Source organism: Urocitellus parryii, unplaced genomic scaffold (genome assembly GCF_045843805.1).
Source record: "Urocitellus parryii isolate mUroPar1 unplaced genomic scaffold, mUroPar1.hap1 Scaffold_37, whole genome shotgun sequence".
Taxonomy (NCBI): domain Eukaryota; kingdom Metazoa; phylum Chordata; class Mammalia; order Rodentia; family Sciuridae; genus Urocitellus; species Urocitellus parryii.
Window position 1 is genome coordinate 2,918,022 of NW_027553327.1, and position 72,089 is coordinate 2,990,110.

At 40.2% G+C, this 72,089-nt stretch overlaps 1 pseudogene; it reads right to left on the reverse strand.

Annotated features, from left to right (window-relative positions):
- Nucleotides 1-11,155: 11,155 nt before the first annotated feature.
- On the reverse strand, nt 11,156-36,742 carry LOC144252157 (E3 ubiquitin-protein ligase TTC3-like; annotated as a pseudogene).
- Between the last annotated feature and the right edge of the window lie 35,347 nt (nt 36,743-72,089).

The following is a 72,089-nucleotide window of genomic DNA, read 5'->3' on the forward strand; positions in this document are numbered from 1 at the left end:
TTTGTTTGTAGTACTGGGGATTGAATTCAGGGGTGCTCTACCACCTAGCTACATCCCAAGCTCTTTGACTTATTTTTTTTTTGAAACAGGGTTTTGCTAAGTTGCCCAGGCTGGCCTCTCCTGCCTTAACATGCCAAGTTCCTGGGATTACAGGCATGCACCACTATGTCTGGCTCAGTTTTTTTTTAAATCCATGAATCTTGTCACTTGAAGTCAAAAGGTTTTCTCCAGAGCTTTGCAGATATTGGTTCATAGGAAATGTCTATTGAGTAGGCTCTTCATCAAGGCTCTAAGCAACATCTGGCCTGCTTTTTCTTGAAAGTCCTCTGGCCACTCCAATTTTTAAGCCAACACCTGTAGTAACTCTTCCTTGCATGCTAAATGGCATCTGTGTATGAAGCATATACCCACTGATTCATCTTAGTTTTTGTGAGAGTATTTATTATTTTTTTCCAGATATGATGGTGACACTTAAGAATTCAGCCATTATCCAAATCACATATTTCTGAACACAGAAAAATACATATTTCTAGTACCAGTCAATAAAGAAAATAAAAACAAGAATATATTCATATAACTTATATACAAACAACTTTAATCAGGTATAATTTTTCGCAGACCTAGAAATATTATTATTTGAATGCTAATGACCCCTAAGATTTTTATCAAACTTTTAATATAATTTCAAAGTGAACAAACTTCTTATGATTTTACTCTTTATCTTGAAAGGTTGGACCAGTTTCTCAACTACTAATCAGTTACCAACCAAAAGAAATTGTGCATGTGTTTTCATATTTTCACACAATTTGTATGTGTGTACAAATTACAGATGTGCAGTGCAAATTGCAAAATTTTTCTCTTGCTAGATTTTTAAGACCCATTTCATGTTTTGTGCCATCTACAAAATGTTATGGCCAAATAATGATTTGTCAATACCATTATTTTAAATTATGTTAAAATTATCCCAAAATAATAGAAAACATTATTTTATATATATCCTTTTTATTGCATTTTAAAATCACAAAGAAATGTGCACTTAAAAAAAGTGTGTGACAGACTTTGAATTGGTAGTATCAGACATCTGAATTTAATTACAAGTATGATAAATCTAAAACAAAAAAGACATATATATAATCACATACATATGATAATGCTTAGTTTACATTTTAGATATCAGGTTCATCTCTGTCCTAAAAGTATGGACAAAAAATTTTGTACTCCTTATTCATGACATTTAATTCACCAAGCATCAAGGCAAAATGAAGACTGACTCACCTCTTATTGAAGTAAAAGCCTGTGACAAACATTTGTACAATATTGTGTAAAAATCCAAGCAAATGAAATTATTCAATAAGCAAACTCAAATCAATGTTTTAAAAAATATATAATCTTTGGTAATTTCCCTCTTTTATCTTCTGACCAAGACAATAATGTACTATTTTGGAACAAAGACTGTCATGCCATTTCCAATTTTGGACTAGAAATTGTCCTTATGGTATGATATGAGATATAAACAATAGCAATTTTTAAAAAGCAAAAATAAAAAGTTGAAAGAAAAGAATGACTTCCTCTTCTGCATGTGAGGACAGGATCTTAAGGATCCCACTGACCTTCATATCCATGTCACTCCAGACTCATCCTCAGACTGGTGGTCCTTTCATTGTCTGATTCTCCATGATCTCCTTGGCTACACAGAGACTATTGAATGTGAGGCCATCCTACTTGATACTCAGACCTTCATTTTTCTCAGCATCCTCTTGGAACAAAGAAGTTGTGGGCGATGGGCGGGGGGTGGGGGGCTTCAGATGCTCTCCCATTGTTTTTCTGTACCTGTTGCAGGTAGAGTGGTGCTTCATTTCTTGGTCTGTGTCAGTGCTGTGGGGTGCCCAGCAGAGGCAGAGGCCTTACTTGCACAATTCCCTTTCCTCTCCACAGTGGCAGTGGCTGTAACATTCTTGGCTAGGTCAGACGCTTTTACACAGTTTTTAAAACATTCTTGAGTGAACTTGTCTGTGTTTAACAAACAGCCATTTTATGGGATCCATAGCTACCTTCATAAATTGTTTTCCACAGATGAAGCACAATGAAATAGAGCAACTTGAGTTTTTACCCAAGTACCACCTGTTAATAAACAGTTTCTATCAACAAGATGGACTTTTTGGTGTCCCCTATTACAGTAGTGTGGTGAAATGGTTCCAAACCTTCTAATTCATTGTCATTACTTTATCAGAGTTGTCTTTAGGTTTAGGCTTAGAATCTTACTCTCGCAGAAAAATCACACTGAATTGAGTAATTCCTTCCAACTCTTTTTGACACCAGTGAGAGCATGCCTGCTCTGGTTGGTGCATAAGAGGTGGTTGGGGCAGATAAGTCAGAAAAAGACGTGCTTTCTGTGTTCAGTACAACTTGGGGCTCACCAGCTACCAATGGCTTCCTTTGTCTTGCAGTAAAAACTGAAAGTGGAATTAACCAAATGAACACAGTCCTGCTGCTCACTGCTATATGAGTGTTAAAGACCTATCATATTGCTATCTGGGCTACTCAGTCTCTGTCCATTCCTGTGAATGTGCATTGCCCAGTGTACAAAGTTCAAATGTTACTCTTTTTTAATCACTCCCTTACTTGGAGTTCTTAGTGACAGCTCAATAACATCCCTGGGATATTATTGAAAACTTGGTTTGGACAGCAGTAGCCATTTAGAGTTTTCCATATTTAAAAGTATGAGGCATAAATAGTGGCCTCACAAAAATGTCTATATTCTAATCCTGGGAACCTGTGACTGTTATGTTACATGGCAAAAAGAACTTTGCAGAAGCTTGAGATGGGGAGGTTCTCCTGCAGTTCCTTTTAAGGCTTTAGGGACAATTAAAATAAAGATGTTAAAATGGGACATGATGGTTAAAAGCATGGACTCTGTAGCCAAACTGCTGTGTGATTATGGATAATTTGTTTTTCTATGCCTCAATTTTCACCTCTGAAAAATAGAGCTAAACTATTGTTGTGAGGATTAGATGAGAGGATTAGGATAGTATGTGGCACATCACAAATACTCACAAGTGTTAGCTATTTCTTATTTACATAGCAATTCCATGTGGAAGAACATTTCTTCTGATCTTTGCTCTAGATCTGAGAGCAGATGATCTAGCTGGAATAGCACAGGTTACACTGGATTGTGTGTAGGGATTTCTTTCTTATCCTTGTTAGTCTTTGAATTTTATGAATGTAGTTGACTTGTTCTCATATTACACTATGTAATTGGATATGTTAATTCTTCACTTAGAAATCTTCCTTTTAATGCATTGGTTCAATTTACAACTATCATGGTTTTATCTTTGATGCAGAAACATGCACCCTTTTTCATCTAACCTGGGAGCTATTGATGGTATGGTATTATTTTAGTATTTGATCTTCTTTTATGTTTATTATTTCTTCACTCATTGATATAGATTTTCTAGCCATTTTTTTTACTAGAGAATGATAACCTCTAGAAATGGAAATTCAGTCATTCATTCAATAAAATATTTCTTCAACAAAGATCTGTTTAATCCTTGTGCATACTACAAAAGGAACAGTTCCCACACCTTTCAGGATGCTTATTGTGTAGTCAGCAAGACAGAGCCAAAAGCACATGATTATGATTAGAGATGTGAACCAATGTCATAGGTTGGCAAAAAGAAGGGCTGAGGGAGTTCAGTAAATCTAGACAGATTTAGGACTCACTGAGTATATAGGAGTTGACCATGCAGAGAGAGAGCACATCATAGACCATTCTGAAACACCTAGGCACCTTTCTATGTAATCTATGATCTTAATTACAGTCAACTTCCTTCATCATGAAGCACAAGGTTTGACATTCTACCTTGAATTAAAAAAGAAATTCAGACTTGAAATCACTGCCTCCATATTAAATTATTTGAAACATAATGATTACATTAAACCTTACTGTGTAGTCTCAGGCAAAAAGATTGTTGGTAAGGAATGTAGCATCAATCCTACCATTTCAACTGAAAGATCTAGATGATGATAGGTTATAAAATTGACTTACCCCAAAGTAACAACAAGTTTAATATTAACTTAGAAAAAATAATCTTAACATCAAAAAGACTTTGAAAGTTGTAAAGCAATCATCTTTTGACTGTCAAAAAAAGTAGTAAAGAGGTAAGACATAAAAGAGGTAACATTCTTGGGGTTTTTTTGGGGTGGGTTGGGGTGGGTTCTTTTTTTGTCTTTTTGGGAACTGGAGGTCGAATCCAGGATTTTGCAAATGCAAGGCAGACACTTTACCACTGAGCTACATCCCAACCCAACATTCTTAATATATAAAGAAAAATTTTAATTGTAATAACCAAAGCAGAATACATGAGAGGAACAGACAACATGAGCGAGTGCGCACGCGTGCACACACACACACACACACACACACACACACACACACACATTTAAAAATACCCGTTAAACATATAAAAAGATACTCAACTTTATTTTTAATAAAAAACATAAATTAAAGCTACTGTTGGTGATTCTTAGGAGAAACAGGTACTTATTAATCACTGGTGGGAATAGAAAAATGGTGCAGTTCCTTTGGAGGGGAATTGAGCATTCTCTAACATATAAGTACATATTTTTTTCCTTAGCAATCCCATTCCTGAGAATTTACTCTGAAGATGCACCCGTAAAATACAGGAAAAAGAGGGGGAAACACTTGCATATATACCAGATTCTCTGTTGAGGTGTTTTTTATAATGATAAAAAGTTAGAAATAATGTAATTGCCATATGAAGATTGACTGAATAAACTATGATACATACGATACTGTAGAAAATAATTCAGAAAATCTCCATGAACTAATGAGTGATTTTTCAAAATATATTATTAGCAGAATTTATCAAGATAGTTCACATTAGCAGATTAAGGGGAAAGATTTCATAATGTTATCAACACTGCAGAAAAAGTTTTCAGTTAAGTTTGAAATACAGCCTTGATTTTAAACAATTCTTGGCAAAGGACAGAAAAACATTCTTAACTTGATAAAACATGGCTACATGACACTTACAGCCCAAAATCATTTAATGGTGAATTTGAACAAAACAAGAGTGTCTATTACTTCTTTTTATCAGCATTGTTTTGGAAGCCCTAGCTACTGCACTAGGACAAGAAAAATGAAATATAAAAGGGGGGATGTTCTTTATTTGCATATTTATGAATATATAGAGAATATGCAAAAAAACCTATTCATAACTCATTAATAAGATAATGCAGTTCCTGGATATAAAATTTGTACAGACAAATCAATTCTATCTCAAACAAGTAATAGTTGCTTAGAAAATGAACTATTATAATATTTATAGTAGTATTAAATAATATCAAGGACCTTATTATAAATTCAACAAAAGAAATATAAGAATTTTATGTAGAAAATAAACATTTGTTGAAAGAAATAAAAGAATATCAAAAGGAAAAGGAAACTGGAACAATCTTGAAATTAGGGAAAAAGATGGAAGAGTGACTTAATAATTGTTATGGTTGGTGAGATGTTGAATTGTACATTCTCTTTTACTTTTTTCATTTCTCTCAATTGAATTGTTTATGAGAATGCATTTTATAAAAACAGTGAAGTCATTATTCTTTTTTTTCATTTGTTCATAATAGTTATTATTGACATTAGATTTATTTGGACTAATTATAAATGCATGGAATATAATTTGCTCCAATTCAGTCCCTTCACCCTCCCCATCCTCCCTCCCACTGTTCCCTTTCATCCACTTTACTGATCTATTTACATTTTTTAAAATTAGTATCTTATAGATATTCAAAATGATGAGTTTCATTATAGTATATTCACATATGTGCATTGGAAAATTAGTTTGGGTTTATTCCACAGTTTTTCCCTACCCACTCCCCATTCCCTTCTTTTTCTTTTACTGATTTTATTTTTTTAAATACACAACAATGGAGTCTATTACAATTTTTATTACACATATAGAGCACAATTTTTTATATCTTTGTATAAAGTATGTTCATGCCAATTCACGTTATACATGTACTTGTTTTTTTTTGCATTACAATTCTTATTACACATATATACCACAATTTTTCATATCTCTGTTTGTATATAAAGTAGGTTGACACCCAATTTGTGTCTTCAGACATGTACTTTGGATAATGATGTCCATCAATCACATTCATTTCACATTCATTAGGAGGCTAATCCCCTGCCTCCTCCCTTTCCCTCACTCCCCTCTTCCCTATCTAGAATCCAACTATTCATCCCATGTTCCTCCTCCCTACCCTATTATGAGTCAGCCTCCTTATATCAGAGAAAACATTTGGCATTTGTTTTTTGGGGATTGGCTAACTTCACTTAGCATTATCTTCTCCAACTTCATCCATTTACCTGTAAATGCCATGATTTATTCTCTTTTTAAAAAGTTCATTGAGTATAATATATATATATATATATATATATATATATATATATATATATATATATAACATTTTTTTAAAATCCATTCATCCACTGAAGGGCATGTAGGTTGGCTCCAGTTTAGCTATTGTGAATTGTGCTGCTATAAACATTGATGTGGCTGTGTCCCTGTAGTATGTTGTTTTTAAGTCCTTTGGGTATAGTCCAAGGAGAGGAATAGCTCAGTCAAATGGTGGTTCCATTCCCAGATTACCAAAGAATCTCCATACTGATTTGCAGATTGGCTGCACCAATTTGCAGTCCCAACAGCAATGTATGAGTGTGCCTTTTTCCCCACATCCTTGCCAACACTTATTGTTGTTTGTCTTCATAATAGCTGCCATTCTGACTATAGTTGTATCTTAGTATTGATTTACATTTCTCTGATTGCTAGAGATGTTGAAAATTTTTTCATATATTTGTTGATTGATTGTATATCCTCTTCTGAGAAGTGTTTGTTCAAGTCCTTGACCCATTTTTTGATTGGGTTACTTGTTTTTGTCAGGGCTTAGCTTTTTGAGTTCTTTATAAACCCTAGAGAGTAGTGCTCTATCTGATGTGTGAGGGGTAAAGATTTTCTCCCAGGATGTAGGCTCCCTGTTCACCTCACGGATTGTTTCTTTTGCTGAGAAAAAACTTTTTAGTTTGAATCCATCCCATTAATTGCTTCCTGGTTTTAATTCTTGTGCCATAGGAGTCTTATTAAGTAAGTTGGGGCCTAACACACATGATGAAGATTAGGGCCTACTTTTTTCTTCTGTTAGATGCAGAGTCTCTGGCTTAATTCCTAGGTCCTTGATCCATTTTGAGTTAAGTTTTGTGCATGGTGAGAGTTATGAGTTTAATTTCATTTTGTTGCATATAGATTTCCAGTTTTCCCAGCACCATTTGGTGAAAATGCTATCTTTTCTCCAGTGCATGTTTTTGGCACCTTTGTCTAAAATAAGATAATTGTAATTTTGTGGGTTAGTCTCTGTGTCCTCTATTCTGTACCATTGGTCTACCAGTCTGTTTTAGTGCCAATACCATGCTGTTTTTGTTACTGTTGCTCTGTAGTATATTTTAAGGTCTGGGATAGTGATGCCACCTACTTCACTCTTCCTGCTAAGGCTTGATTTAGCTATTCTGGTCTCTTATTTTTCCAGATGAATTTCATGATTGATTTTTCTATTTCTATGAGAAATTCCATTGAAATTTTGATTGGAATTGCATTAAATCTATATAGTGCTTTTGGTAGTATGGTCATTTTGATAATATTTTGATTTGAATTAACTTCAAACTTTTGAATTGAAGTGGGTAGGATAGTACCAGATTGCTTTGAAAGGAAATTGGATCAGTTATGGTCTGTCTTATAGGCTGTTTCTTAGAGCTGGCCTATATTCACCCTCATCTGATAGTTCTACTTAGAAATAGTGTGCCTTAATCAGATCAATATCTTATATGGGAGTGTTCCCCAGATTGTAGCTGTGATTTTTTTCCAGATGACCAGATTGTTTTTCTGAAAGTGAGCACATTTTTAGTCATGTTGATTAGTTGTTCTACATCACATTGCTATTGTTTCTAGGGTTAGCATTAATGATTCTAGGGTTAACACTAAAACCATCTATCTCAGAATAATTACAAATTTTGGGGTGGGTTTACGTCTTCTAAATCATGTCATCTAAAAATAATTGAGTCAGATGCTAATGAGATACTGCAGGAACAACTGCTGTTTTTCTGACAACTGATTGTGAAACCTTAAAACCTGCATACCTTGTCTTTATAAAGTGATGAGTATGCAAAATCTGGAAAGATATTCTATTTTTTTTAATATAGGTAGATATGACTGCCATTTATTTCCTATTTAGATATATTGACATTCATATGAAAATATGCAGGTCATTAGCCTATTATAATTTCACTATTTACTTTTAACTTGATGAGACATAAATAAAACTTTCATAGCACACAAGGTGGATATTTGATACACAGAACATAAAGATTTGTGAGGAGCTTTTTTGTGGGTTACATGTAGAACCCACATATTTTAATATTCACTATTTTAAATGAACAATGCATGAAGGGAATGCAATACTTGGCCTATTTTTAAACTAGTGTAAAACCTAATGATACCATCCGTTTGCTTTTTAAAACGAATAACAGTTATTTTAGCCCTTGCATTTCAAGAGATCTAGTCTTTAATTTTTCAGTTGTCTGTTAGGTCAGTTTTGTTTACTATATGAGTGTTAACAAAACTATATGAGCCTGAAAGAATTATCAACCAAATTTAGTCTTTTCTTTCATCTGGATTGGGTTAATTTCACAAGTGCAAAAATAGTTCAGTCTACAGTAGTTCTAGGAAATGAAGAATTTGCCTTAATAAAATGTTCACTCAACTGAAACTCTGAGTGGTCAAAATTTCCAGACTGTAAACTTCTCAAGAGAAGGGCCTCATCTTCTCCATGTCATGTAAACTTTCCAAGGTGCTTGGCAGCACTCTGTACCCTGTGGAATACTCAGTACCTTTTTGTTTGATGTTACTGATGTTTGATGTTGCTCCCTTAAAATCTACTATTAAAATGTAGCAAAACTGATACATTGTTCTTTCTGTTTTCTCATACTATAAAACATGTATATCAAAGTGATAATTTAAAAAAAAAACTTTTTTTTTTGGTTGTAGATGGACACAGTACCTTTATATTTATATGTGGTGCTGAGGATCAAACCCAGTGCCTCACATGCAACCCCAGCCCCTCAAAGTGATAATTTATATGAAGAAACATTTAGCATCCTTCACATAAGAATGCTTTTTTAACCTCTATTTATTTATGTGGTGCTGAGGATTAAACCCAGGGCCTTGCCTGTGCTAGGCAAGTACTCTACCACTGAGCCACAACCCCAGCTGCCACCAAAGAATGGGGTTATATGAAAAAAAGGATGCTTTGTATGAATGTCTGTTTCATCAGCATTAAACAAACTTAAATTGAACATTGTCATCAGCTTAGCTTTAATTCAGATCTGAATGACCAAACCTCCCCCCCCAAAAAAAAAGGTGATTTTATCTTGAAGCAATTAACACAAAGCAATCTGTATCTCACAAATTAGTTGTTTAAATTTCCTTTCTAGTGTGGGAGGGGATGAGTCACTGGACAATAATTACAACTATAGCAGTAATACTTTCAGGTTGAAACACTACTGCTTCACAAATGAAATGATTTTAGTAACTAAACTCAAACACAATTTGCTGGAGATGACTTCTAAAACTTTTGAGATACAAAAGTATAATTGAATCAAGGGACAGTATTCTCTACACAACCTGTATATGGGCAGCTACCTTGGGCTTTGCTACAGAAGTGGTACAATCAGATGGATGTAAGGCCAGGCAACTATGGGTGGGTTCAGAACTGCTCAGATAAACTACATAGAACGCATTATAACTTACTAATAGAATAAATACAAAAAAGGCTTTAGAGGGAAAACTACTGTTGCTTTGAATAAAATAATCTGCCTTTCCTTGAAAATCTATCTTCCTAGCTGACATCACCTTTATTTAAATGCTATTTTAAAATTAGGAGTTATAGTAACTTCAGCATTGCCTTGTGTCCTGTAGAGGTTGAAAGATACATTCAAAATGTGTTTGTGACTTAAATTTTATTTTAAATGGCATAAGCTATTATATGGTTTTCCTCTTACACACAGCTGCTGCTTCTAATATTAAATGGAGGTTATGTAGATTGAATTCTTCCTAAAGGACTCAAATTCTTTTTGATTCTGAGTTATCTTCAGTAGTTTAGAGATTTTGTTTCACAGAGATTTTGTTTCACACTGAAGCTTTTGCCCCTATTTTGAGAATACTTAGGGGACATAAAAAGAACAATGATATGTTATGTTCTAGGTTTCAACAATCCTATTACTTTCTAGAATTTAAAAGAATGGAAGAATCTGGTCTAGCAGTAAACAAAAGTACCAGGCTTTTATAATTTTATTTAAATCTTAAACCTCTTTAAAATGTACTGTTAAAATTGCAGTAATTAAAATTACAGTTCTGAAGAGCTAGTTCTTAGAAACATTGTTTTAAAGACAGTAGTTACAGATTCAGGACTTGCTTTAATTGATTTTTAAATAAAATATATTTGAGTATCTATCAAAAAAAAAGAATTTAATTCAGCCCATAGTTGCTGATTAAAGACATTATAAGCCTTAGAGTTTCATTCATTCTTAGAGGATTATACTTTTTTAATTTTTTTATCATATTCCTTGAAAATCAGTGGCAAGGTATGGAAAAGAGAAGAGTGTGTTGTGTACATTTTTAAAAAGAAATTTCCTAATTTTTTATAGACACAACATACCACCTTATATTTTACTGTTATAATGCAATAATGGCAAAAGCAGTAGAACTTCAGGTCAAACAATTCTTGCTACCAATGTAAACTCATTCTCAGAAAACCATTCTCACATGGTCAGTGGTTATAAAAAAGTACATGAATGTGCTACAAAAATAGAGCCACAAGACTTCTCACAAGTAAAAGAAATCCTTTGTAGAAGTCCACAGTTGACCAAGGTCCAGCCTCCTTAACAGTGAGCAACAGGGAATATGCTGACAAGTCACCATCTTCAGTTCTGAGAGTGAGTTGACATGCTTCCCCAATGGCACAAAGTCTCATGACGATCCAATGAATCAACAGACACTTGGGAAATATTAATACACATTTTTTATGAACTATTACAACAAAGAACTTCAGCAACCTCAAAATAGGCAGCAGTGTTTTTATCAGCTTTGTCACTGGCTACAAGAGATGGCACCACTGGTATCGATCTCTGCAGCTGATATTCAGAAGAAATGTTGGCCAAAGGTGTGTAGATGCTGGTGTACTGGGGCAAACTTGGTAACACGTTTATGTATGTTGGTGGTGTCTGGGTGATGTCAAATCCCTGAAAAGGAAGATATGTACAGTATCCTGTGACCAAGTGAGATTGAGTCCAATAGGTTGGTTTCCCATCCTAGGGAACTGGTTTGAGAGAATGAGAGGGGACTTGTTTGTGATTTACATCCTCAGAGACTGATATGGGAGAATCAGAAGATACCCCTTGGGGTTTCTCATTCTCAGAAACTGGACTGGAATAACTATCAGGTACTGATTTGGGTGTAATGTCTTCACAAGTTGGTTTGGGAGAATCAGCAGACACAGGTTTGGGCTTCACATCCTCAGAAACTGGTGCTGAAGACAAATCAGACACTGGTTTGGACTTTACATCTGGTTTAAATTCCCTAGCAGTTGGAATCAGTGGTAGTTTGACTTGTAAATACTCTCCTGTTTTTGAAATTTCTTCCACTTTTGTTTTAATGTTTTTCTTCTTTCTTTTTTTCTTAAGTCGCAATGCAACTTTTTTAAATGCAATACAGTTGTCAATCACAACAAAACGAGGACATCCCAGGAGAAAAGATTTTAAACCTCCTGCTTTTTCTAGTATCTAGTATGAGTTTATTCTGGGAAAAACTCATATTCTTCAGAGAACATCTTGTTACTCATATCCAAGGGACCATGTTCCTCCAACAACTGAGAGAAATAACTTGGAAAAAATTTACATTTACATAAGTTACTAAGCGGAAGTACTTGCACATATTTATTTTTATAAAAGTTTATTCTCCCAAAGCAAAATACAATTTTACATCTCACTGACCTCAAATGGTCTCCAAAGACAAATAAAAGGTTAAGTATAATCAATATTACAATAAATAAAACTGTCTACCCCTTAGAAAATAATCCTCTAAAGCTTTTTTTTTTTGGGGGGGGGGAGCCAAAGGAAATCAAAGTTATTTTTAAATTTTAATTATATAATTATGCAATCTCTTTAAAAAGCAATGAACAAGCAAAATTTATTCAGAAATACCATGGTCAATAACAAGAATGTCACAAGAGAAGAGAAAAATCAAATCTTTAAAAATCCTATCTCAATTTTCATACAGCGCAATGATTCACAAGGAAAAGTAAACTGCTCTTATAATTCAGCAATGAGGTACCAATCACAAAGGGGATGGACTCCGATCCAAGTAATAATTACCAAGTAGCTAGGAAGTCACAATTCTGAAGAATATGTAATTCTTCTCATTTAAGTTTGACTCAGTGATACTCTTTAATATTTGTTATGGTGAACAAAACTACATAGTCCAATGAATGTTTTAGTTTTTTTTAAAAAGAGTCTATATACCATTCTACTGTTGAAAAATACCCACCATATGTAATTAGGTAAAAAAAAGCAAATGACAAGCTAAGTAACTTAGGGCCTTACTAAGTTGCTGAGGCTGACCTCAAAACTTGCAATCCTCCTGCCTCAGCCTATGAGTTGCTGGGGTTATAGATGTGTGCCACTCTGTCTGGCTAGAAAAAAAATCTTCAAAGAAAAAAAAAACAGTCCATGTTTTTTCTAATGCTAAGCAGCAATGAATTTTTCATATATGCAAGCAGAACAAAATTTAATTCGACAAGGATTTTTAAGCTCAAATAGAAATGGTACTATAACCAAACTATGAAGAACATTTTTATAGTTACTATTATTTGAAAAATACAAAATGAATTTTTACTCTATATTTAGACTTTTCTAGTCTTAGTATATACAGGGTCCAAAATAGCACAAATATGATTTTTTTCATAATCTAGTGTTTTACAAGGGTTAGAATCAAATCTCTCAAGAGTGCACATTAGTACTGGTGTGGCTGTTTAGTAAAGATGAAAGAAGTTATAATGAAAGATGCTAAATACACTGAGATGATGAGGCTCAACATCATTTCAGTTTCTGCAGTTTAAGAGATTTCTCTTCTCTTTCAATATCTGGCCCCCCTCAAATACCTCAGACTCTAAAAGGGATAGTATTCCTATACCTAACCAGAGATGAAGTAGTAGACACACATATAAGAGTAAAAAATAATAATAAAGTCAATTACATCAGGGATATTAATAGTTGTTGTGCATATATATATATATATATATATATATATATAAATGTTACTCTGTGTATATACAACATTTACATAATTTGATGATCATCACTATTATCTCAAGTGGTCAAAGAAGGACATGCAGAATGCCAGGGCATGTCACCATCAGCACAGAGGAAACAACAAGGATGGGAAAGACATTTCCAAGGACATTCCCATTCTGCTATTCTGAGAGTACCCTTTGAAAATCATGTTCATGATTCTTATTTCAAAACATCACCTTCATGTGTAATACACTGTAAAACTACCAACGATCACCTTGACTCTCCTCTATGCTGCAGGGCTACATGAGACCTCTGCCCTATACTTTCCTCAAATCTGCAACAGTACTTAACCTTATGTGGCTAATAAATCTCAGCTAACACTACTGAGGTGCTATTAGGAAACAATAAAGGCAAAGTACCTGTTTCAACTACATAAATCCTAAAATGTTACAAAGGGCCTTTAAAAAGAAATTAGGCTAAATTCCTATTTTAAGATGTTACACAATGGGGCTGGGGTTGTGGCTCAGCGGTAGAGCTATCGCCTCGCACATGAGAGACCCTGGGTTCAATCCTCTGCACCACATAAGAATAAATAAGTGAAATAAAGGTATTGTTTCCAACTACAAATAAAAAAAATAAATATTAAAAAAAATGTTACACTAAAGTCAAGAAAAGCTTAATTTGTAGTAGTTAACCCCGTATTCTTGACTCCTTGTCCAATATTTTTCTACTCAACATTCTTTTCAAATATAAAAGTTTAATTTTAATTTCCTTTTATAATTAGACAATAAAATAAGCCATCATATGTTTACTTTTTTAAATTTGGTACCAGGGATTGAACTCAGGACGATTAACCATTGAGCCACATCCCAACCCTTTTTACTTTTTATTTTGAGACAGGATCTCCCTAAGTTTCTCAGGGCTACACTAAGTTGCTGAGTCTGGCCTTGAACTTGCCATCCTCCTGCCTCAGCCTCCTGAACCTCCAGAATGTTAGCTGTGCACCACCACACCCAGTTTACTTTAGAAATTTCAAGAATTAGGTTTTAAGATATACCTTCCTATAACTTCTATGTTTTCTACTATGATAAGATATAAATTTTATCTCAAAAATAAAAAAAAACAAATCAGTCTACTTTTTTCTCATAAATCTGTTTAATTTCTTCCCACTTCAGTGGCAATAAATTCTTTAAGAAAGAAGCTACTAAAAACTACATATTTTAGCTTCAGTTTTGGATGCTTGAAGCAAATTCCAAGATATTTTAAGAATACCAGTGTAATTTTATAAGTAAATATTTTGTCATCTAGGAGTCCTATGGAAATATGATTTGCTCAGTATTTCAATTCTAAGGAAAAATCACAAAAACGAAACCCAATTTTAACTAGACTGAATGGCAATAATGGGTTGAAGAAAAAAAGAAGAAATGACCATAGTATGAATGAGTGACAGAATTTTCAGGAAAATAGTTAGTTTTAAAATTAATTTCTTAATAGAGATCCTAACCCTCAATTTCTTAAACAAAGCCTTGTGTACTGCTTATTAATGCCAATCTCAGAATGGTAAGCGGTTCCCTAGATTTTATCCACCCTACTCAAACTTCAATTGTTAAATTTTGCATTCATATTTTCAATCCTAAAGTAACTCACACCCAGTCACTTAAAAAGGAAAGTATGTTGGGGCTGAGGTTGTGGCTCAGCAATACCACACTTGCCTGAGGTATGTGAGGTGCTGGATTCGATTCTCAGCACCGCATATAAATAAATAAAATAAAAGTCTATCAACAAATAAAAAAATATTTTTTTTTAAAAAAAGGAAAGTATGTTTCTCTTTTGCATCATTTTCAGGAAGTCCAGTCTCTAATAGAAGACAGGATTCTGTATTTGTACTATTAACACAGCTGAACAATTATAATCCAAGCTGAAGTACTAATAGTATCCTAGGATTCTTTTCCCCAATAAAAAGGGTAATACTTCACCAAGCTACATAATTGAGATGCCAATTGAGATGCTGCATTTTGAGATGCCAAGCCACTGCATCCTTCAACATAAGAACAATGAGACCAAATAATCATATTATTCTGTCAAATGAATACCTAGGAATTCATGATAAAAATATTATAGCTGAAAGCTTTGTTTATCGTTTCTATCGAGACATACCAGAACAATTTTAGAAGTATCTATATTAGCAATTCTAACTGTCAAAACCAAAGATTAGTATGACCCTAAATTTAATAATTAAAAATCCTCAATTAACTACATGTAATATGTGGCAAATGTTCTCAGAATATTCTTCCCCAGAGATTGTGAACCAATAAATGAGTACTGTAAAAAAAAATGACTTTTGATTTTTAATTGGCAGTCTTAGTATAAGGAATATTAGTTGTAGCAATATTAATCTACTTACTCATACAGAGTTGAGCATTTTTGTTTTGGGTTAATATCCCATATTTTCTTATTGCAGACAACATATTCATTACTGTGCTGGTCATAGAGAGCTTCAAATTCTTCTACATTTTGCCGAAGATGGTTAGGCACAGCAAATGGGCCTGCAGAATCTGAATTGCGTCTTCTAATTAAAATAATTTTGTTAATAATAAACTTTTGGATAGGCTAGGTGAACTTTTAATGGAAAAAAACAACATGATGGTAACGAACATATGACTTGATTTTATGTGGAAGGAAAGTACTACCAGAGAGCTTAGTGTGGAAAAGATACCCTTCATAATTATAGTCAAGAAACATTATATCTGACATTCTAAGTAAGCACTTTTAATTTAGCCCTAAACCAAGCACATTTTCCTGCAGCTCCAGTTTAAAAAAAAATCAATGTTGTATTAATTGTAACTTGTTAAAGGGTTGAGAGACAAATGAAGATCTTATAATTGCTATTAATTTAAGTGATATTGAGACTGGTAAAAAGTACTAATTAAAAGATTTTTTTTAAAAGGAATATGAGGGCTGGGGTTGTGGCTCAGAGGTAAAGTGCTTGCCTAGCATGCGTGAGGCACTGGGTTCGATCCTTAGCACCACATAAAGTAAAAAATAAAGACACTGTGTCCACCTATAATTAAAAATAAATAAAAAATATTTTTAAAAAAGAATATGAGATTTTAGTACTTTCAAAAGATACAGTAGATTGAGTGTGGGACCTAAACCAGACAGTATGGTTTAAATCCTGGCTCTGCTATTTATATAAGCCTTGTGCCTGGAGCAAGTCATTCAACTACAACTGCCTGAGTTTCTTTATTTATACTATGGACACAATATCAGTACTTATATCTTAGAGTGGAGGAATGGATTAAATTAATTTATATATGTAAATGCCTTAGAGTATTGCCTCATACATATTTGTTCATTTCAATGGAGACTGTTATATTATGATCTATATGTCTGTGTTCCCCAAAAACTCATAGGTCATGAGGGCAAAGACATGATGAATGGGATTTGTACCTTTACAAAAGTATCTTTAGAAAGCTGCCTTATTTTTATGGTTTAGACATGATGTGTCCCACAAAATCTCACATGTGAGACAATGCAAGAAAGTTTTGAGGTAAAATGATTGGGGTCTGAGAGCCTTACTGGTTTCCTCTACCACCTCCTTCCACCATGATGTGCTGCCTCTGGTACAGAACAATGAAGCTGATGTCAATGGACTGAGACCTCTGAAACCATGACCCCCAAATAAACTTTTCCTCCTTTAAAATTGTTCTTGTTAGATCTTTTGGTCACAGCAGCAAAAATGCTGACTAAAACACTTGTCCATGTATCATGTGAGAAAAAAGTGAGAAGGTACCATCTATGAACCACACCCTCATGAGACAACAGATAGGTCAGCTCTTTGATCCTGAATTTCTTAGCCTAAAGAACTGAGAAAAGCCAAATTGTGAAAAGTAAATTTCTGTTGTTTGTAAGCCCCTCAGTTTATGGTATATTGTTCTGGCAGCCCAAATGGACAAAGACTGGATCTTAATTCCTCTACTTAGAGAATTCATGAAAATGAGTGCAATTTTTTTAAGAGAGAGGGGGGGGAAGAGGGGAGAGAGAATTTTTTAATATTTATTTTTTAGTTTTTGGTGGACACAAAATCTTTATTTTATTTTTTATATGGTGTTGAGGATCGAACCAAGCACCCCGTGCATGCCAGGCAAGCGCGTTACTGCTTGAGCCACATCCCCAGCCCCAATGAGCGCAAATTTTAACTGTTCTTTTTCTTTTTTTGGTGCTAGGGATCGAACCCAGGGCCTTGTGCATGCAAGGCAAGCACTCTACCAACTGAGCTGTATCCCCAGCCCCTGTTCTTCTTCTTCATTTTTTAAAATATTTTTTTTAGTTGTAGATAGACACAATACCTTTATTTATTTTTATGTGGTGCTGAGGATTGAACCCTGTGCCTCACAAATTTGAGGCAAGTACTCTACCACTGAGCCACAACCCCAGCCCAAGTTTTAACTGTTCTTAAACTCCCTAAGAAATGTGAGCTTCTTTGTTTGGTATTATCAGTTTCTTTAAAAACTGATAAAGTTAAACCATAACATCATATATAGATTCCAAAATAGCTTCTTTCTCCTATTATAGTAGCATTAGTTAATTATCAATAGGACAATCTCTTTACTGAATACTTTAAAGGACATTTTCTAGACATTTTTCTAGGGATTTCCCATAGTGCCCTGAACACAGTGCGTCCTCAATATATGCTTACTGAATAAATCACCATTCCTGAGACTTTAACTCTTAAGAATTCTTAATGACAAGCCATGCTATTAATTCAATTGAGATATATTATATCAGGTTGTCAATAAGTAAATCTTTAAAAATGAAAGGGAAATAAAACACAAGTTTAGAGCACATTAAATTAACATGCCTTATCAAGTGAAAAGCATGTGAGTTATAATGAGGCAAAATTCTAACAATCATACTTACTTATAATCTTCACCTGAACTGATAGTCTCATTATTTGGTGTTACTGTAGTTGTTCCAGACCCAAATAACATTGGCTGGTTTAAAAGAAAAAAAAATGACAATGACATCTAATTTAAAAGTCTATGAAAGAAAAACATTATCATTAAAATTTATAAACATTTGTATAATATTTAAAGCCTATTTTTAATATTTAAAACAATATTTAAATAATATTTAAAACAATATGAAAAACCTATCCAAATTTTCTTATAAATAGGAACACATAGTAATATAAGTTTCAATGGCCAGAAATAAATTCAAATTAACATTTGGGATAGTTTCCAGTCCTCCAAAAAACTTTAAATGTCACTTAAATTTCCATATTAGTTAAAGACACATGGTCAAAGGCACAAGGAATCTTATACTGGAATTCCAAGCTGCCTGCATCCTCCTCGAACACTTGCTCATTCTCTCTACCCCTGTTCCTCTTTTGCCCCCAAGACATGCTGAAACCAAGAGGAATGCACTATGATGCTGAAATAATGAGAATAGAGCCACAGGTGAAAAGGAAAAGTTCCCATCAATTCTAAGACTGATATGATGACAAGAATTCATCATTCTTATTTGAATATTTTAGATAATAAATATTTAAATAAATAAGTCCAACAAGAGCTTTTGAATACTAGAAACCAATATCTTATCTGCTCTTATATGAGATATAGAAAACAATATCTTATATATTCTTATCTCTCCCTAAAATTCAGCACAGAAATAATAATAAATAATTATTAAAGATTTACTACCTAATAAGCAAAGGTTATTATAACAGGCACAGGAAAGTCAAATAACTTGCTCAAGGTCACAGAAAATAATTGGTAGAACCAAGACAGGAACTCTACCCTATGGCTATCCATAATAGAGTACTACATTATATTTTTACTCAGAAATATCTATAAAATATAAATAACTATAAAGATTAAGAGTTTCTTTCAAGAGTTATTTATGTGCAACATGAACCTTAAATTTCCTCAAAATGTAGAAGACTGCCAAAATAGACTGAACCCTAGAAAGTCTTTCTCTACAAAATGTTTCATAATACTGCAAGAATTGCTTATTTCTGGGCTGGGGATGTGGCTCAAGCGGTAGTGCGCTCACCTGGCATGCGTGTGGCCCGGGTTCGATCCTCAGCACCACATACAAACAAAGATGTTGTGTCCACCGAGAACTAAAAAAAAAATAAATATTAAAAATTCTCTCTCTTTCTCTCTTTCACTCTCTCTTAAAAAAAAAATTGCTTATTTCTAACTTATATATCCATTTTTGAGAGTCTGGGCAGGAATTAATTCAGAAAATATTCCACACCTTTGTGTCTTTTGGCTTCTTTTTCTTGCCTTTGTTTTTAACCTTGGTAGAACTGAACTGAAAAATGTGTGGGGGGGGACAAAACAAAACAATGAACACTCAAATAACAGCATTATGTATGTCAACATAAACAAACCACATTAAGTTTCACAGACTAATCATCAGTTTTATGTATATAAAATGTTGTATATCAGCCCAAGTGCTATGGCTTATAATAAAAAAGAAGAAAAGGCTTAATAATGCCAAATGTTATGATTAAAATTAAATTGTCCTAACATTTTAATCTCATTTTCAACAGGGCTTATGTTATTCTAAATAATTAACTAAACTTTTAAGTAATTCTGATTATGTGCTATAATAGCATTTAATGATATCCCTTTTACTAAGCAAACAGATGTTCCACACCCAGCCAGATAATGGGGCACAAAGAGTGAAAGGAGCAGTATTAATTTCTCTATATGGGTATGTTAGCTGTACTTCCATACTTAGCAGGGCAAAATCTGATAGAGCTGAGTAAGACAGAATTCCATATATTTGATCCTGAAAACTGATAAGCAAGTATCTTTCTCTTTGAAAACTGCCACAGTGCTATCCTTTTCATTATTTAATCATGTTTCTCAAATGAAGAATTTCTGGCCTGCCAGAAAGAATAAAATACAACCACAAGTTGTCAAGGAAAACAACTCTTGAATTACTCTTAAGTTAAACTCATGTTGGAGCTAAGTGAAACAAAGTCCCTTTATTTTCCTTCAGCACAAAAATACCACAATTTTTTTCTCAACTAAAGAACTTTTCCTTTTCTCCTTCTAATATTAACATTTATTAGTTGTAAAACTTTATGGAAAGTATTTAACTTAAGCCTCAGAGTTTGCTGAGGAATGCCCCATTCCTAAGAGGATGAGTGGAAATAACTTTCTAATGAAATGGCAGACATATTCAGAAATCCTCTCAATTTGGTTCTGAAATGCTACCTGTGATGTAAGCAAATACTGGCCTCGTTGTTCCTCTTCTCCTTTGGCTAATGCAAATTAGAACATATGATTTAAAGTGGTCAAGTAGCTTACTGGAGCTTCACCACTATCTTGTTTCCTTAATACAGTACAGCGGCTATCTGTAGAACAGAAGGTTCTATGAGGAAACTAAATATTTACATTACCATATAATATACTGAAGTCTTAAAACTACCTCAAGACCATTATCACAGACTATATTCTATTCCTTATTTGGCTCTGATAAACGTTTAGTTTAAAAACCAAGGGTAGTAATGTAGTGGGGCAGGTGGCTCACTCTTATAATCCTAGTTATTAGGGAGGCTGAGGCAGAAGAATCACAAGTTAAAGGCTAGGGCAACTTAGTGAGACCCTATCTCAAAATTTTTAAAAAAGGGGTTGTAGGTGTAGCTCAGTGATTGAGGAACTGCCTAACATATGCAGGGTTTGGGGTTCAATCCCTGGCACTGCAAACAAAACAAATCCAAGGGCAAAATGACTAACTAAACATAATGTTACAGGTATGACAAATAAGATGTCAAAAAACCTGATGAAATAATAGTCTTCAGTCAAGAGGCCCAAGGGGAGTTAGAGAGGGCTTTGGGGAAGAGAAGAAATTTAAGTTAGACTTGGAATAAACAGGCAAAGGGAAAGCTGTGGCTAGAGCTGCATAAGCAATGGCAAGAGGCATGAAAGCACAAGACAGGTCTGGATATAGCAGCAGTAGGTGTAAGCTCAGAGGGCAGCTAGAGAAAGTGCAGAGAGATGGTGAATGTAATCTGCAGGCAGAACTAATATTTCCTTTGCAGAAAGCTTTCAGTAACAGATATTCTACAGGAGTCAGAGGAAAATTACAGGCATGAAAGCCAGTTTGGAGACTTCTGTAATGGTCTAATCATGGAAAGAGAATTAAGGTCTTGTCTTGGCTTAGGAAAATGAGATGCATAGGAAAGGACAAATTAAAGATAAAGCTTACTTGGACCTGGTGACAAACTAGTTAATACTAGTAATAGGGAACAGAACTAGTAATAGGGAAAAGAATAAAGGCTAATTTTAAGTTTTTTTGCTTAAAAATTAGATTTACGACAATGATCACTGTAAGGTCCTTGCTTATAGTGGACAATCAATGGTCACTTCCCCAGACATCTGGATGGCCATCCTAAGGGACAGTCACCATTTTCCGGCTTCCTCATACCAACCCAACCCTTCACCACCCCACATTCTTTCCCACCCAAGGGCGTACCAACCCCACCCATAACAGTCCACATTAGGACCCACCTGGCTCTAATCCCTGAGCCTCTCCCAGGAAAGTCTTGAAATCTAAGCCTGTGTTGCCCCTTTCCTTCTATGGAGAGATGGCCTTTATTTATCAGCTCTGACAAACAAAATCACATATGTATCTCTGTCTGGTCTCCATATTTCATTTATTGCTCTCCCGTCTGCCGGTTCCTCACTTTCCTTTCATTGGTGCCGAAACCCGGGATCAGGTTCCCCAGAGTGCCTGCTCCCCTCTTTGAGGGTCACTGAGCATCCTTGAGCCCCGAACTGGATTCCATCATGGGACCAGGCCCTCTATTCTGCCAAACGCCCTCTCTGCACACCATCAGACATTTCAGGAAAGACCCATGTCTCCAGTCAACCTAAATGACCTACAGGTCCTGGAAAGTGACTGTTGATCATCTAGCACTCCCAGGGTTACTGGGTGGTTGGGGGCACCCTCAGCCACAGCTTTCACAGCTATGATCCCTACTGTTGACCTCAGAAAAGTCTTGAACCCCAAACCTGTGTTGCCTATCTCTGTCTATGGAGAGATGGCCTTTATTTTTCGGCTCCACCAAACACTTTTCTGTGTGTATCTCTGCCTTGTCACCGCCTTTCATTTCTCACTCTCCCATCTCCCTGTTCTTAGCTTTCCTTCCAGTCACTAACAAAAGTTTAGGAAAAACAAGTCTTTGAGATGTGGTAAGTGGGTTTAGTCATGTTGCTTTGCAAGGGCCTTTAGCTGACTACACAGAAATTGTCTAGGAAAACATGCATCCAGATTTCAGAAGTGAAACTTGAGTCCCAATAATCATGTCATTGGTGGAATTATTGAATACCCTGATATAAAAGATCAGTGGATTTTAAAAAGTTAATACTATCCTTCTTTTAAATAATAAGACATAATACTCAAAATGTCTGGGGTGAGGGTGGGAGACACAGCTACTAGAGTTGAAAATCTGTTGAGATCACCATAAATTTGATTGGTAGCTTCTGACTCCATGGATGACAGCAGTCAAACTGGCAGCCAGATGTTCTGAGTATTTTAGGTATAGAACATAAGAATTGGGAAGAGTGGTCACTAAGAGAAAACTGTCTTTTGTAGTGGTCCTGTTGTGTGACTCAACATACACTGGGTTTTGTAGGCTTAGTTTCAAGATAAAATTTATTACCAATAGCAATAACTGATGGCACTAAATTCAGAATATCAAGTAGCACGTCACCTCCCATTAGAAATCAGTATCCTGGAAAGACAACACCATCTATATGCAAATGTTCATTTTGCTAAGAACCAAAACAAAAGCAAGCTTTTCAGTTTTTTATACTGTGTTTGAACTTTATAATGTGTGACACTGTTATACAAGGTCAGATTTTTAAATCAAATGGCATTAAATTTGAATCTAACTTCTAACAACATACAGAGGAGACTGATAAAGAAAAAAGGAGAGAAGACTATTAGGGTGCACACACAGAATGAAAGATAAAAACATTAAAAATTAAGAATATTAGAATTTTGAAGTAAAACAGGATCAGAGATCACTGGCTCCAAATCATTTCATTTTTTTAAGGATAAGGAAACTAAAATCCAAGAGAAGCCTAAGAAATTAACTGCTAATTAGTCTACTGTGTCAAACTGGACTCCATGCAGTTATCCAAACAGGCCTCTCAGCTCCCCTCTAAGCCACCTCTCTAAGGCCCAACTTCCACCTGTCCAATTCTACTTCCACTTTTACAGGCTTTCATAGGCCATCTCAAGATTCTATCCCTGCTCCACAGCTTTCTTCTAACAGGGAGAACCCAGTGCTGAGTTTTTCCTCCGAAGCCCTCAGCACTTTCATGCTCTCTCATCAATCATCTTTTCCAAGTGAACTGATTGTACTATAATAATTCTCACATTAAGTATTTATAGGAGCAGCTCCTTTGCAGATATTTTCTTTAAGATTAAATACAATATAAATCCAAGCTTGGTCCACATACCCATTATATCAAAGAATTCATCTAAAGCACTATGCAATGCTGGGAACTTGTCTCTGTGTTCTTCCAACAGCCATATTAAACAACGTGCTTCTTTTAATGACACTGGTTCACAGAAGTAATCAAGTTGCTTTCCTTCTATAGAGGCTAGTTTATGGCCATATTTCTCACTCCAGAGGAACGTCATGATGCTAAAATCAAGCTCCTTAAGAGATGCTCCATATCGAGAAAAAAAAGGTCCCACTGCATCTAAGCCTACAATGAAAACAAAATACAAATCACAAATGGGAAAAAATTTTTACTGTAAAATTATGTGGAGTTTCACATCTTTGAAAGTGGTTCCATTATAGTTTGCTTATATTTTCAGTGAAAATATTCCAATACTTGAAAACAGACTTGTTTGAGTTATTATGCATTTGTAGAAACACACAGAACACTAATATACTAAAATGCAATAATTTTCAGTATGGTAAGCCAAAGACTTCTATCATTACAAATATCTTTTTTGCACTTAGGAGATGACAAAATGACATTAAATTGCTTAAGAAAAATACTATGTTTTTGACTAATGTATAATAACTTTTCATTCTAACTGATAAACTAGTAAGATTTTATAATGTCTTTTTATGTATATTCCATAGCAACCAAACATCAATAACATGCAAAATTTTGCCTAACTGCTTTTAATTCTTCCTCCAATACCTCCAAGAACTGCTCCTTATCTTCCAAAATATCATGGTTCCTCATCATGATACAAAAATCAAGGTGGTCACTATTCCTGTTTTCTTTTTTAATATTTTTAGTTGTAGATGTACACATAACTTTATTTTTTTACATGGTGGTGAGGATTGAATCCAGGGCCTCAAACATGCAAGCCAAATGCTCTACCCCTTGAGCCACAACCCCAGCCCATTATTCCTGTTTTTACTCCCTGTTCTCCACATCAGAAAATAGGGTGGCTGCAACCTCATAAATTCTCACTGAAAGGATGGTGAATCTTCGTTCCTTCCTAACACAGCCACCAAAAAGCAAAGAGGAAATTCATACAAATTCCTCATCATACCTCTAAATACAGCACTGTCAACCATGCATGGGCCTGAAGTTCTCAAATCAGTAAATGGAGCAGCGATTACTAAAGTCAAAATTACCCTGGATTGCTCACTGCTATTTCTTTCAGATGAAATAGCTTACAAAGGACATGCTGCATGAGAAATTAGCATAAAACACCAGAATGGGTGGCCACATAAAATATTCATAGAACAAAATATCCAAAGAAACCTCCAGTTAAGAAATACATTCACATTCCCTATCCAGTCTCATGTGCAGGCATGTGCTCCAGGAAGGGGGTGTAGGCCAACCATAGTACTACTAAAACTAATATTCTCCTACTTGTGCTCTGCTATTTCTTTCTCCCTCCATCTTTTGCTGAACATATAAACTGGCCTCTCTTGTGTCAAATATTCACGATGTGACTTCTGGAATTGGAAATTGCTTGCTTTAATTAAATGTATGTGAGTTTACATCAGGGCTATAATAACATCTTTACTAATTAACAACCTTGAGCTAATTTTATACTTTAGTATATATACAAACTTATTAAAGTGATACCTTTACTCCTCAGAATATACATGGGTTATATCACAAGACATAGTCATATTTTCCTGCCAGTCAGCTGCAAGACTGCATTTACCTGAAAAAACACTGACTGGCATTCTTCCAATGTAGTCTAAACTATAAGGCCCACTTCTCCAGTTGTGACTCTATCCTCTATGGAAGATTAAAGTGTTAAGTGAGAACTTATGAATTTACTTTTCTATTGGACATTATCGGCAATCTTATCACTTAAGAGTGATTTTCTGAGACCAGAAACTTATTAAGACCTATGCTCAGAGCAGGAATATGCCAAGCTTGCTGCCATCTGACTTTCTACCAACAGAAATTGACCTGAATCTTCTTTGAAACCCTTAAATTCTACTAACTGCATTTCTGTAAAAACTCAAAAAGATGGGGGTAGCTGGTAGAAGCTGGGAAGGTGCTATTCTTGGGTCTGAGAGCACTACTCTCTTTCCTGTGGCCTCCCGTAGAATTTTGTCAATAGCTGCCAGATGAATCAACAATCATGCTAGCCCAGTTGCCGTAATATATAGCATCTTGGGAGGTACCCAAAGCATCCTTACTTGTGTTAGACAGCTACCATACCTGAGGGCTCATTCTGCAGTCCTGTATGGCCTTGGGCAAGAAGCCTGAATGGGAGGTAGGGGATGTCTTCCACATCCTTCCCTTGTGATTCAAAACCACCTACTTGAACCCCAGGGTACATTTCTTCTCATCCTTCAATATAGATTTGCCTGAGGTGCTCCTAAACAATGAGTCCCATCTGCTTGTCCTAATTTTTCTTCCCAGAATCTTAATCTTTCTCAACAAGGCTATTGAGGCGCACAATCCCAGAAGGCACTCAATAGCTCCTAGGTTCCAGGGTGTGTTGGTTACACAGAGTAGTGTCTAGTACTCACAAATGTTTAGTATAATACAAGTCTAGATTTCCCTACTGACTGATTTTTATTTTGTTTAGATCTTTTTAAAAAAACATACTGTTCCCTTCTATAGAATAACCTAAAAATTATGTGTGGATGGTAGTATTTTTCACCATACACGTGTATTCCACATTTAAAATATCATAAAAGATAAGATAGGAAGATAAAAAGACCTACATTTATCCTTCCTACCAGACTAGAATATAAAGGGACATACCAAAGCTATTAAGTTTCTGGATCCAGGTAGCTAATTTGGGTTCCACTTCTTTAAGCTCACTCAAAACATGAAGAAATACCCTTGTGTTTACTCTATTCTTTTCTTGAATCAAGTGACGAATGACATAGTCCACTGCTTCATTGAGGAAATTTCTGCTAGAAAAACACATTGTATAGTCTTCTGTGCTCAAAACTTTCCAAGAAAGCAATTCTTTGAGAAGCTTGGAAGGGTTCAGTATACCTGATTTAATCTTGTCAGCATACTGCTTTATGCACTGCAGAATTCTGTCATCAATGAACTGACAATTCTGACTACTGTCTACAGTTTCTAGGAATAAATAACAAAGGTTAAAGTGATAAATTACACTAATTTGCAAGGGCATAACTTAGAAAGAAATAACGTAACATTATATTATATCATAAGATACAATTAAGATTGATTGCTTTATTTTACACAGACAACTCAAGAAACTTTAAATTAGGAATATAAATATTTAACAATACTTCTATATTCTCTTCATTTCACACCATTCATGTAATAGCATCTAAAATTTTATTTCCTCTAAAATACTTTTTTCCCTCAACAATCCCAACCCAATCTCATCACCTCCAAAATATTTTTAGTTCTTAAACATGCAAAATTAAAATACATTCACAAAGTTAAAAATACATTTTTCAGTAGCAAAGATAATTATGATCAATCTGTAAAACAGTACTGGTATATTAGATAAAAAAAAAGACAGCAAGTGGTAACTATTTCATTTTGGAAATCCAGGCACAATGTAGAAAACTGAGAAAACTTACTTCAACTTAAAACTAAAAATAAATATACTGGTTAAGATGTCTACAGAAATAGTAAAATCACCTATGAGACATCCCCATGTTATTAGAGAATGAAAATACAAGCTGGGCAAGGCAATCTCTATGATACCTTTTATGAACTGCCTCTTTATTTCAACTATTCCAGACAATTAGTAGTTAATTTACAGTTCAATATTTTGGAACTTAAATTCACATAGCAGATTGTACAATGCACTGTCAAACATACAATATGCAGGTCAGATATTATGTTCCAATTCAGTTTGAAGAAGAGGAAACAGACACAGTTTGCCTAGAGTTAGCAGCAGGACAGCATGTGAATCGCTGTGTACTGCTTCTAAAATGATATTCTTCACACCAATCCCTTCACTATCTAAGAATAATAGAAGACAAAGATGCTAACTGAATTCTATATTTTAGTGATAGTATGAAAATACTAACTGAAATCTATACTTCAATTAAATAATAATATGAGCCTTATAATTCTGTATTTGTACGTTTAAGCAAATGCATATTATTCTTATCATGTTTGGACTTCTGCATACCTTTCTGTTCTTCGTTTTTGGGTGGATTACTTTCTCTTAAGTCCTCTTCCATTCTTTCTTGTGCTAATTTTTTTGCTTCTTGTTTTTGGATCTTTCTTTTCAATTTTCTGTCTTCTTTCAGTCTTAGCTTCTCTAGGCTGATAAACATTTACAATTAGTGATAATTTACCTTTGTTAATTGCTCAATGAACTACTTTCTGTTGCCTACTATAGAAATACATTCTCCAATAGGCTGTGACTTTTAATTAAGAAAGCTATGTATAATTTGTATAGATGTTATTTCCATGTACATAATGTATATAAATTACTGTGTAGGGTAAATAAGAATAGTACATGTACTCTGCAAGCAAGATCCCATAATAAAATACTATTTTCACCCCAATAACAACATGGGAATTTGGTTGATTTGGTTACACTGATTCCTTTTCAACAAATAATTCTATACATCTTTTCTTTTGGTTTTTCTTGGTCACAAATTATAAGAAAAAAAATCAATTTTTAGGATGAAAAACAAGAAGCAGGACCGAAAAGAAAAGAAAAAAGGATTGGAATTATTTGATCTGAACAGAAAGATACAGAGGTGAATAATTTTGACAATACACTAAGTATTTCAAGGTAAGAAATAGTCATTGGTTCAAAATGTTTAAAATGGAGAAACATAAAAAAGCAAAAATGCTTTTGAAATTAAAAGCCAAAAGCTAACTATATAATTTTTGTTAAATGCCAAATCTGTTTATAAGTAATTTCATAACATGAAATGTTATAATTTTACTTACAAGTTCAACCACTAAATAGTGACTTTTTTCAAATTTTCAGTATTTAATCATTCTAAAGCTAGTTCTGTTTTAAATATCCATAAAAATAATTTTTAAAATACTTATTTATATATGTGTACACAGCCAATTTTAAAAAATAGCACAATTTAGAAATCTGCATTTAACAGAGTTATATACTAAGAGAAAATATAAAAACTACTGATTGATTGTTAAAAATCTTACCTAGAACATTTCTGTTTCAGAATAGGTCTTGGAGGAACTATTTCTTTTATGACCTTGTGTTCAAACTTTAAACAAAACAAAGACATCCAAAATTTGTCTCACACTCCCATGACATAAAGCACAAAACCACAAGTAATAAATATTCCAGAAGCACACACAATGTTCAATTTGATAGAGAACAGTGATGATGTTTTGACCCAGACAAAAGCCCAGAAAGCTTTAGCAAAATAATTTACTGAAAAGAGGAACAAGAGAGTAGACACACTTTATGAAGAAACTTTAAATAATTAAGGGTAAGCAGAAGATCCAATAAATTATATATATTATAATTACCCACTCCTGCCACATTCAGATGGTGAAGTTAAAGGTAATCCCTCAAGGCACTCTTCCCCTTCTCTAAAACCCACACCTCCACCACTACCCCTTTTGGGGTATTAATAAAATGGAAGTTATCAAAAAGAGTAAAACCAAAATATAAAAAGTATGCTTTTCCTAGGAGGAAATAAAAGAATGTGAAAATGCTTCACTGCAATGCATGTCCTAATATTTATTTTCTTAAATGATATAACTTTTTTTTTCTTACAAAAGACAAGATTCAAATCACACAACTTCCTCAAACTTAAAACATTTTAACAGGTGTAAACATTTTGGTTACAAATTTAATAAAGTTTCTCCTTTATTAGATACTTACTTCACATTTAACTTGACCACCACTGCTGAAGATGATAATCTTAGAAATGATACCTTCAGTCAGGGATAAGACAAATTCCTTGTAGAAAATCCTATTTGATTTAAAAGAAGAAGAATGTTATGTGTAGGAGGGATAAATCTATGCATGTATACCAATTTTTTAAACTTAGTTTTTAGCTGTAGATGGACACAACACCTTTATTTTATTTATTTATTTATTTTTGTGTGGTGCTGAGGATCGAACCCAGTGTCTTACACATGATAGGTGAGTGCTCTACCACTGAGGCACAATCCCAGCCCCAACACATATACTATTTTAACCACAAAGTACATTCAAAATATACTATGAAATTTCCTTTAGGGAGGCAACGAAAGTGCCTGATTGCTGCCATTTCAGAGCCTTCTTATAGGAAGACTGTATCCACTCGTATGGGGCAGACCTGTCCCTGTGACTTGCTTTGTGGTAAAGGAAGTCAAACTGCCATAGCATACACCAGGTCTAAATGAGCACTCTAGGAAACACAGTGTGAACTGGCTATTGTTCTTTTCCCTCTTTTAAAGAAACATGTTCCAAAAAAGTACAACTTGGATTTGGAAATAAAGAACATGGCCACAGAGAATAGACCCGGCTGCAGCTCAACCCTGGCCAACAAAGACAAAACTTCAGGACAAGTAATATAACCAAGAAAAGACCCTCTCATTGTTAGTCATAATATTTTGGTTGTATATTACTTCAGCATATCATAGTGAAAGCTGAAAAATTAATAGAAGGTATTTAGAATTCTGGGCTTTTCCCCTCTTATGTGCACTTTTAATTACACTTTATCAAATAATTCAAGTATACATAAAAGTACAAAGAATAACATTAACATAATGAACACCCATGTACCAACTGTGTACCAACTTAGCAAGAAATTAACATTTTGCCATATTTACTTCAGCTTCTTTTGCAGAAGTTTGTTACAGTTGACATCCACTGTGTTAATTATTTTCCCTCCTTTACCCCCAGAGATAGCCACTCCCCTGGTGTTCAACATGCCCATGCATTTTTAAAACATTTTTAATACATTCTCTGTATTAAGAATATGCATATTGTTTTGCATGTTTTTAAACATTATATAAATGGCATCATACTGTACAAATCATTCTGCAACTTGCTTTCTTATCTAAGTTCTACTACTTACTAGACTGTAGAAATCTCTCTTAACCTCATAAGTCTTAGATTGTTCACTTCTACAATTAAGAATAATAGGCTGGGCATGGTGGTGCACGCCTATAATCCCAGCGGCTCGGGAGGCTGAGACAGGAGGATCACAAGTTCAAAGCAAGCCTCAGCAAAAAAGACACTAAGCAACACAGACCTTATCTCTAAAAAATAAAAATACAAAAAAATAGGGCTAGGGATGTGGCTCACTGGTCGGGCCTGTGAGTTCAATCATCAGTATCCCCGCAAAAAAAAGAGAGAATAACAGCCACCCCACAGGGCTATTATGAGAGAATCAGAAATGGGCCCACAATAGTGGCAATACATGATCTTGCTTCTCCACCTCTACCCTAAAACCTGGTCCAGAATCAGAGGCTTTCAAAACAATGAAGAGAATAACCTCTATCAGTATAATACACCCCACTATCTAGTGAGCCTAACAGAAAGAGCTATCTATATTTAATTCCTCTCTATTATTTAAGTCAATAGACAAATCTTCCCTCTTCACAATGGAGATTGCAGATTATGGATTATCATCAACTAAAGAGTCAAAACATTTTCTGTGTCAAGATTCCTATAAAGTATACTCTAAAAAAATTACTGCTAATATTCAAATGCTTTAAAGAAAATCATTTCAGGGCTGGGGACATAGCTTAGTGGCGGAGGACTTGGCCAGCATGCATAAGGCCCTGGATTCAATCCCCAGCACCACAAAAAAAAAAAAAAAAAAAGAAAGAAAGGAAGGAAGAAAAACATTTCAAAAAACTGGAGAAATATGTAAGGCTATTTCTCCATACATAAAAGAATAGCAGATTTATCAAGAAAATGAAAATCAGAATTTTACCTTCTGTTATTTTCTCATATGAATAAAAAGACATGGGCCCAGTTGTGAGCTTTTTATTTGAGTATTACATATTATAACTTATGACAACTATTAGATAGGATTTTTAAAGTATGATGCCACAATAATCTGAATGGTAAAAAACAGGATAAAACTAACTATAAGGTTTAAGTTCTCTTATTCAAGTTATACTCCAGGTATGGATAATATGTCAAAATATACTCTGTCACTATTAAAAAGAATAAAAATAAATAAAGGAAATAAAAAAATAAAGTTCTTTTATTTCATATACAGAAGAAAAACACTATAAAGAAAAACATTTTTTAAATGCTGCTAGAATAAATGAAAAATCATATAATTATATATTCCATTTCCCAAATAATACCTTTAAAAACTGAGTTAACAATTTAAAGAACTTATACTTACATTCAGTGAAGAAAATACTTAACATAGACCAACAATTGTCGATTAATCCTAATTTAGGTAGAATTGTTGTATCGCCTGTGTATTTTACCCAATTTAAAGCTTCTTCCATTGCCAAAATTTTCTGTTTCAAAAAGAGGAAAGAAGAATGATACTCAAGTATTCTGTGGCAATATATATTTATCTTAATCAGTATTTCAAACCTTTATACAAAACTTATGTATTTTCATTACTGCATCACACAATAGAGGATAACTGGACTACAACATACAAGTTAACAGAAACTGTGGACTCACGTGTTCCTTCTTTGGGTGACCTCCAGCTACCCTCAGAGTTCAAAATGCTTTTGCAATGATTACAGACCTGAAAGCTGAGGTGTACAACCTGGTCAAAGGCTGTCCTTTGCAGTATGAGAGTACAAATTTACAAGGTAGAAAAGAAGTCTCAAATCTCAATTAGACTAGGACTTCCCTCTTTACCCTAAGGTTAAAGGTATAGATTAAAGTTCTCCACAGGGACTACATATTTTACATAGTCTGTGGCAAAAAGAATTATTATGAGATAATCAAGACTATGGCTAGGCAAATGGATGCTCAGAGCATTGATTCTCAGGAAGGGTCAAGAGTTAACAGAAATGTTTGTTCTTTTAATGTATGAAATAACCTCAGAAATTAAATAGCTGAATTGCCACTGCTGGTATAAGGCTTAAAGGAAACATGAAGTCATTTCTATCACCAGTACCATTAAAATTTGGTTTATCACTGCATCTGAGGATTACCTAGTAATTATACAGTAAAAATATTCATACTGGGGACCTAATAATTTCATTTGGGGGAATATATGCTAGGAAAACAATCTAAAAGAGAAGAAAAAAACTTGTAACATATATGGGTAAAAAAATGTAATGAAACAAACCTGCAAAATGAGATTACACTGAGTAATATATAGAAACCATACTACCAAATATTACATATAACTTTGAATATATGGTCTCAGTACATGGGAAAATGGGCAGTGATGTGACTGCCAATTATTCAGTGGGTGAGCTGGGTTTCCACATTTAACACTTACATTTTCTATTTTATAACCAATTCTCAATAAGCCTTCGATAAGGAATGGATCATTCTGCAAAATAAAAAAAAAGAACAAAAAAGCATTTTTTCCTTATTCCTGAATTTTGTAATAGAAAAAAAATCTCCATTTTAGGAATAGTCTTGTGTTGCATAATGACATTTTCCATCAATGATGAGCCAAATGGGACATTGGTCCCAAAGATTATAACAGAGTTTAAGATTATTATTACCTAATGACATTGTAGCTATGGTGACATCCTACATACCACAATAAAATGTACTGCTCACAAGCTTATGTGATGCTGATATAAAACTTACTGCCCTACCAATTATATTAAAGAATAGTACAGATAATTATATATATGTATAACACTTGATAATGATATTAAACAACTACATTACTGGTTTATGTAACTGTTATTTTAGAGTGTACTGCTACTTATTGAAATAAAAAAAAACAAACTTCACTGTAAAGTAGCATGCCATATGTCAGCAGCAGTCACAACTTGTGTTCACTTTGTCTCTTAATTGCATTAAGAGGTCACATCCAGTGACTAATCTACACCATCTGGGTCTGTATAAGTATACTATATGATACTAAGACAACAAAACCATTTGATGGTGCATTCTTCAGAATGTACCCAATCATTAAATGATATGTAACTGTATTACATAGTAGTATATTTTCCACAAGCACTTACATGATCAATTTACCCCTTAAGAGCACTAAAACAAGAATTCTTCAAAAGTCTTCCACAAGGTTCTAGTAATAAACTGATTTTGTGTAAATTTTAGATGTGTAGATATTTAAAGTTCATTAAACCTAGGTTTTCTAACAAGGCACATTGGCTGGTTTGTAACTGTAATGAGTTATCAGCAGAAATAAACACCAGAATGCTTTCTAAATTTAAGTTCACAGTCAGAATAAAAACAAGTATAACACCTGGCTCCATAACCAACTGAAATAAGAAAAATTATCAAATGGCTTTTTAAAAGAGAGAGGAGGTCAAGGCAGAAGGATCATGAGTTCAAAGCCAGCCTCAGCAAAAGCGAGGTACTAAGTAACTCAGTGAAACCCTGTCTCTAAATAAAATACAAAACAGGCTGGGGATGTAGCTCAGTGGTTGAGTGCCCCTGAGTTCAGTCTCCCACCCCCAAAAGAGAGAGAGAGAGAGAATCACCATAGTACAAAGACACCTCCTCAAATCTATCCTGATAAATTTTATCCCAAAGGCAAAGTATTTGTCAATAGTGGTATGTTTTTATGTCAAAAGGCGGAGTTTGTTTTCTTTTAGAACCTGTGATTAAGGTTTCTATGAACCAGGGCCCCCTTTCATTTGTGACAAATTCTAATTTCTCTCCTTTAATATCAAGAAGCTGTCCTGGTCCATTATGGCATGGCAGAACCAGGACATTGGTCATCAACGTTATCACTTCCATACCATGCACACTCTGACAGCAGAATAATCTCAGGTAAAGAAAACTGAAAAGCTTATCTGTTAACTGCTATAAACTGGTCACACAGTTTATAGCAGTTAACAGTTAACAACTGACACTCTATATTTACATTCTTTGGAGGCAGGGCTACATTCTACCACTTACCACAACTTTCTTTGCCAAATCCACAATATCTTACATCAACTCAAGATATTGTAATTTCTTCAAACTCATCTCAGAGGCACGAGAACTGTTTAAAGACAAATTTATTTTGGGAAAGATTACATTCTCATATATACAAATTCACTGAATTTTATGCTTATATTACACGCTATCTGACAAAAACATTCAGTTCTTTTCTCCACTCTAGGTAACATAAATAAGGAGTTTATTAAATGGACCAAACCATATATCCTCTCTCTCTCAGTTCTATACCACTGACATTTATAAAAGTATTTTAATTTTTCCTGACTTAACTTCAAGTCTACCATCTAATACTATTCAGAATTATTTCATTATAATGTTATAAATTTTCTTTCATATTCAAATTCCAAGAAATTACTTTTTCTACCTCTTAAACAAAAGCAAAACTGAACAGCATATAAGAATGAAGAGTAAGCCAAGTGTGGTGGCATATGCCTAAAATCCGAGCTATTCCAGATGGTGAGGCAGGAGGATTTCAAGTTTAAGGCCAGCTGAAACTTTGTTTAGCTAGACTGCATCTCAAAATAAATTTTTTAAAAAAGGGTCGAAGGTGTAGCTTGTCAAGCACGGGGGAGACCCTGAGTTCAACCCACAGTATCACCAAAAAAAAAAAAAGAATGAGGTATAAGCCTTCCATTGTATTTGGCATTCCTTAGCACTGTGCAACATGCTTATCACCGCTCATCCAAAATGAATAACATATAGTGACTTACATGGTCTCCACACAGGGATGTAATCATGATATCACAGAACTGTACTGATGTTGAAAAAGAAGTGGCCAGAAGATCTATATTTTAATGGCATCACAGTAATCTTGCAGGACAGAAAGTGGTTTACTACACCATATATTGCAGATGTCAAATTCTTAATTAAAATAAAAAAGTTTAAAATTAATATTTGTGCCCTGATTTTTAATGAATCAACACTGCTATACAGAAAAGGTAAAAATGGATATGAGAAGACAAGAAATGAATTAATCTTTTAAACTGCTAGATGTTAAGAATATTTAAGTGTTGGCTAAAACTCAATTTACAAAGAAAGATTTTGGTTTCCAGGAAAAAAAAATAGTAAGAATCTATTTTTAAGAAGACATATACATCTGATTTGTTGATATGACTAGATAAATCACCTCCATTTGTGGTCCATCAATAAATTAACGTTAATATGTCAACATGCTCACCTAAATGTTTCTCGCTTTGGGCATAATCTTTATACTTCATACCCTAAAAAAAAAAAAAGAAAATTATTTCGATTTGCAACTGGTAAAATACACAAGTATACTTTTTGACTTTCAATCAATGGATTAGCAGAACTAAACTGAAAAAAATCTAATGTACATTTACTTATATGCTTTGAATATATCTGTAGCCAGTGAGTCTTAATTTAAGGCCTTTTTCATGTTTCCTGAGTTTCTTTCTACAACTGTATTCAAGAGTTTTTCTAATTCTCAGAAAGCCGCCTCATGTCTTCACTTATTCTCTAAAATCTATTCTTATTGTTGAGGCACAGCTTATTTCTATTGAATAATAACCTCTTCAAAAGCATGTGTTCCTTCTTATAAAAATCCATAGCCACACACACACACACACACACACACACACACACACACACACACATACACACACAAAATCTTTACTCTAATGCCCTAAATCAGAACGCCTTTAGGATATACCATGTTAAAAACAAAAATTTAACAAACCTACTTACCACTCCATCACAGTAAAGCTGAGTCACACGAACATAGTCATCCGTCTTATATTCAGGATCAAAGACACAATCATCTTCGTAAGGGCTATCTTCCAACAATGCATAGTCCGCCACAGTGAAGTCTCCATCAGTAAAATTGTCCATGGCACACAATCCTAAGGAAATAACAATCCAATTCAGTAATTAAATCATTTGAGATGACATGAGCAGCATTCTTCCTGGCTTCTATAGTATAACTGAAAAATACTTAAAACCTATGCTTCAAGGAACTCCAATCAGAACACTGATTTTTGTCCCCATTCTGTGATTCTCCCCCCATTCTCTCCCAAAACTTTATTTGCATAGCTTCACCATGATTGTTGCCATTTCCATATATCACATGTATTTTTACTAATATTTTCCTTTCATGGTACTCACTTGGCCTAAGTGATAATGTCCATGATGTCATAGGTTTGATCCACAAGTTATGTTTTTCATACACATAAAATCCTAACTATTAAAAAATTTCAAGTGCTTATCCATGTACCATTTAAAATTATCTCATATGGTACTGTAGGAAAACAATGGCTTCCAAACTGCCAAATGCTAAAATCCCAAATCCTTCTCTTAACTTCTAGACCCTCTGTGCCAATCGCTATTGGATCTTAACCAAGACCATATATCACATGTATTTTTACTAATATTTTCCTTTCATGGTACTCACTTGGCCTAAGTGATAATGTCCATGATGTCATAGGTTTGATCCACAAGTTATGTTTTTCATACACATAAAATCCTAACTATTAAAAAATTTCAAGTGCTTATCCATGTACCATTTAAAATTATCTCATATGGTACTGTAGGAAAACAATGGCTTCCAAACTGCCAAATGCTAAAATCCCAAATCCTTCTCTTAACTTCTAGACCCTCTGTGCCAATCGCTATTGGATCTTAACCAAGATGTCCCATAAGTCCCTCAGTAAATTTCAGTAAGTTGAAAAACAAACAACTTTTTCCTCAAAAAAAAAAAAAAAAGCAAATGAAACCAAGTTCTTTCCTCTTTCTATATGCTATTTATCAGTTAATTGCTCTACATGCCACATGGTTACTCAAACCAAAAATCTGGGGGTCATTCTAGACTCCCTATTTTCCTCAACATTTCTATCCAACTGACCACTAAGTCCTCAATTTCTTCTTCCCCAAGATCTAAATCTAGCACACACAACCTCTTCATGTCCAGTGCCACTGCCTTAGTTGTATCTTTACCTTTATTCCTCTCAAAAATGCATAAATGATCTCCTAACTGTGGTTTACTGTCAAACCTGGTATCCTCTAAAACACTGATCATATAATATTACAGCAGAAAATCATTCAACATCTTTCCTTCATTATCAGAATAAAGTCCAACCTCCTTACTATAAGCATAGGTTTCATGTGATCCTATTCCTGTTTCTATCTCCAGTCACTCCGTGACATATAACATGGAATCTAGTCATACCCAACTGCTCATCATTCCTAAACAAACCTTACTCTGTGACCACCTAGTGCCTACCAATCCTTGACACTCAATTCTAGGAAGCATTTTCCACAGTACCAAGTTTATTTTTCCACTTCTACTCTACAAGCCTAGAGCACCCTGCCCACTCCTGACACAGTTCTTACACTGTTTGATCACCACAGGTTCATTTCTGTAAGGTCACTATGGGTCCAGAGGATACACTGTGCAGTCTGCTTGCCACCTATACTATTATTTATTTAATATCTCCCTCCAGAATAACCCAGCCTTTTAAACAAATTTATTTTAACAGAAAATTGATAACATAAAGAAATACTATGTTTGATACAACAAAAGTTTTCTAATACAAGCTAAATATATTACTAAAATTAATCTTAAAATACACTTCTGATCACATCAGTTATGATGAAGTAGATTCTGAAGGACACTACCAATGCAAGAAAAGCAGATCTTGGATTTTTAAAAAATACTTTTAAGTAATTTCAGCTCACGGAAATACATTTCAGGAGACCCTCTCCCCCAAAAAAGCAGCAAACTTTTAGACAGGAACTTGGCAACCAAAAGCAGTAAGTAGTAGGAAAGCAGATCTTGGATTTTTTAAAAATACTTTTAAGTACTTTCTGCTCACAGAAATATATTTCAGGAGACTCTCTCAAGACAGTGAACCCTAGACCGGAAGCAAAATGTCAGAACTGAAAAGTGGGTCAAATTAAACTCCTGTCTCCCAGCCAGAGCTAATACAAATGCTTTCAGAAAGAAAAGTAACTTCCAGTTAGGCTCTCAAGACTCTCACAAATTCCTACCAAATAGATCTTTAGAGTTTATAATAGGGGATCACCAAGCACTGGAAATAAGAAGCCACCATGAGGGGCAGACAACAGATGGGGGAAAAAAAGCAATAAATTTGGATCCCCTAAGGATAGAAACATTGAGATTTCCAGACACAGTCTGTGAATAACTACAAAATGAGCAAGTAACATGAGACTACAATGAATGAATGTGTATATATGAAAAATAACCAAGCTGAACTTTGAGAAATTCAAAATATAATTGTTAAAAGTGAAAAAAAATGGGGGATTAGAGAGAAAATTAGGCACACCTAAGAGAAAAATGGCAAACTAGACCATAAGAAGGATGAAATTACCCAGCACTAAAAATTTTATTAAGGAGAAATAAGATGAAGAGTAGGATGGGGGGAAGAGTAAGTGATCTAGAAACAGTTACACATACATATAGCCAGTTAAAACTCCAGAAGGGGAGAACAGTCCAAATAAAAAAGAGGCAATATTTAAAGAATACAAGGCTCCAGAATCTTCTAGATCTCATGAAAGACAACATTCAGAATGAACATCGAGTATCTAAAATTGAATAAAAAAAATAATTTCCATCTAAACTTAGAAATGAAATGATATAAGTCAAAGACAAAATCCAATGCAGCTATAAGAAAAAGATATTTTCTTCAAAAAAAGCATAAATAAAACTAGCAGCAGACTTTGCATAATATTCTCACCACATTCTTTTAAGAAAAGGGTTATAAAATAGTTTTAAATAAAAACTGAGTTGACCACCAATCAAGAGTCTTGAACTAAAGGAACTTCTAATCCTACCAATTAAAAGACACTGATTGTCTGATGGGCCTGAAAGATAAGACCAGCAATATGAAAATGACATTCCTATACATCAGTAATGAATAAACTGAAAGAGAAATTAGGAAAACTATCCCATTCAAAATAGCCTCAAAAATACATTTGGGAATCAATCTAATAAAAGAAACATAAGACCTCCACAATGAAAACTACAAAACTCTAAAGAAAGAAATTGAAGAAAATCTTAGAAAATGGAAAGATCACCATGTTCTTAGATAGGCAGAGGTAATATTGTCAAAATGACCATACTACCAAAAGTGCTATACAGATTTAATGTAATTCCTATTAAGGTTCTGATGACATTCTTCACAGAAATAGAAAAGGTACTTGTGAAATTCATTTGGAAAATAAGAGGCCCAGAATAGCAAAACAATCAGCAAGAAAAGTGAAGCAGGAGGGATCACAATACCGGACCTTAAATTATACTATAGAGCGATAGTAACAAAAACAGCATGGCACCCAAACAGACATGCAGACCCATGGAACAGGAATAGAAGACACAGAGACACACCCACATAAACACAGTTATACATACTAGGCAAAGGCACCATAAAAATGCATTGAAGAAAAGATAGCCTCTTCAACAAATGATGCTGGGAAAACTAGAATTTCATACATAATAAAATGAAGTTAGACCCCTATCTCTCACCCTGAACAAAACTCAAAGTGGATCAAGGACCTAGGAACTGGAACAGAAGCCCTGTGCCTACTAGAAGAAAACATAGGCCTAACTTTCCATCATGTCTGCTTAGGAACCGAATTCCTCAATAAGACTCCTAAAGCACAAGAAGTAAAATCAAGAATCAATAAATGGGATGGTATCAAACTAAAGAGCTTCTTCACAACAACAGAAACAATCAAAAACATCAAGAGAGAGCCTTAAGAATGGGAGAAAAATCTTTGCCACCTACACCTCAAATAGAGCATTAATCTCTAGGATATATGAAGAAATCAAAAAACTTAACACCAAAAAAAAAAAAAAAAACAAAACAAAAATAACACAATCAATTATTGGGCTAAGGAACTGAACAGACACTTCACAGAAGAAGAAATATGATTGGTCAACAAATATATGAAAAAATGTTCAAAATCACCAGCAATTAGAGAAATGCAAATTAAAACTACTCTGAGATTTCATCTGACTCATGTCAGAATGGCAATTATCAAGAATAACAATAAATATCATGAGTAACAATAAATATCGGTGAGAATGTGGGAAAAAGGTTCATTCATATATTGGTGGTGAGATTGCAAATTGGTGCAACCTCTCTGGAAACTAGTTTGGCAATTCCTCAGAAAACTTGGAATGGAACCACCATTTGACCCAGATATCCCACTCCTTGGCATATACTGAAAGGACTTAAAATTAGCATACTATAGTGACATGGCCATATCAATGGCTCAATTCACAATAGCCAAGCTATAGAGCCAACCTAGGTGTCCTTCAGCAGATGAATGGATAAAGAAAATGTACACAATTTTAGCCACAAAGAATGAAATTATGGCATTTGATGGTAAATGGATGAAACTAGAGACTATTATGCTAAGTGAAATAAGCCAATCCCAAACAACAAAAAGCCAAAAAGTGTTCTCTTGGATATGCAAATGGTGACGTGCAATGGGGGTGGGGGTGGGTGGAGAACCCAATTGGACAGGGAGGAGAAGGGGACCGGAGGGGGAATGGGAATGAGAAAGACAGTGGAATGAATGGGACATCACTTCCCCACATTCATACATGAATACAGAACATGTTCAACCAAAAGAATGGGAAGTTATACTCCATGTATGTATGATATGTGAAAATACACTCCACAGTCATAACTAAAAAGAACATTTTTTTAAAAAAGGAAACTATAAGTAATTCTGAACACAGTCCACAGAAAGCAAAATGCACTATAATTTTAAACTCTTCTTTAAAAATAAAAGATTTGTGCATTTCAGTGGGTGGAAATTTTGCATTATAAAACATGATAATGGGGGAGAGAGAGAGTGGGTGGAAAGGTGGATGAGGCAGGAAGGTTGACCATTGTGGAAGCTGGGTACTGAGTGCACGTAGCTCATTATACTCCTGTTGCCAAGTACAGGTCTGACAACTTCCATAACAATAAGAGTGTCCAGCGTCTTTCACCTGTTGGCAGTTCATACAAGGAGGCTGTCACTGGGTGATGGCCTGGAGAGCCTACAGAGGACTTCTCTTCCATTTTGAGAGAGACCCTAGCGCTATTCTTGTACCTTCTGCCTAATATGCAGCATGGCCGGGTTGCTCCAGCTCTTTTAATCTCACCAAGAGCTGCCTTCCCAGCTTCCAGAGTGGCCCTTAGATGTGGGGTTCCCTGGGTGGCAATGAGATGAGCCAGCTCCTTTACAGAGGTGGAGGTGGGCTCCTGGAGGCAGAGGGGAGGGCAGGAGCTTAACAGAGATCTCTGAGAGCCTCAGGGCAGAGGTGGGCAGCTGTGCTTGAGTCTCTGATGACAGTGTATGTGATATGAGCTACTCAGAGCATAGGCATTCTAACAAAACTCAAATGTACTGGGATCCTGTATTTTCGTTGGCTAAACTTAATGACCCTAGTTGGCAACCATGTTTAATAAAAGGAATAAGAAATACGTGCACAAGGAGAAAAAGTAGAGAAGCGTTGGGAAGAAGGAGCTGCGGTCACTGTTGCCTTGCCACACTCACCAGGCGACAGGGCAGGCAGGACCCTGGGTCCCGGCCTCCGCCCCTCATTACTGATGAGTGCCCCGCGTTAGCGGTAGAGGGATCCTGCCCTGTCGTCTGTCCCTGTCTAAAGGAAAGGACCCAGATTCTCCCGTCTCTACCCCGCATCTCTACCCACCACCCCCCCCCCGTTCTCGTGGACGGTGAGACCCATGGGTACTGCAGCCTTGGCCCTCTGAGTCCAACTGCTGGACCGAGGGTGTCCCGAGCGTTCTTGGCTCCGTTGAGCAGAGCCCTGGCTCCCGGCCGCGGGGTGCGGTGGAGGCAATAGCCGGGGAGCCTGCGTGGCTGGTCCAGGCCTGGGGTCCATCGTTCCTTCCTCAGGTAGAAGGGTGTTCATTCCAGACCCAAAAGTGATGAACGACGTGCATGTCCCTTATTCAGCGAGCGCCCACCCAGACCGGGCTGCCCATGGGGCCCGCGGGAGCCTGTTGGGAGCCTCGGCCTCACCCCCTTGCCCACGCCCTGCACCCTCCGCTCCGCAGGAAGAGGAGGCTGGCCCAGCTTTACCGGCAGACCGCCTGCTTCTCCCTGCTGTGGCGGATCCACAGCTCCAATAACTTTTTCCACTACAAGTTCTACGGCCACCTGGCGGCTGTGATGCAGGTGAACTCCGTGCTGGAGACACAGAATGACTTCCAGGTAGGGCGCTTTCCTAGCGGCTCTCAGTCACTGGAGAGGAGACTCCAAGTCGGGAGGGGGTTGGAGAAGCTCTGGCCCAGAGTGCCCCGCCCTTCTCCAACTTCACACTCTTAGAAATGATCAAGGATCCCAAGTGGCTTTTCTCTATGAGTTGTATCTATTGATATTATCATAAAACAAAAATTTCGACAATTCAAAAATACTTTAAAATAAAAGTAATAAACACAATACATATTAACATTCTTCTTTTTCCTTTATTTTGGTACCAGGGATTGAACCCAGGGACACTCTACCACTGAGCCACAAACTAGCCCATTTTATTTTTTATTTTGCGAGGGATCTCACTAAGTTGTTTACAGTCTCCTAAGTTGCTAAGGCTGGCTTTGAACTTGGGGTCCTCCTGCCTCAGCCTCCTGAGCTGCTTGGATTTCAGGTGTGCCACTGCACCTGGCAACATTTTTATTTTTTAAAAGAATTCTGTTTCCCCAAACAAACAAAACACAACGATGTTGTATTAAAATTTGATTTGAAAATAGCTTAATGTCTGGATTCACAGAAGATACTAGATTCTGACACCAGCTTCAGCCTTTACTCTGGTGCAGCTTCACACAGGTTACCTCTGGAAATGTGCACAATATACCCAGAGAATGAGGGCAAAAGGGAAAAGCTTAACAGGTGATTCTCTTTTAAAGACATCTTCAGGCTTTCTGTTGTGCAATCTTCTACTTACATTTGCTATTGCTTTTATGTTTCACAAAAACTAAACATTTTGCCTTTTGTTTAAGGGATGTAGGCAAGAGGGGCCAGGGGGTTGCCTCAGATGCCCCAGGAAATAGGTGGTAGAAACTCAGTTTGATTTCTGGAAACCCATGGCTTTGGCCGGTGACCAGCTTTATTCCCAGGCTTGATAACCAGTGGTTCACTGGCAGGTGCCATGTGATGTGCCTGGGCTTGGGTCTGGGGACCACCTTAGGCTTTTCCCTCTCCCCTACCCTGATGCCATTTCAGATCATTAATGCTTACCTGGACTATTCACTCTACCACCACCTGGCTGGCTGCCAGGGCATGTGGTTCAAGTATGAGTTGATGGCCATGGAGCAGATTGTGAACCTCCCGCTGAAGGGCGAGGGCATTGAGATCGTGGCCCTCATGGCTAGTCGACTGGCCCACATCAAATACATAATCGGCCACCTGTACCTGGCAATCGAGTTAGGTAAGGGCTGGTGGGTGAGAAGGGAAATAAAGACACAAATAATGCCCCCCCACACACACTGGAATTGTTTTCTTCCCAGGCTCTCGAGCCCATAAGTTGTGGTCACTGCTTCGGAATCCCAACAAACACTATCTGGTCCTCTGCAGACTTTGTAAATCGCTCTTCCTGAAAAGCAGGTATTTATCTTGAAGCCTATTTATTTTCCAAAGTCAGTCATATTGCTGAATGTTCAGGGCTCATTTTTATCCTGGTCCATAGGGCAGGGCAGGGAGTCCAGTTCCCAGTAAGATGGGACAGCTGGTGGCCTTCTTTTGCCTTTGGATACCTCTGTTTAACAGAATTCATTCATAAGCATCATCTCTAATTTGGTTGCTCTGGCCATGAGACTGATCATCCCTATTTTGGAATCAGGACTCCAAGCCCTGACAGGTTGCAGGAAAGGGAAATGTCTCATGGAAGGAAAATGCCCAGACAATTGCAACCAGGACTGAAGGCCAGTTTGGCCTGACTGGTCTCTAGATCTATGAAACAGGCTGGGGCTGAGGCTCAGTAGTAGGCCTGGGTTTGATCATCAGCACCACAGAAAGATAAATAAATAGGGCTGGGCCTATAGTCAGTTGGTGGAGTGCTTGCCTTGCATGCACAAGACCCTAGGTTGAATCCCCAGCACCCCCAAATAAATAAATAAGTAGATAAATAAATAAATAAAATAATAAATAAAGAAAGTTATTGTGTCCATCTATAAATAAAAAAATGTATATTTCTGATTGCTATGAGCCAGAGGGTTCCGTGGACTTCAAGAACGACAGTCCTACACCCGCTGTGTTGCTGAATGGAAAAACAGATTGAAAAACAAAACAAAACAGATGGCAGTTTGGGTTTAAGGTTTGTTTGGTTTTGTTTTACTGGGCAGGACCAGGACTAGACCAGGGCTCACTTCTCACCATCCACCACTTGGTGATCCTACTGCCTTCTCTGTTCCACAGATACAAGCAACTGATCCAGGTGCTGGGGTGGCTGTGGGACCTTTCTGTGGTGGAAAAGCACATCTTCAGCAAGGCATTTTTCTATTTTGTCTGCTTGGACATCATGCTCTATTCTGGTAAGTGCAGCTCTGGAATTGAATAGAAGGTGGGTGTGGCCCCTGTGCTGTGTGGTGAGGCAGCCCCAGGGCTGAGGCCTTGAGACTGCAAGTTTTCAGGCTGCATGGATATGACGGGGATGGAGAGGTTGGTGTCTGTGCTGACGAGCAGTCTGGCAGGTGGCAGGATTGTTGAGGAACAGCAAGAAGGAGAATCCCGTCTGGAGGAGTCCTTGGCCTAAGCTTCAGTTACACTCTCAGCTCAGTTTACCCTGGAGCTGACAGGCCTGTCTGGCCATGCACCCTATGCTGAGAGAGCTTCATGTTTACTAGGGTATTCTTAGAGACTTTGTGCTTTAGATTAAAGGACTGGGTTGCTAATGATGAGAGTGGCAGGCACCAACAGCTGTTGGTGAACCTGACGACCTTGAATTGACGGCAAGTGGGCAGTCCTCGGTGAACAGTTCACCAGCAGGATCAGCGGGGGGCTGTTCTCCACACATGCATTTTAGAAAGGGCTGCACATATTGCTGCCAGTCTGGAAGCCTGGCTGGGAAGGTTGGAGAGAGGCCACACTAAGGTCCTCTTTGTGCTCAGGCCAGGAAAGGTTGGTTTAGACTCTGCTCTTACCTGGTCTGTGCTGTGGAATTGCATTGTGAACCTATAACATTCTGTGATAGCAGGGACTCAGCAACACAGCGGGTGTAGGACTGTCATTCTTGAAGTCCACGGGACCATCTGACTCATAGCAATCAGAAAGAACTGTCTCCACAGTGGGCTCTGAGGCCAGCAGAATGAGCACCCCCAGCTACCCGCCACGCTCTCCTGCTGCTTTCTCTTTTAGGCTTTATCTATAGAACATTTGAAGAATGTGTGGATTTCATATGCCAAAATGAAAACAACAGAATTCTCCAGTTCCAGAGTGGAATCCTCCTGGGACTTTACTCCTGTGTTGCTATCTGCTAAGTGTCTTGGATGTCACTAAGTTTCTAAGGGGAAACGTCTCCTGGAAAAGCTCCAGGGAGTATTTCCAGAAGAAAGCAAAAGCCTGTGTAGCTTATACCCGAGTTGGCTGGAGAGTGTCACAGAGTATCCACCCGGAGACAGGGAGGGGTTGTCTAGTTCATCACCTCAACCAAGGAAAGGGAACTGGCAGTCTCAGGTGTCCTGCAGTGAGCAGTTGCTACACACACTTTGCCGGAGAAACCAGAAAGGGCATGGCCCAACGGCTTCTGTGTCCCTGGTTCTTGTCTGTGGATTCAACTGAACCCAGACAGAGACCTGGATTGGGGGATAGTAGTGGGATTACATCTGTACTGAACATGTACATTTTCTTATCATTTTCCCCTAAACAATACAGTAAAACCATATTTACATGCATCACACTGGGTTAGGTCTCCTAAGTCCCCTGGAGGTGACTTTAAGTCTTCAGGACAGGGTGCATATGTTATGTGCAAATCCTGGCCATTTGCTGTAAGGTACTTGAGCATCCAAAGGTCCTGTGTGTGGGAAGAGGGGTTTTGGAACCAGGCCCCAAAGGGGAATGAGGGGCGGCCACACTGCTTCTGAGGAGGGTGGAGCCTCCAAACCAGTCATGAGTGGTGCTTGCCCACCTGAACCCACCCATATCAGAGCAGACAGAAACCATGTTGAAGAAGTCGGGACTGCAGGATATGGCCGCAGGACTCCATGCACCCTCAGCAGTGGGAAGTCCTGGGACCTGCAGGCCTCTTCCCCCTGTGCAGAGAAGATGCACACCATGCCCAGGCCTGCTGCCCTGGCTCTCAAGATGAAGGACAGAGACAGGGACCCTGTGCACTTGCCTCATTCTTTCCCCAGACCACCAGGCAACTGCAGCACTTCTCGATGGAGGAGTGAGGAAACCTGGGGCTTCACCTGTGGAGGCCCTCATGTGGAAGGAGGCGGGAGGAAACAAGACTCTCTGGTAGCCCACTCCCTAGGACCCTAGGCTCAGTCCCATCAGCTTGCCAAGCCTTTGACCAAGCAAGCCTCCAGTGATGGCCACACCTGTGCCTGATGAACAGCAAGCCTCCAAGATGGGTCACAGCCAAATGTTCCTTAAATTCCACAGCCACCCCTCAGCTCAAAGTCCTTCCAGTCTATTTCCCACCCACCTTCAACTACACGCAGCCACATTGTTCACTAGAGGTCTTGAGATGAGAGTCAGTGACAATATGGAGACATTCTTATATAGAATGTCACAAATCAGAGCAGCTTCAAATTTGAATCGAAATGCCTTCTTATTATAAAATTACTTGGGAGAACTCAAAATCTCCAAATTAATTACCCTTGCCAATTAATGTTCAAAGTCAAATTCACTTGCCATGTGGGTTGAAGTTCAATAATAGTCCAAATGTCATTCTAATTTTTTCTGTTTTGACTGGAGAGTTTTTTAACAGTTGTGTCCTAGGCCAATGCGTCTCACATTTAGTAGGCATAAGAATCACCTGGAAAAGGTGAGCATGGTGGTATACACCTATGCCAACCTCAGCAACATGTCAAAATGCTGTCTCAAAAAAAAAATCACCTGGCCCCACCTGTCTATTTAGTAGAATCTGGGGACCTGAGAATTCACATTTAAAAGGGGAGCCCAGGTGGAACTGAGTTCACCAGTCTGCTTACACCACTCAGGAGTGCTGGCCCCTGCATCTCTCTTTGGAAAAACTGGAGCAGTGTCTTCAAGCCAAGAATTCATAGTCTGATATGTCTCATTCTTTTTAGACTCTAAAGAAAGATGATGGCTAACATTACCTGGGTGCTCCTAAGGATCTGATTCATTTCAAACCATCAGTGAATTCCGTGTTCTCGGGGCTTCGTGGCCCACAGCCTCCTGTGTTTTCAGGCAGGAGGCCCCCAGAGCCCCAGGGCTGGAAACTGCACCCAGAAGCAGTGGACAGGATTCGAGCTCCCTGTCCCCAGGGGTGGCTCTGATTGTCTTACTTCCCTGTGGTGTGCAGGTACACCAGGCTTCAGGATTGGGATGAATTCCACACGTTTTCCAGCAGAGCCAAACACCTGATATCAAGGAGAATCCCCACAGTTCTTTACTATGAAGGAATTCCCAGGTACCTGGAGGGGCAAAGACAAAGGAGGAAGAAAGAAGACAGGAATTATTAAGCTAAGCCATTCAGACTTTGCAGCCACATTGAGATAGGGAGCTTGGAGAAAAAGCTGAATTGGAAGTATAATATAAGAATCTTATCTAACTTCCCATAATCACCTGCCTATGGGTGTGGAGACACAGGCAAGTGCTGGTATCCATACTCTAAATGCATGATGAGTAGGTAGGCAATTGTGCTTAAACAGAGAAGCTGTGGTCACACTGAAACCAGAAGCTTTAGATAGGGTCATGTGCTTCCATTGCATGGGGACTTTTTCAGGTCAGGCTGAGGCCTGGCTCCAACCAGGAAAGGGATAATAGTCAGTTTCGTAGATGCTGTGAGCCTTGATTGAAAAAAAATAAAGAGGAGAAAGCTATGTTTGCTGCTTTCATTAAGAAGCATAAGCAGTGGGGGCCAGAGCTTAGCAAGAGTTGAGAAGCATGCAGAGAAAGAATTTTAACCCCTTGAGGATTTTTCTTTCATAATATTTCTAGGCTCACACACCTCCACATAATTTCTTCCTTAGTCTGACCTCCAATGCCACCCCTTTTGTGTGTCCCTCAGTTGAAGGAGGGAGAGAAGGCAGGTCACATGTTAATGTAGACCAGGTGGCAATTAAATGATTCATTATTTTGTAGTCACAGGTTTTCCAGGGTTTCTGCTTCTCCTGGAATTGAGCAGGAAAGGGAGTTAAGGGGAAAACTTCAAACTCTGTGCTGAAATAATGCATCTAACACAGAAACCACCCTCTCTTCAGTCTCCATGCCCAGGACACATTCTTGGTATATAATGAGGCATAGAGGAATGAGAAAATATTTACAGCAAAATTATGATCCAGAGTCCTCTCTCTGATCTCTTCTTCCTGCTTCAGCATGCTTATAGGGAACTGATTCATCAGGAAGCTCCCTGGAGAAATACCAGCCAGAGGGCTTTTGGTTCTGCTCTACTCCCTACCTCACCCTATCCATGGAGATCTCTCCCTGCCCGCTGCTCCATCTAGCCCTGCACTCTAGAGAGGGGTGTGAGGAGGTCAAACATCCAGAATGGGGGCCAAACACATAGTTAACAATGGTGATTCCTTCCCAAGGTTCTAAGGGAAATTTGGGTTGACATCAAGCAAAACAGTGGGAAAGAAACAGGTGGTCCAAAAGTCATCCCACCAGCCAAGATGTGAATGGTTTCACATCTAGGGGAAGAGAGTTGCAGGGAGGAAGAGGTAATGCAAGCATATCCCTGTTCTCTAAGTCTCTGGGTACTGAGGCCTGGGGACAAGGGGCAGAGCTTGAAGCTCTGGAGGAAGTAAAGAGCTACTGGTGTTATTAACCTCTTAGTGTCTGGCACAACTTTCTAAATGAAAGATTTTCAATAACTTCTACTCTCCTCCACCATGCTCATTATTTCTTATTTTTGTTCCACTCTCTTGAGAAGCAAAAGCAGGGCAGGGGAGAAGGAAAGATAAGGACATCACATGGTATTGACATGTGAGGCTGGATAGGAAGCCAGGTAAATTCTAAATCCCTGGCTTCCAAGAAGGAGCATCTGGACATAAGGTGTGAGCTCTCTAGACCACTGTGGGGGCCTCAGAAAAAGTCTTTATGCAAGAAAAAGATATGTCATCAACCCTTCTTGCTCACAGTCCCCTGAAGAGATGCAAAGAAAGTGGGGGTGCAGTGGGAGAGAAGGGAGACCCCAAATGTCATGAAGAGATGAATCAGGTGAAGAATTAATTATCAGGAAGCTGTGGCTGCCTCCAAGGAGATGGAGTGGAATAGTTCATTTTCCTATATTTGGGGGAAAGGCCGCATAATACCTTGGGAAAATTTTGCCTTTTGCTGAGCCATGGGAATTGAGGAAAAACTGACTTTCTGCTTTTTATGTCAGATAAAGAAAGAAAAACCATGTAACTGAGAGGATAAGTGGGCCATTGAGTGAGTTGAAGAAGAAAGTTGTTATTTTCTTGGGGCTTGAATCAGATACTTCAGATCTGTCAAGCCAAATCATTCTAGATCTTTACTCCTTAGATCCCATGATGCTGATCAAATGTATCTTCTGAACTAACATGTCCTGACCCACCTCATCTAACTTTTCAGCAGTTGGGTCAACAAAATGAGGGGGTTTTGTGTTGGAAGAATGCTGGGAAGAAAATGAGTTTTTAAGGAATACAGTGAATTTTCACAAGTATCCTCCAGAAATAAAGCACACTTGAGACTGAATGAGGGTAAGATTCCTAGGCCTCCTTCCACCTTCCCCCACTCCCAATTCCCTCCATTCCTTTAGTATCATCATCATCAGGGCCAGGTGCTGACCAGGTACTGATTTTCCCAGGGCTGTTCTTCCATGCAGTTCTTTCATCACCTGTTTAATCAGAGAGGGAAAGCTGATGTGATCACAGACTTCCTGACACAGAGGAGAAGATATTTTGGCTCCCCTTCATCTTTTCTTCCCACATTCCTAGTTCATGGATCTCATGAGTGAAAAAAGCTCGAGGTCCTAGAACCCCACTGGCGATGGTACCATTCTCTTGGTACCCAATGTGAGATTCCAGTTATCAGCAAATAACCAAGGGGAAATAAGGTTTGAAATCATTAGACATAACAGATTTAAAGAGGCCACATTATATCCACATAACTACTGTTTTCCAGCTGTCTCCCTCATCATTGTTCCCTTTCCACAACTGCCAACCACTTTGCACAGATATCTTCCTTGAATTGGAGGAAAATTCTGTAACGAGACCGAATCCCCAAGCTATATCAAGAGTCCTTCATTGGCTTGGTGAGTTGTTTCCTTGCACTCTTTTGGCTCTGCAGAGATTTGGAAGAAAGGTGGCCACTCAAATGAGAGCAGAGTAAGCTTCCCTAAATGAGCCACTCCTGGCTTTGACTCCCACTGCATCAGTTAAAGAGCCATCTCGCTCCTCTGGGAAATGCTTTCTCCTACCCTTTATCTCCCCCTGTCTTCAGATCCCCTCTCTTTTCACATCACTCCTGCCTTTCAGCTTTACCTCTACCTCCTGAATTCCTCTCTATTCCAATGCTACTCCATCTGGACTCCATCCCTTTTAAAGCTCTTAAGAAGCCTCTTGGTCAAACCTTTGTGGATTTTTTTTAAGATATTTCACTTTGTTTAAATAATTTTTGTACCCGAACTCTCAATTTTTTTTCCTAACTTAAATCCTTCAATGGTTCTCTTTTCCTCAGTTTAATCTTCACCACAACCTCCTCCCACTTTTGTCCCTTTTAAGCCCTCCAGTTCCCAACAGCCCAATCACTTAAAATCCATTTCTTTGCTTCTTTGCCCCCAAGATAGTCTGAATAACCCTTTTGCTCCAATATCCATAAAACCTCAAACACTGATATCCCTTCCTTCTTTCCCCCAAATCTCCTTGACACGCTTCTACCCCAAAGCAGCTTCTCATTCCTTCAGCTCACATTACCCTAGTCCTTCAGACTCTTGCGTGCATCCGATTTCCCCCCTGTCTCCTCACACCCACTTGCTTTTCCTCCCAACAGTCCCCATCTCTTCCCCACTCACTGGGGTCTCCTGCTCAGGACGCCCTTGCCGAGGGCGGCGGGGTATTTGTGCTGAAGGAGGGCTCCGGCGGCAGCGCAACAACTCGGGGGACGCTCCTTCTCCTTGTCAGCGACGGCCCCAAGTGTCACCGGGTGCTGGTGGGGTGATTGGGGTGAGTGAGCCCTACTGCTGGGGCCTGGCTGGGGCTGCACCAGAAGCTGTCCGTGGTGCTGAAGCTGTGTCTGCTCGGGCGCGGACTGTGGTGTGGCGGATTGGAGCTGTCCGTGGTTCTGGAGCGGTTCCTGGGCCGCGGCGGGAGCCGGCAACGGGGCTGACGATGGTGGGACGAGCCTAGGAGGAGGCTGCGCTTGCAGCAGCTGCTGGTGCTCCCACAGGCTGCGGTTCTCGGCGCTTAGCTCGTCCAGACGCCGCTCCAGCTCGTCGATGCGCTGGCGCTGGGTGTGGATGAGACTCTGCTGGTTCTGCACGATGGCCGTGAGCTCCCTGAGGTAGAGCACAGCGCGCACCGGATTCTCCAGCAGGCTCTCCATGCCGCCCGCCGCCGCCTGCGCCCTGCCAGCGCCTCAGCAGGCGGCGAAGAGCGCGAGAGCGCGCAGGAGCCAAGCAGCCCCAGCGGTCGGCTCGCCTCCCTCTCAGGCGGGCCCGGCCTCCCTCCCCTGCCGGCCGCTGGCGCCGCGTCACCACCACACAGACATTCACACACGCACCAAGGGGCGGGACCGCGGCGCCAGGACCCACCCACCCTCTCACGTCTTGGCTGGGTGAGGAGGCTCTGCATCCCGCAGGGCAGAGAAGCGCGTGTGTGGGGACCAGGGGTGGGGGCAGGGGTAAGGGAGCGGAACGAACGAAGGGGACCCGAGATGGAATAGGTAAATCCGACTGGCGAGGAAGGGGAAGCGAGAGAAACCCAAAGCAGAGGTACTGGGACAGTGCAGCCGGGCTGGTAAAAGAAACAGTTAAGAAAAGGAAGAGGCTGGGAGAACGAGGAAATTGAAAAGAGGGGACAAGGGCAAAGGTAGAAAGAAATACACTAAAGGAGAGGAATTCTTGGGACTCGAACAGGTCCTGAAATTCTGTGTCCAGTCACCCCCAGAGAACCGGGGCCCCATCTTAAAGACCTTGCAAGGAGAAGCCACACTCACCTCTTTTGTACTCAACAATCTATTCTTCTGGGGATTCCCTGGAACGCGGGATCAGGGGACTTAAGGGCCCTCAGGAAAACCTGTGGACCTGCTGGTTTATTCAGTCATGTGGAAACTTCGGGCCAGAAGGCTGTGCTGGATTTTCTCTGGGAAATGAGACCTTTAGGCAGTTTTGGACAGTCTAATAGGAACACAAACTAAATAACTCAGCCCTCTGTAGCAGGGGCTAATGCTTCCAGAAACTTCTGAAGAGATCATTCAGTTCAAATTTTAGGAATTGCATGCTATTAGCAAACACTGGGATGGATGGTGGTAAGATAAGGATGGAATATTTGGCTTATGAATAAGTAGGTAAAACAAGTAATAATAATTTTGACATATGGTGGTGGTGGCAAGTGGTTAAATAGAGATACGTCCAGCGTGCTGTAGGAGCCAACATTGTGGGATCTGGAGGTCTTCTTGGAAGAAGTAATAGTTGAGGTGGGAATGGCTTTCCAGGAAGGGAGGACAGCATGAGCAAAAACTCAGGAATGAACGAGCATGGATCAAATCATTCATTCATTTTTACAATAATTGCATGTAAAACATCCACTAAGTGCAAAGCATTCTACTAGGATCTATGCAGGCTTCAGCTAGCCTAGGTCAGAGGTTATGGTTTCTACAATCAAGTATATCACAATCTAATACAATAGGTATGGCATGCACATGGATAAATAAATTTTAAGTCAAGATTTTTGCAAGAGTTCTTCAAGTCAAGTGCCACAGGAATTCAGGGGGGAGAGACAGATTTCCTCTGACTATGGGGAATCTCATAAAGCCTGATGAAAGTGTTATTTAAATCAGGTCATGAAGGACAGGAAGATTTCAACAGGTAGGTACAGCAGGGGAACAGAAGATGGGGAAGATATGCCAGGTAGCAGAAAAACACCAAAGAATGAAAATAGAGCCCTTTGGTTTCATCTAATTTGGCAGGGAAATGACTCTTTCTTCTTTTCTAGAAGTGGGATGAGGAAGAGGCAGGACTATGGGTGTTTTTAGTGTATTTGCTGTTGTGCTATTTCATTCTCCACACAGGTGGCCCATCAGACTCCCTGTCCACCTGCTCTTCCCCCAGGATAAGCATATTTATGGATATAATGTACCCAGTGAACTGTGTCAGCCAAGCCCACCTGGTGCCAGACTTGAATGACCTTGTAGGAAGGAATTTGTTCTCTGCAAATAAATTGGTCACTCTGCATTTATAATGAGTTTTTATTTTGCTTTTCTTCCATTTATTTTCCCAGCAAACACTCTTCTGTAAATAACGGATGATTCAAGTATATCCACAGCTGAGGCAACAGTTGGGAGATCAGAGTACCCAGGAGGATATTCCAACTAAATAATGAAGGTTGGAGATGGAACAAGGCCACAAGAAAACTCAAACACTTATATCTCGACTTTTCTCTGCTTGCCTAGTTTATTTGTTGCCCAGGAATTGGGTGTTTGGAGAGACCAGTACTATTTTTATAAATGGAGCATAATTATTGATGGGGCTTGTTTAAAATGCAGATATCTGGGCCCCATGTCAATCCTGCTGAATTGGAATCACTAGGAATGGGGCCCAAATGTTTGTTTCTTTATTTTTTTTTCTTTTATTTTTAGAAATCACCTTTATTGAGGCCTAATCTATACACACTAAGATGCATTCATTTTGAGCACACAGTTCAATGAATTTTGACAAATAATACACTCATGTAATCACTACTGCAATAAAAATGCCATCATTGCAAAAAAATAACCTCTTTTGCAGTTAATTCCTCTCGTCCCAGTTAACCACTGACCTGCTTCCTGTCAATACATATTAGTTTGTTGTAAAATTTAATATTAATAGAAATTATACAATAATTACTTTCTTGTATCTCCCCCCTTCTCTCTCTCTCTCTCTCTCTCTCTCTCTCTCTCTCTCTCTCTCTCAGTGCTGGAGATTAAACTCCGGGGCACCTAACCACTGAGCAACCTCCTCAGCCCTTTTTATTTATTTATTTGTTTGTTTGTTTTAGTTGTAGTTGGACACAATATCTATTTATTTTACTTATTTATTTACTTAATGTGGTGTTGAGAATTGAATCCAGTGCCTCACACATGCTAGGCAAGTGCTCCACCATGGAGTGCTTCCTATTTTTTACATTTTATTTTGAAACAAGGTCTCACTAAGTTGCTGAGGCTGGCTTTGAACTGGAGATCCTTCTGCCTCAGCCTCCCCAGCTGCTGGGATTTCAGGTGTGTGCCGCCACACCTGGCTCCTCCTCCCTCCCTCCCTTCCTTCCTTCCTTCCCTCCCTTCTTTCTTTCTTCATTGTTAGGGATGGAACCCAGAGCCTCCTGCATGCTAAGCAAGCACTCTATCTCTGAGCTACACCTACAGACAGTGTCTTTCTTTTTTTTCATCATAATATTTTTGAGGTGCATCCATTCTGTTACAAATATCACTACTTTGTTCTTTTTTTATTTCTGAGTAGCATTCATAGTTAATATACCATAATTTCTTTATCTCTTCACCTTATGATGAACATTTTGGTTGTTACCAGTTTCCACTTCTGTTTTTTTTTTTTTTTTTTTTTTTTTAATAAAGCTGCTACCATTAAAGGACAGGTCTTTGTGTGTATGCATGTCTTCATATGTTTCACATGTTTTTTGAGAAGTAAAAACCTAAAAACCTAAAATTTGAATTAGTGGACTATAGAAAGTACATTTCTACCCTACTAAGAAGCTGCCAAGTTGTTTTTCACAGTTGTTGTACTATTTTTTATTCTTACCAGCAATATATGAAGTTCAACTGTTCGTCATCCTTGCTAACATTTGGTATTTTCCTCCCTTTTTAAATCAATTTGAGTGCATACATAGTTATATCAATTTCAGTATGGTTTTAATAAGTGTTTTCCTGCCAACTAATGCTGTTGAGCATCTTCTTGTGTACTTAGCAGCATATACCTCCTTTGTCCACTGTGTCTGTTGAATTGTTTGTCTTCTTCTTATTGAGTTGTAAGGGTTCAAAAGTTCCTGCTTACATCAACATGTCCTTCTGGGTTTATTCTGGAAATATTATAGGTTTTGCTTTTATGTTTAGGTCTCTAATATCATTTTAGGGCAATTTTTCTGTTTGATATGAAGAGTCAATGTTTGTTTCTTCCATAAATATTTGACAGACTAAAATCTAAAATCATCTCAGCCTGTAAGTTTCTTAGTGGAAAGATTTTTAACTACAAATATACATTCTTTATAGTATAAGCCTATTCAGATATTTAATTTCTTTGTGTATCCATTTTGGTAATTTGTATCTCTGGTAGTCAGAATAACAACCCAAAGTTGCTCATTTGTTAATCCCCCAAACCTGTAAATGTGTAACTTTACATGGCAAAGGGACTTCAAAAAGATCATTCAGTTAAGGATTTTGAACTGTTAAGATTATCCTGGATCATCTAAGCGAACCCAGTGTCATCACAAATACCTTCATAAGAGGGGTGCAGTGTGTCAGAATCAGAGAAGAGATGTGACTGCAGAAGGGGAGGTCAGACTGCTGTGATTGCTCCCTGGGGGTCAGGAGTCAAGGAATGCAGGTTGCCTGTGAAATCTGGAATAGGGAGGAAAACAGATCCTCCTCCTCTGAGCCTCCTAAAGAAATAGAATTCTGCCAATACCTTGATTTTAGCCAGATGAAGCCTCCTTTGTACTTCTAACTCATGGAATGATAAGATAATAAATTAATTGTATTGTTTTAAGTCACAATGTTTATGGTAATTTATTTCAATGGCAATAAGAAACATGTACAGTGTCTCTCAAGAAATATATCAGTTTTATCTGAGCTGTCCAACTTTTTGGCATGAAGTTGTTCACAATATTTCCTGTTAGCTCTTTAGAATCTGTAGCCTATATAATGTTTCTTTTTCATCCCGGATCTTGGTAATTTTTGTATTCTTTTCCTTAAATCAATCTAGCTAGAAATGTATCCATTTTATGATATTTTCAAAGTTTTTCAAAGCATATCAGTTTTTAGTATCATTGATTTTTTTCTCTGTTGTTTGTCTGTGTGCTATTTCATTGATTTTTAATCTTACCTTTATTATTTATTTTCTTCTGCCTACTTTTGGTTTTATATTTGCACCTCTATCACTAGCTTAAGGTAGAAACTTGGATTATTGATTTTTCCTTTCTTTCTATTTAATATAAGTACTTAAATCTCTAAAGTTCCCACCAAGCACTGCTTTAGCTGCAGCCCACATGTTTTGTTTACTTTTTTTTTTTCAAAATCTTTTGTAATTTCCCTTGTTATTTAAAAGTGTGTTGTTTACTTCCAAGTCTTTCTATTATTGATTTCCAATTCAATTCCTTTGCGGTCAGAGAACATATTCTATTGATTTCAATCTTTTAAATTTATTGAAACTTTTATATGGTCCAAAATATGGTATATTTTGATAAATGATCCAGGGGCAATTGTCTGATAGCCACTCTAGTTTTCTCATTAATGTTTCCATGTTTAGTAGGCAAAATATTGGCTCCCAAAATGTCTGTAGCCTAACCCCAGGAACCAGTGAATATATTGCCTTACATGGCAAAAGGGACTTTGCTAAAGTCTTTAAAATGAAGGACCTTGAGATGGCAAGATTGTCCTGGATTATTCAGGGGAGCTAACCTAATCATATGCTATATCTTAGAGGCAAAGAACCTCTTTCCACAGTGGTCACGGAGAGATGTGATTACGAAAGAATGGTTAGTTAGAGCAGTGAAATATGAGAAAGACTAGACTCACCATTACTTGTTTAAAGATAGAAGAAGGGACCATGAGTCAGGAACGTGAGTGGCAAAACAAAGTAACCGATTCTCCTCTAGTACTCCCAGAAAGGAATGCAGACATGTCAGTGCCTTGATTTTAATCTACTGAGACCTGTGTTAGATTTCTAACATATAGAACTATAAGATAATAAATTTTTATTGCATAAGCTATCAGGCTTGTGATAATTTGTTAATGGCAACCATAGAAAACCAATACAGCAATATATCTTTTTTTAAAAAAAAATAATTTTTAGTTGTAGTTGGACACCAGCAATATATCTTTTAGCAATGTGCCAATATATACTTTTCCACTCTTTTACTCTTAACCTATCTAAGTGTTTATGGTGTTTTTCTTGTAGATTATATTTAGTTGAATCTGATCTTTTCATTAATCCATTCTGACAATCTATGTTTTAATTTAACTGTTTAACTTGCCTCCATGTAATTTAATTATCCATATGTTTGGGTTTAATCTATCTTCTTGCTCTTTTATTATTTATCTCATTTGGGTTTTGTTCTTTTCCACATTTTCTTGATTTCTTTCAGATTATTTTTTCTGGTATTCTACTTCATTTCCACTGTTGGCTTATTGATACTCTCTGTTCATTTATTTATTTGGTGTTGATCTTGGGTTTGCAATATTTGTTACTGACTCATTACTCTCTACTTTCAAATAATATTATAATATTTCACATATAATGAAAAGTACTACAATACTTTGTTTCCATTCATCCCTACTCCATTTGTATAACTTTGAAAAAAGTTTTTTATTTGTCCTTTATTGTTGAAGTGTATTTTTTCTGGATAGTTAATTCTAGGCAGACTTTTATTTTCTTTCAGCACTTACAAATATTGTTCCAATGTCTTGGCAAGAAGTCCTTGATCATTCTTATCTTTTTTGTGATGCAAAATGAGGAGAAAAATAATCAATAGAAACAGAATTTGAAATGACTGAGAGATGGAATTAGCTGGCAAGGTTTTAAACAGCTATCCTAAATATGTTCAAGGATGTGCAGAAATATGTGGACATAGTGAGGAGAGAAATGAAAGACAAAACAAAGAGCTAAATGAAATTTCTAAGACTTTTTAACCTCTAGAAATACAATATCTAAAAAAAGTTTACTGAATATGATTAATAGCAGATGCATAATGCAGAATTTTTAAAAATCAGTTTAAAGAAACAACTATCTAAACAGATTAATATTGTTCCACAGGTCTCTAAATTTTTTCAGTCTTTTTTCCTCTGTACTTTATTCAGTTTGAATAATTTCACTTTATAAGTTCCTTTTATTATTTTTTTATGTATTGCAGATCTTTTTTGTTTGTTATGTTTAGTTTGGGGTTTCATTTTCTTGCTTCTTTACATGTCTAGTAATTTTTTATTCTATAGTGGACATTTTGAACATGACTGTTGAGTACTAAATTTTGTTGGACTTTGTTCTTGTGGGTAGGTAAGTTACTTGTGGGTCAGCTTCATCCTTTCAAGACTTGTTTTTAAGCATTTGTAAGGCATATCTATGGAAATTATTACTCTAAGACTAATTTATCTCCACTGCTAAAGTGTGATCATTCACGAATCTCATTGAATGCCATCAAAGTCTCTTCACTCTGATCTTTATTCTAATTTTTTCCAGGCTTGTATGAGCCTCGACAATTGTTCAGCTTACAGCATCCCCCCAACAATAATTATTTGCTCAGCCTTATAGAATTTCACCCTGTTTATCTGCAGCTTAGTGCTCAGTAACAGATTCAAGGAGGGCTTTCTGCAGATTGCTAGATATATTTCTTTTCATAAGTCCCTCTTCTCTGGCACTCTGCTCTCTAAATTGCCACCATCTCAGCCTCTTCAAACTCCACTCATGTCCTCAATTCAGGCTACTGCACTCTGCTTTGGTTCCTCCCTGCACTGCAACCTCAGAGGTTTCTCCAGGCAGAAAACCAAGGTGATTGAAGGGCTAACCTAATTTGTTTGCCTTTTCTCTGAAATCATAGTTCTATGCTGCTAGACTGAAAATTGGTTTTTACTTATATATGTGTATATTGAAATATAATAATTTCTAGTTGATGAGAGTAGGAAGGCAAGTACAGACTCAATTTTTGGCGGCTGACCAATTTTTCATAACCAGAAGGCCAAAACTTACATGTTTACCAAGCCCCCAGGTGATTCTAATGCATCCTAAATGTGGAGAACTCCTGGGCTAGAGGGCAATAAAAATAATGCCTTATATTTGTACAGCATTTCAAGTATATGAGACACGTTCATGTTCATTATCATTCAGTTCTTACTTTCTAGGAAGGCAAGAGGGAGATTATTATTTTTTTAGGGCATTTTTTTAAGATACTGAGGATGAACCCAGGGCTTTGTGCATGCTAGGCAGGCACTCTGTTACTGCTCAGGAAAAAAAAAATTGAGGCCCAAGGAAGTTATGGCTTTCCCAGAGCAGAACAGCTGGTAAGTGGGAATTCTGAGGGTGCAAATCCAGACTTCAGACTCTGTCAGTTACACAGGCTCATCCCCTGATGGTGGTGAGAATTGGTAGACCCTGGAAGAGTAGACCTTGTGGTAAACTTGAGATCCCCCTCCCTGAGCCAGGCCGTGAGGCTGGCTCCTCAGTGCACTGTCTGTCTCTGCCGTTCTCTGCACTGCATTCCAGCCTCTTTTTCCAGCATTATTTCTCACCTCTCTCCTATTGAATAATAGGTTCCAGCCAAATTGGATCACTTACCCCTTTCCATGTGCAACCATACTTTCTGTCTCTTTTCTATTTCTTTCTGTATTTGGGATTGAACCCAGGGCCTCACATATATTAGGCAAATACTCTACCACTGAACTACATTTCCAACCCTTTTCATGTTCTATTGAGACAGGGCGTCACAAAGTTGCAGAGGCTGGCCTCCAACTTGCAATCTTCCTACCTCAGCCTGCTGAGTCACTGGGATTACAGAAATGTGCCATGGCTCCTGACTCCCTTTCTATCTTTCAAGTGTTTCCTACTCTGTCTAAGATGCTCTTTCTCAGCCAAATCCCTGTGTGTCCCATCAAGGGGCAATTTCTGTCTCATCAATGCTCTTCATCAATGGCACTTATGCCATGAGTAGCTTCCTTTTTCCCCTCTTTCATTTGATTCTTGTAGCACCTTTTCTGTATCCCTTTCTAGCATTCACCACTCTCTTTGTTGTATATTATTCTCCTAGGCTTGAAACTCCTTGAGAGAAAGAATTAGTGGCTTATAAATCTGGGTACCCACTCAATACTTAAACCTGCACTGAGTCTAAGGCCTTCAGTACAATAGGTGTTCAAATAATGAATGAATAAGGTAGTGGTTGAAGGGAGAAGAAAGAGGACAATAAATGATGGTACTTAGTTGTGGGGAAGAATGCAGCCATAAAAAATGGCACTTTACTTCAGTGGACTGGGCTTTTTCACTTTTAAAATGACATGGTTAGGTGCTTGGTTAAATTGTGTGTGTATGAATACATGCATATATGTGTGTGTGGGTTTACAAACATGTCTATATTACATAGACATGTAGATATATATTACACAATGTGCTTTTTCTACTTTTTTTTGAGAAAGAGAGAGAATTTTTTAATATTTATTTTTTTAGTTTTTCGGCGGACACAACATCTTTGTTTGTATGTGGTGCTGAGGATAGAACCCAGGCTGCCCGCATGTCAGGCAAGCGCGCTGCTGCTTGAGCCACATCCCCAGCCCCAGCTTTTTCTACTTTTATATATTATTAATAATAAAATGTTTCAAAACTAAGATTGTGGAACAAGCTCAGGCTTCCTCTTAGCTGTGATATATACATTTTAAAATCATAATTCTAGTTAAATTTGATGGAGCAGAAAGGATATTGATGAAGGCTTTGATGCCTAATGATCATTTGCAGAAATAACAAGGCATTTGGCTCTTGTGGTCCAGGTACTAATTCAGCATCTCTCCTCTCCCACTTCTTACCTGTGTGACCAGCCCTGTCCACAAGTTGAATAGCTCTGGAGAGAAATGCTCTCACTTTGGCACAGAAGGTCTACGGGTTTTCATCTGGCTCTGGTTTGACAGCTCTCTGGGTGGGCAGGTGGGGTTGGGGAAGAGGTAGTAATGATTAAATGGATCCTGGATGCCTAGACAGGGTGTTCAGGGATCATTTCTTCCAGACCTTTGCCTCTGGGGAGAACAGCAATCATCCCCCTTCCACCCCACTATCACCACAACCACACAGCAGAACATCTGGATCACACACATTTCTTAAGCATTCTATTGCAGACTTGAAATCAATCAGACTACCAGCCCACAGGGAAATAAAGCAAAGATGATCTCTTTTTTTGGATCTGTTTCATGGGTGTTTGCATTATTGGTGTATGATAATAGCCATGATAACCCTAGCTGGCATTTGAATTTCACTTTATGGTTTTAAGTATCTCTGAGTCTTGGTTTCTTTTACTAGATTGGAGGTAATAACTGAATTCATATACTAGATTGTTGTAAGGATAAACAAATAATGCATAAGTGCAATCATGGATATGCATTTTATTTGATTCTTAGTGAACAGTAAGCAAGACCTGTACTGTTATCATTCCTGTTTTTCAAAAGTAGAAAATGAGGCTCAGAGAGGGTGAGTAACTTTCTTGAAGCTGTACAACCAGTAAAAGTAAAATTAAGACTGCAACTCAGTCTTCTGTTGAATCTCTTCCTCTTTTTTCTCAGCACCATTAGTATGTCTGGTATGGAGTTATACTTGGGCTCTGAAATGGCCCCTAAGGTCCACATGTTAAAGGCTTGGTCCCCAGCCTATTGGGAGGCAATGGAAACTTTAACAGGTAGGGCTAGTGGAAGAAGTTTAAATCAATGTGGGAGTGTCCTTGAAGGGGATACTGAGACCCTAGGCCCTCATCTTCTGTTATGGTTTGGATATGAGATATCCCCCAAAAGCTCACGTGTGAGACAGTACAAGAAGGTTCAGAGAATAAATGATTGGATTAGGAGAGCCTTAAACCAATCAGTGAATTAATCACCTAATGGGATTGAGGGGTTACTGAAGACAGGTGGGATGTGGCTGGAGTGGATGGGCATTGGGGATGTGGCTTTGGGGTATATATTTGTTATCTGGCAAGTGGAGATCTCCCTTCTCCCTTCCCCAGCCTCTTCCCCTCTCCCTCCTCCTCCCCACTTTCTGATCTTCACCTGAGCTGCTTCCCTCTTCTACACTCTTCTGACTTCAGGTTTTCCCTCACCTTGAGCCCCGAAGAATGGAGCCAGCTGTTTATGGTCTTACCTCTGAAACCTCAAGCCCTCAAATAAACTCTTCCTCCTCTACAATTGTTCCGGTCAGGTCTTCTAGTGACAGCAGCAAAAAAGCTGACGAAAACATCCTCTCTCTTTCACTTCTCAGCTGCTTTGAGACAAGCAGCTTCCTTGCTGCACACTCCTGCTGTGATGTGCTGCCGCATCAGGACCAAAACAACAGAGCCCATGGACTCTGGTTTGAAACCTCCAAAAGGGAGTCAAAATAAACCTTTCTTCTTTATAATCTGACAATCTCAGGTATTTATTACAGTAACAGAAAACCTACTGGCATAGAGAGAACACTGCGGGGTGTAGGGATAGCAATGAACTTACAATTAATTGTATGTGTGATCAAATGATGTCAACCATGTTTAACACAGAGCACCTGCCCAATGGAGATTAGCTTTATTACAGAGTGGGTAGTGCTGTGCTATGTACAAAATACTTTCGGACATGTAACTTCCTTTATCCTCACCAAAAGCCTATGGAGTATTTTTATTAACCCCAACTTACAGGAAAGAGAACAGAGGTACACATAAATAAAGTGACTTACCTGAAGCGAGTAAATAGCAGAGTCAGAAATCCCACTCAGATCTGGCTGTCCTTGGCTTTCTCAGCCAGGGTTTCTCTTAAGTATAGCCCCGGGAGCAAGGTTTTCTGCATCTCATATAGCCAATGTCAGTTGAGGGGACATAGTTTATAGCATTGCCCTTGAAGGAAGTCCCTGAGGCCACGCTGCAGCTGCACTTTGAGGCCCGGCTTACCCCAATCACCTGCTTGGTGGATGAAGCCATTCCTGCCAGTTTCTGAGCTGTCTGAAAGTACCAAGTTCTCTAGCATGAGTGGAGCCTTCAGGTCCCTTCTCCAGGATGGCATTTCCTTGGGGATTCTCTGGATTTAAGAATAGAATTGAATCATGAAAAATAATATGGGTTCTGGAAAAGGCAGCTGTGGGATTGAACCCTCAAGATACCTGTCCCTTCCTAGCAATGTGACCTTAAGGAAGTTATTCAACCTCTCTGAGTCTTGGTTTCTCCACCTTCTTTTTTTGGGGGGGGGGGCGTCAGTTACAGGCGATTGAATTCAGGGGCACTTGACCATAGAGCTACATCCCCAGCCCTATTTTGTATTTTATTTAGAGACAGGGTCTCACTGAGTTGCTTAGTGCCTCACTTTTGCTGAGGCTGGCTTTGAACTCACGATCCTTTTGCCTAAGTCTCCCGAGCCATAGGATTACCTATGCATTAACCCCAGCTTACAGGAAAGAGAACAGAGGTATCCATAAACTGCTCTAAAAATGACCCAGGAAGCAGTAGCAGCGCCCCAACCCTGGGGACTTTTCTAGTTTGAATGGCGATAATCAGTAGTTTTCAATTTTTTAAAAATTGTGCCCGGCTGGTTCATAGCAGAGGTGAAGATTTTCCTGGAGTCACAAGATAGTTTATTCCTCTGGTCTTGGTACCAGGGTGAGTCCCTTACTGTCTCTGAGCTTCCTGGTCCTCATCTGTGAAATGGAACAGTGTTGGTATCCCTTTAACCCACATCTATGAATGTTCTATATGAACAGAAAGTGGTAAGCAGATGGTTTGGGGAATAAGCTCAGATCCACACAGAACCTTCAGGTCCAGCTGCAGGTGGGAACACCCCTTCCTCATTGCACCCCCATCCAATAAGTGTCCTGTGTCAAATTTGGAGAAGGTTAGAAACCTCCGTGACAGGCACACTGAACAACCCAGGAAACCCTGAAGTCAGAAAAGCATGAAAAGAAGCTGGACGTTTGTAATCCCAATGGCTCGGGAGGCTGAGGAAGGAGAGTTGTGAGTTCAAAGCCAGCACTCAGCAACTTAGTGAGTCCCTAAGCAACTCCATGAGATCCTGCCTCTAAATAAAATATAAAAAGACATTAAATGAATCAGACATAACTGACGTTCACGTATGAATGCACCACCAGGGAAACTCCTCATCATGTACAACCACACGAATGGAGTCCTAATTAGAATAAGTTATACTCCATATAAGCATAATATGCCAAAATTCACTCTACTGTCATGGATATCTAAAAAGAACAAATAAAAGAACTGGGATGTGGCTGAGTGGTTAAGAGCCCCTGGGTTCAATGCCTGGTACAAAAAAAAAAAAGGAGAGCGTGAAAAGAATTTTCCTCCCTCTTTAATACTCTTTAATACTAGCCTTGAGAGGGTTCTGTGGGGTGGCACTTGAGCATACTTGAGAAAGCTGCAAGCTGGAGTTACAGGTTGGAGGACCCTGGTTAGTGCTCTAACCTCTCTGCCCTCCTAACTGCATGAGTTAGAACTAAGGTCTGCCCTTGTCTGGCCCTAAGAGTCCTAGAGTAGAATTGGGGGATATGCGTGGAATTACAGGATCTAGGAGAAAGATGGAGCAGGGAATCCACCCACTTAAGGCACCCTTCCACCCACGCAGACACCCAATCATGGCCCAGGGGAGCAGAGCCAGGGGGAACAGGATCAAGGGGGAGCAGCACCGAGAGGGAGTGGAGCACAGAGGGGAGCAGGGCCCAGGGGCGCAGGGCCCAGGTGGGAGCAGGTTAAGAGGGAACATGGCCCAGAGGTGTAGGGCCGGGGGGGGTGGTGGGGAGCAGGACACAGGGGATTAAGGCCCAGGGACTAGGGCCAGGGGGACCAGGGCCAGGGGGAACAGGGCCCGGTGAGCAGGGCCCATGAGGAGCAAGACCAGGGGAGCAGGGCCTAAGGGAAGAAGGGTCCATGGGGAGTAGGGCACAGGGAAGCAGGGCCCGGGAGAAGCGTGGCCCAGGGGAACAGGGATAGGGGAAGCAGTGCCCAGGAGAGCAGGGCCAGGGCGAGCAGGGCCAGGGGATTAGGGCCAGGAGGAACAGGGCCCATGGGGAGCAGGAGCAGGGGAAGCAGGACCAGGGGAAGCAGGACACGGGTTGCTGGGCATAGGGCTGCAGGGCCAGGGGGAGAAATACTCAGGGGGAGTAGAGCCCAGGGTAGCAGGGACAGGGCGAGCAGATTGCAGAGGAGCAGAGTCCAGGGGAGCAGAACCAGAGGGAGTAGAGCCAGGGATACAAGGGCCAGGGGGAGCAGGATCAGAGGAGAAGGGCCCAGGAAGAGCAGTACCAAGGGGAGCAGGGCCTGGGTAAGCAGGCCCAGGAGAAACAGGAAAAGGGGGAGCAGTGCCAGGGGGAACAGGGCCCTGGAGAAGGAGAGTAAGGGGTTAAGGACCTGGGGGGGCCCAGGGAGAGAAGGGACCAGGGGGAGCAGGGCTCAGAACAGCAGGGCTCAGCAGGAGCAGGGCCCAGTAGAGCAGGTCCAGGAGAAGCAGGCCCAGGAGAGCAGGGCCCAAGGGAGAAGGGCCTGAGGGAGCAAGGCCCAGGAAAACAGGACCAGAGGGAGCAGGGCCTAGGTGAGCAGGGCCCAGGGGAGCAGGGCTAAGGGGAACAGAGCCAGAGGGTGCAGGGCCAAATGGACCAGGGTCCAGTGAAGCAGGACCAGAAGGAGCAGGGTCAAAGGAGAGCAGGGCACAGATGGGGTACAGCCTAGGGGGAAGCAGGGCCAACGGGGGCAGAGCCAGGAGTATCAGGGCCTAGGGGGAGCAGGACCAGAGGGAGCATGGCCTAGGGGAGCTGGGCCAGGGTATAGCATGGCCCAGGGAGCAGGGCCCAGGGGAGCAGGGCCAGGGGGAGCCAGACACAGGAGTAACAGGCCCCAGGGAGTAAGGCCAGGGATAGAAGGTCCCAGGGGAGCAGGGCCCAGGGGAGCAGAGCTAGGGGGAGCAGTGCCTAGGAATGCAGAACCAGAGGGAGCAGAGGCCAGGGAGAGCAGGGCCCATGGGAGCAATGCCATGGGAGCAGCGCCCAGGGAAGCAGGACCTGAGGGAGCAGGCCCCAGGGGGGAACAGGGCCCAGGGGAGCAGGGACAGGGGGAACAGGGCCAGGGGAACAGGGCCAGAGGGAGCAGGGTGCTATGAAGCAGTACCAGGGGGAGCACGACCCAGAGTGTGCAGGGCCCAGGGGGATTGGAGCTCAAGGAGGAGCAGGGCCCAGGAAAGCAGGGCCAGAGTGGAGCAGGGCCCAGTGGAGCAGGGCTAGAGGGAGTAGGGCCTAGGGGAGCAGAGCCCATAGGAGCAGGGCCAGGGGGATCAGGACTTAGGGGTTGCAGTGCCCAGGGGAGCAGGGCCAGGGGTAGCAGGTCCCAGAGGAGCAGAGTTATGGGGAGCACTGTCCAGGAAAGCAGGACCAGAGGGAGCAGGGCCAAGGGATGATGGGCCCATGGGTGCAGGGCCATGGGTAGCAGGAAAAGGTGAAGCAGTGCCCAAGGATAGCAGGTCCAGGGGATTAGGGCCAGGGGAGCAGAGCCAATGGGGAGCAATGCCATGGGGAGAGGTTTCCAGGAAAGCAGGACCAGAGGGAGCACAGCCCTGGGGAGAACATGGCAAGGGGTTGCAGGGCCAGCGGGAGAGGGGTCAGGGGAAGCAAAACCAGGGGGAGCAGATCCAAGGGGGAGCTGGGCCCAGGGAGAGCTTAGCCCAGGGAGGAGCAGGGCTCAGGGGAGCAAGGCCAGGAGGAGCATGGCCCAGGGGAGCAGGGCCTGGGGAGCAGTGCGCAGGAAAGCAGGACCATGGGGAGCAGGACCAGGTGTAGTAGGGCCCACGGAGATCAGGACCAGGGGATTAGGGCCAGGGGTAGCAGTGCCCAGGAAAGGAGGACCAAAGTGAGCAAGGCCTAGGGGAGCAGGGACCAGCGGAGCAGGGCCAGGTGAAGCAAGACACAAGGGAAAAAGGGCCCAGGGGAGCAGGGCCAGGGAAAGCAGGTCCCAGGGGAGCAGGTTCCAGGGGGAACAGTGCCAGAAAAGCAGGACCAGAGGGAGCAGGGCCCATGGGAACCGGGCCCAGGGGAGCAGGGCCCAGGGGAACATGGCCAGTGGGAGCAGGGTCAGAGTGAGCAGGGCCACAGGGAGCAGGGCCTGGGGAAGCAGGACCAGGGGGACAAAGCCAATGGGGAGCAGTATCCAGGGAGAGCTGAGCCCAGGGAGGAGCATGGCCCAGGGGAATAGCACCAGGAAGAGCAGGGCCCAAGGGACGCAGGACCAGAGGGAGTAAGGCCCAGGGGAGCAAGGCAGGGGGGAGTAGGGCCCAGGCGGAGTAGGGTCTATGGAAGCAGGGCCCAGCAGGAGCAGAACCAGGGGGAGAGGGCCCAGGGGAGCAGGACTGGAGGGAGTAGGGCCCAGGGGAGCAAGGGCAGGGTGAGTGGGGCCAGCAGATCATGGCCATTGGGAGTATGGCACAGGGGAGCAGGGGTTGGGGGAGCAGGGTCCAGGGAAGCAGGACTCAGGGGATCAGAACCAGGGGGAACAGGGCCAAGGGGGAGCAGGGCCAAGGGTGAGGAGAGCCCAGGGGGAGCAGAGCCCAGGGTGAAGCAGGGCCCGTGGAAGCATGGCAAGGAGGAGCAGAGCCCAGAGGGAGCAGGATCATAGGGAGCATGGCCAAGGGGAGCAGGGCCAGGGGTAGCAGGACACAGGGGAAGCAGGGCAAGGGGGAGCAGGGTCCAGGGAAGCAGGACTCAGGGGATCAGGACCAGGGGGAACAGGGCCAAGGGGGAGCAGGGCCCAGGGTGAGCAGAGCCCAGGGGGAGCAGAGCCCAGGGTGAAGCAGGGAACGGGGAAGCATGGCAAGGAGGAGCGGAGCCCAGAGGGAGCAGGATCATAGGGAGCATGGCCCAGGGGAGCAGGACCAGGGGTAGCAGGACACAGGGGAAGCAGGGCAAGGGGATGCAGGGCCATGGGGAGCACGTCCTAGAGGAGTAGGGCCCAGGGGAGCAGAGCCAGGGAGAAAAAGGCTAGGGGGAGCAGGGCAAGGTAGAGAAGGGCCCAAGGAGAGCGGAACCAGGTGGGTGCAGTGCCCGGGGGAGCATGCCCAGGGGAAGTAGGGCAAGGGGATGAAGGGCCAGGGGTAGCAGGGCCCAGGAGAAAGTGGGACAGGGGAAGAAGGGCCTGGGGGAGCAGGGCCCATGGGGAGCAAGTCCATGGGGAGCAGGGCTCTGGGAAAGAAGGGCCCAGCGGTATTAGGGCCCAGGAATACAGGGCCAGGGGGAACAGTGCCAGGGGGAGAAAGGCCAAGGAAAGCAAAGCAAAGGGAATCAGGACCAGGAGGAGCAGTGCTGAGGGGGAGCTGGGCCCAGTGGGAGGGGAGCCCAGGGGGAGCAGAACCAGAGGGAGGAAGTCCTGTGGGAGCAGGTCCAGGGGGGAGCACGATGAGAGGGAGCAGGGCCTGGAGGAGAGGGACCAGGGAATCAGGGCCAGGGGAGCTCTGCCAGCGGATTAGGTCTAGAGGAAGCCAGCCCAGGGAAGCAAGACCAGGTGGAGCAGGACCCAGGTGGAGCAGGGCCCAGGGGGAGTGGGGCCCAGGGAAATCAGGGCCCAGGGGAGCAGAACCAGGGAGAGCAGGGCCCAGGGGTAGAGGATTGGGGGAAGTTGGTCCCAGGCGAGCAGGGCCAGGTGGAACAGGGTCCAGGGAGAGCAGGACTGGGGGAGCAGGGCCCAGAGAAAGGAGGATCAGGGGGAGCAGGGCCCAGCAGATCAGGACTAGGGGGAGCAGAGCCCACAAGGAGTAGGGCCAGGTGGAGCAGAAGTAGGGAAGCAGGGCCTATTGGGAGAAGGACCAGGAGGAGCAAGGCCCAGGGGAACAGGATCAGAGGGTGCAGGGTCAGGGGGAAGAGGGCCATGGGGAGCAGGACCAGAGGGAGCTGGGCCTGGAAAACCAGGAACATGGAGAGCAGGGCCAAGGGGGAGCAGGACTCAGGGGGAGCAGAGCCCATGGGGGAGCGGAGCCCAGGTTGGAGCAGGGCCCACAGAGCAGGGCCATGAGGAGCAGGGCACATGAGAAGCAGGGATCAGGGGTAGCAGGACCCGGGGTAGCACCACCCATGTGGAGAAAGCCCATGGGGAACAGGGACCACGGGGAGGAGGCCTTAGGGGGAGCAGGGCCCAGGCGTGTAGGACCAGGGGAAGCAGGAACCAGGAGAGCAGAAACCTGGGGAGCAGGGTCAGGGGGAGCAAGGCCAAGGATTATTGCCAGAAAGAGCAGGGCCATGGGGAGCAGGACCAAGTAGAGCAGGGCCCAAGGAGAGCAGGACCATGAGATCAGGGCCAGGAGCATCAGGACACATGGGGAGCAGTGACAGGGGGATCAGGGACCAAGAAATCAGGACCAGAGGGAGCAGGGCGTAGGGGAGCAGGCCCCATGGGAGGAGGCTTAGAGGGAACACGGCCAGGGAGAGTGAGGTCTAGTGGGACCAGGGCCCAGGAGGAGCAGAACCAAGTGTAGCAGGGCCCAGGGGAGCAAGACTTGAGGGAGTAGGGCCCAGGGGAGCAGTGCCAGTGGAGCAGTGCTAGGGGGGAGCAGGACAAGGTGGAAAAGGACCAAGAGATAGGAGGATCAAGGGGAGCAGGGCCCAGATGAGCAGGGCTAGGGGGAGCAGAGCCAACAGGGAGTAGGGCCAGGGGAGCAGGGCCCATGGGGAGCAGGGCCAGGGGGATTGGGAATAGGGGGAAACGGGCCAAGGGGAGAAGGGCTCAGGGACAGCAATACCATTGGGATAAGATCCAGGGGAAGCATGGCCCAGGGAAGCAGGGCCCAGGGGAGCAGGGCCAGGGGGAGCAGGTCCACAGGGAGCAGGGCAGAGGGAAGCAGGACTAGAAGGACTAAGGTCAAGGGGGAGCAGGGCCTAGGGAAATTGGAGCCCAGGGTGGAGCAGCGCCTAGGGGAACAGGGCCCATGGGGAGCAGGAAACCTGGGGTACAGGGCACAGGAGAGCAGGGCCAGAGGGAGCAGGACACATGGGGTGCAGGGCCAGGGGAGCATGGCCAGGTGGAGCAGGACATATGGGAAACAGGGCCCAGGGGAGCATGGCCCAGGGGAGCAGGTCCCAGAAGAGCAGGGCCCAGGGGAGCAGAGCCAGGGGGAGCAGAGCCAGGGAGAAGAGTGCCAACGTGAGCAGTGCCAGGGGGATAATGGCCCAGGAAGAGATGTACCATGGGGAGCAGGCTCAGAGGAAACAGGGTAAGAGGGAGCAGGGCCAGGGGGAGCAGTTAACAGCGGGAGAAGGGCCCAGGGAACAGGGCCCAAGGCGAGCAAGACCGGAGGAGCAGGGCCCAGGCAGAGAAGGGCCCAGGGTAGGAGTCTTGAGGTTTCCCAAGCAGAAAGGATAGTGATAGTAACGTGGAATAGTGAAAGGAAAAAATCCCAGTCTCTGGTTGGGGCCGTCCCATGGCTCTCCCTACCTGAGTTAAAGCCTGGGGCCCTCAGATCAGAACAATTAGGACAACACCCAGACAGTGAGACAGTATGAAGTTAGAAGCTTTGCTTAAACTTGGTACAGCAGTGAACAAGTGCTAATTGGAGTTATTAGGAACATCCCGTGGTGACCTTAAGTTGGACACCTACTACGTGTCCCTCCCTCTTGAAGTGGTGAGAGATTCCTGGTCCACACATTTGACCAGCTCATGGCCCCAGGAGAGGCACAGATGCAGTGACCCCCACCTATCAACCCCAGTCCATGGTATCACCAGAACCACTGTTGGCCTACTGGCCAGGAAGGAAACTGTAGAGGGCAGGTAGCAAGAGGGGTCTCCACAAGATGTGGTCCATAGCTTCCCGGGAGCTGCCTACTTGCAAGGCACCATGCTCCAATCTTCTGGGCCAGGGAGCATGCCCTGTGTACCCCATCTCTTATAAATTTTCTACTAGGAAACTGATCTGGTCGAAATTCAGGCCCCAAGAGGAAAGGGGCGGTCCCAGGCCACCCCAC